The sequence below is a fragment of the Apaloderma vittatum genome, unplaced genomic scaffold (assembly GCF_000703405.1).
Source record: "Apaloderma vittatum isolate BGI_N311 unplaced genomic scaffold, ASM70340v1 scaffold14115, whole genome shotgun sequence".
NCBI classification, from domain to species: Eukaryota; Metazoa; Chordata; class Aves; order Trogoniformes; family Trogonidae; genus Apaloderma; species Apaloderma vittatum.
In genome coordinates this window covers 1-51,204 of record NW_009716593.1, presented here as the reverse complement: position 1 = coordinate 51,204, position 51,204 = coordinate 1, and the positions used below count along the sequence as shown (strand labels likewise).

The window sequence follows — 51,204 nt, the reverse complement described above, 5'->3', positions numbered from 1 at the left end:
CCCTGGAGTTAACAGGAAATGAAAAAAAAAATAAAAAATCTTCCAAACCGTTTCAACAGATGAAAATAGAATTACACATTTTTTTGGTTACATATTGTAACCCAAGACAGTTGGGTTTTTTAAATGTTTTGTTCTCTTTCAGTGGTGTCTTCAAAGAAGACTTAAACAGTTGACATGTGCTTAACTATTATGATAGATTTAAGTTACGTGATAAGACCTTTATAAGACTACATAAGTACCTGTAATAAAGTTCATTCACTTCCGAAGTTTCAGCTGAAAGATGTACGTTTTAAGAATTTTTCTTAACACTTACCATTGACAACTTCTATTGTAAATGGCAGTTTCTTGTTAGTCACTTACTTTCAGGCCCTAGTTTGTGGCATACCAGGCTGTACTTTTACACTCACTTCTTAAGTGTTTTCCTATGTAATTGAGTAAATATGAGTTTGTTGCAATAGTTTTGTTTCCGTTTGGTTGGTTTGCGTTTCGGTGAGTAATACGGGGTTCACTGCACATCTCTCAAGATGTCAAATTAATTAGACAGTCTTCCAGGCTACCCGCACGCATTCGCTTAGGGCATAAGACTTGAGGCATGCAGCAAAGCAGTTTACTCTTAGAAGTAGAATCTTCATTAGACTTTTGTTTTATCTTGATACTCTTTTTACTTGAGGATAAGGCATAAGTAAGTTTTTGTAATGTCAAGCAAAACTAGGCAGTTCATGGTGATTGATTTTTGGTTTGAATTTTTTGTTAGTTTATTTTTTTTAAAGAAATAGATGTTACAGGCATGAGACAGTAGTATTTTTTTTTAGCAAGTTCTGTTCTTGTTTTTCAAGAGTATGTGTAGAGCCTCTGTTGCCAACTTGTAAGACAAATTGAGGATTAATTAATTTTAATTATCAGATATATTAAAACATAAGATGTGATTTTATTTTATCTAAAAAACATTAAAATTAAAAAAGAGCTAATGGAAGATCTGTTATAACATGGAGGTTTTTGTGTGAAACTTCGGTTAAAAATAGGTCTGATAACTTTCAATGTGTTTGCTGAGTAAAGTAGTAAGAGAAAATAGTCAAACATCGAAACTCCCTATGCTAAGTAAAAGCTAAAGATCAAGTTAAGTCCTAAGCTGCTATGGACTTCATTAAAATTTTGTAGCTTGTCTTTTCTGCATGTTTCACTGCATTTTAAATGAATGTAGCTTAGACAGATGTAATAATTTGTGTATGCTCATGAATGCAATTATGAGGAAGTGCAGTATATTTTTCCTAATTATCTGTTGCTGAATTTGTTTTGGTTCATAGGTTGTCAGCTGACAACCTGCTTCCAAGACTTATGGTCTTAAGCTGATTTTACTCGTTTCCATTTCCTACATTGTTGCAGAAGTCAGGGAGATGTCTGTGCCTGATCTCGGGAGTCTAAATGGATTCAAATTCATGAAAGGATATTTAACTACATCTTTTATTTTCTGAAATGAAAGCAAATCTCTACTCGTGAGCCAAAACCTAATCATAACATAACCTCATTTCCATGTTTTTCCGTTATTCTGAAATATAGGAATTTCATCTTTGTCGGTGACACTGAGGCAGTATTTGTTTAAAACGTGGAGATGTTTCCAAAAATGGCTTCATGATGATGAGAAGCCTCCTGGCCCGTATAAGCTCGGATGTGGTGTTTTGTGGGTTTTCACAGGTTGGGTCTCACACCTCTTTAAAGTGAGATGTATCTGATTTACCGGGTCATGACTCTTAGGACAGGAGGAAGCATAACTGGCTGGGAGCATGGAAGGATTAGTGGTTTTGTGACCCCTCCTCTCTCACCTTGTCCAGTTTACCATTGCTGCCGTTAATCCCAGCACCAAGTACAGATACTCATCCAAGTTCCAAGGCAGAAGTAATATCACAGTCAAGTAGTAGCACCTATTTCTTTATATCTCATCTGTCCTCTAACTTCACTGTGTTTGGGTTTTCTTTTGGTTTGCTCCCTGGTCCAGTATTGGTCAGCCCACGGTCCACATGCTCTAGCATGTAGTTCTTGTGTTGTAACTACTTACTCTCCGTCTCCAGGGCTTTGGAGTTTGGAAATTGTTGCTTGTTGAATAAGGCTTGAAACACAGTGTTATTTTTAGTTAGCTAATCAAAATTATCCTGTAGCTATAACTGATTATAAAGTCTGAGATGTGGAACAGAAAAAGAGTGACTTGGCAAGATAAGATTTGCGTGTAGATGTGTTTCTGTTTCCCTTTGGTTTATACATTTTAATGTTTTCCTCATTTTATAATATCTTGTATAGTTGAAAATCTAATTAAAGATAATTTAATTAGCCCTATGTTTATCCAAGTTTTGCATAGAAAATATTTTAGGGAAAGGCCAATGAGTTGATTACATACTTTTGATCTTAAATGTACTTATTTCCTGCTTGGAAGAAGATGAAAGGATGTTTGAGGTGAATCTGTGAGAACTTGGTTAACACTGATGTGGATGTGGAGAGAGAGTGACAAATAAGAGTGGAAAAGCCTCTTCAGGGCTGCAGCATAGGAGGGTGCAGTAACCAATAGCTGTGGTACTTCAGAGGGTGTTCCCTGGGTCGTAGTTCAGAGGGTGGGAACAATTTTGAGTAGTTGGTTTAAATTATAGCTGTCTATAAATTTAAATAGCACTGTCAGGATCACAAATGGGGTAGGAAAATGTGTTATACTTTTTTATTCAACCTATTCGACCTATCTTTAACTTAGAAAGTACTCACGCACTGTAATGCTGCCTGACATTGTTTCTTATGCTTGATTGCTGTGAGGAGCAGCAACGCACATGCAAGAAGTCACAAACTGTGTCTCCCTTAGAGTCAGAACTCATGAACTAAGATTTCCCCCTTCCTCTACCTTCTAAGGATAGGAACCCTTGTAGAGGGTATGAACAGTCTGTGGTTCAGTTTCCAAAATATCCTGAGTTTTGATTCTTCCTTAAAACTAGACCGCATGAAACAATTGTATGAAATGCCCCAGTCTCTGCCCTTAGTCTTTGTGTAGACCAGGTAAAGGTTGGGCAAGACAAGGATGCAGGAGGTATCACAACATTCTCTTTGCCAGCTTATCTTGCCATTTGCAAAGATACTTCCATGTTGCCGTAGCTGAATGGCACTGGCAAAATGAAAGACTGATTCTAGTGTGTGAGATAATAAAGGAAACTTCAGTTTGATTTTTAAAGTATCACCTCCACAGATATTTTTTGTTCCTTGGCTGTTGAGAAATTGGAATAATTTTATTTACTGGAAGATGATCTTCACTACCTTAAGTGTAACTTGCTTTTCTTTGCTCTTTAAACATATCTGATGTTCTGGGAAGAGTGATTTAACTATAACAATGGGCAAGAGAAACTTTTAGAACAAGTCTTGGAAAGCAAAATGCATTTCAAGTTACTGATTTGTTTTGCTTTATCTCTTGTTCTAAAAAAGCAAACCAAAAATAATTGGAAGATATACCCCTGAATCCTCTCTTCTAATTGTCCACTAACAGCTCTGAAAACTGATGTTTCTTTCTAGGTCATGCTGCCTCCTGGTGCTCAGCACTCTGATGATAAAGGTGCTAAAGAAACTATTCTTGATGATGATGAGTGTCCACTGCAGATATTCAGGGAGTGGCCTAGTGATAAAGGTATGTCTGAAAAGCTTTAAGAGCTTTTTGTGCCTTGTGTGCTGTAAGCCGTGGTGTGGACTCCCAGTAAAGTAAGAAATACAAGCAAATGGAGTGTTTTGTTTTCAGGCACTTTTGATACTAGGTGCTTTTAGAGCTTTGTAGTAATACACCTTCAGACAGTAGAAGGGTTTTACCTTTCTTCATAAACTTTCTAAATTAGACGCTTCAAATAGTTCAAATTTAAAAATAACTATGTGTCAGGAGCTTAGTAAGCTGAAAACAGTCGTACGAAACTCAATTTAATAGATGTTGGATGTGTGCTTGTGAGACTGAAAGGACGTGTATAATATTGTGTTTTAGGAGTACTAGTGTTTCAGTTGAAAAGGCGGCCTCCTGATTATGTCCCAAAGAAATCCAAGAAAATAGCTGATGGAAAGCCATTAAAGGGGAAGGAAAGAGTTGACGGGTCTGGCTATGGCTCTTGCCTTCCTCCTGAGAAGCTACCGTACCTGGTAGAATTAAGCCCAGGTAAGAATTTTGATTGTCATCTAAATTACATTATTACACAGTCATCTGGATCTTTTCATTAGAAGCACAAGAAAGTTTTTCTTGTCAGTGTAAGCAAATGCCGCATTAGTTATCCTTCCAATGTCGAATTCTGAATTAGAGCTATGTAGAGGTAGAGCTGCATATAGCTATAATGTTGTTTCAAAACCGAAAAGAAAATAATTCAATCTTAAACTTCCTTTGGATTTTGGTGTTTAAAACTCCTTATTAAGTAAAATAATTTTACATGTTGTCTTGTGATTTGGGAATTGGAACCAGAAAAGCAGTGCTTAAATATGGTTTGCTTTACATTCAGAAATATACTGAAGCATAACTAGTAAGTTATATTTGACAATGTCATACATAAACCCTCCCACATTTTTAGAAGTACAAGAACTAAATATTTTTCATCCTGTAAGTTATATTTGACAATGTCATACATAAACCTTCCCACATTTTTAGAAGGACAAGAACTAAATATTTTTCATCCTACATAGAACCTTCAAATCGCTATCAAGGCTTGGTTGAATTTTGGCATCGCTACAACTCTCTGGGCTACACTGTAATTTACAAATAATTTTATGATCTAGAAACAGCCAGGGGAGCTTGATTGTTCAGCACAACAACTGGTAAAACACATGCAACTTCTCTTAATTTTTTTTGTCTACATGTTTAAAGATTTGGATGTGGACTTTCACGTTTGAGGCTTCAGTTTTTTGTGGCTCTTTTTCCTATTAAGTGTAACTTGGGTGCATTCAGGTATCCAAGCAAGTGATTTATAATTTGAAATTGGATATTTATGCTATAAACTTTGACAAGAGCTGCAAACAAAAGGTTAAATTCACGATCACATAGTGTGTTGGAGTTTGTTTGGTTTTGTGGTTTATTTTTTTTTTAAGAAAGTGCCAGATGAAATTAGCAGTACACAGAATATGTGAAGTGTATTTTATATTGTGTTCCAATACTGAGATTTTATTTGCATATTAATATTTTTGGTTCTTTTAATAGTACTGTAGATTTCTTAGGCTCTAAATTCTTACTCTTTGAGCAACTTAGTTGCTTTATTGTTAAAACGTTGTACTCAGGCAGTGGAACAAGACATCCATTAGCTGAGAGGAAAAACACTCTGAAATGCCATAGGTGGCAAAGCCGGGTACTTTGCCTTTGCACATTGCCTGTGGGACTGACCTATTGTTCATGTTTTCCTTCTAACAGCTTGTTGTTGCTTTTCTAAACAATAAGGATTGTTTCATTCAGTAGCTTTGTAGTACTGATTTCTTGATATTCTCTACGGTTTTCTGAAGTTGAAAGAGTTTTAATGCACTTCATCCTTAGAAACTGAGAAGTGTTGCCTGGCTACAGTTTCACCCTTTCCTGTCTTTTTCTCTTCCTGCCCTCTTCCGCGTGTTCTGCATGGTATCTGTCCTGCTGGTGCTGCCTTCACCTGGGTCCTCTGCATGTGTTTCTAACCCCAGGGAGAAGGAATCACTTTGCCTACTACAACTATCACACTTACGAAGGTAATGCTATATTTAATACTGTTCTCTCATTAGTCACTAAAAACATCGCTGGCTGTAAATCTTTAGTTTCTTTTTGACAAATGAAAGACTACCTTGCTATCTTACTTTTTTTTTTTTTCCTGAGGGACCACTTCTGTGAAGTAATTATCTGTCTTGTCAGCCACCATTTAATTATTCTATCTGTGACCAAACATCAAATAGATCATGAATATGCTACCATCCAAAGAGTTCAACCTTCCAGCTAAGGTTAACAACTAAATTTCACAGAGTGGTTTACAAGCAGTGTTGTCATAGAAAGAAAAGTGTTCTTTGATCCTTCTGCTTGCTGAATTCCTAATTAAAAACTGAATTGAATAAATGGTGTGGAACTTAATTGTGCTTTTCAGTGTTTGACTATCTTGATGCAGGAGATGAAATCTGATGATTTTTTCATGTGAAATAATGTTTAGACCATTGCTGCAGTTATGTCTTGTTTTGACCAAATAGACAAGAATACAGAGCCACTTTCTTCTTCATTGTGACATGTCTACTAAAATACCTTTTCCTTTTTTTTATTTTTTTCTTAGCATCTGTTTTCTCATTTCATTTTCTAGATTGCTGTAAAAGCACTGTATGTCCATTGGTGTTGCTCACTTTCATGGCTGTAGAGTACAATAGTTGAAAAAACCGTGTTCAAACTTAGGCCTCTGATACTCAACTCTTTGATGAGTTGAGAATTCTGTTTAATTAACGTCATTATTCCAGAGAGCAGAAAAGTTCCACAGAGTGAGCTGAACTGGTAGGCGTAGATGAGCTCTGCAGGAACACCAGATCTTTGAGTAGAATGCTTGAAATTTGGATGAATCTCACTGGAAAAAAAAAAGTACAATTTCTTAAATCTTTATCTCTGAGTGTGAAAAAGAGGTCTTAGTACTCTAGCTTCAGTCTGTTTCTTTGGAACAGTGCATTTCAGGGTACTTGTATTTATTGCAGAAATAACTCCTGTAGAAATATCTCTCTGTCAGAACATTGTCTGTTCGTATTCTTGCAGAAGAACCTGGCAGACTTTGATTTCATGCCCTTGTGCATTTGCACAAATTCCGTAAGTTGACTTCTGGAAGTATCTCCTGTTTTTACACTTCTCCACAGCAGCTGATGTTGCTGGTTGTGTGACTGTTTTAGAGACTGAAGATGAGATACTGCACAGTTCCACAGAGGATGTGGCAGTCAGCAAATGTCTTTTGTCTTCCAAGACGTGTAAATGAATCAATAAAGTGAGATGAATCTGATAGTAAAAGGCTGGATGGACTGAAGTGATATAGAGCAGCACTTCGAATAGATGATACCGTCGATGTTATCTGTGAATATAGCTGCTGCCAAATTCAGGGGTGTTATTAATTTCATTTATTCAATCATAATATTTAAAGGCTGAGAAAAATTACAAAAAGACAGTTTTTTAGGATGTGAGTCTCTGAGATTTATCCTACATGCCTGAAATAAAAATTACAAAGCATTTGGAAAAAAAAACAACAAACCCAAAACCTTAAGGATTTTCTCCCTGCCTCATTGCAAAAAAAGCAATCCTGAGCTGTAGAATTGTCAGCAATGGGAGATGCAGAGATCATGCAGGTATAACAACTTGGAAAGAGGAGTTACAGGAGGTTGGAGAAGCTTGAAAGCCTTGGCCAGAGTGGTTTCCCTGGCCAGCCTTCTGAGCACCATGTGTGGTGACACTTTAACACATTAGTTTGAAGGAGCTTTATTGTCTGTCACACTCCTTGCTGAATCCTCCTTTACCAAAAAATACGTACTATTGTCAATTCTGCTGGAAGTGCACATCTTGTCTGAAATTTAATAGCAGAATTACCTCCTAAATTCAACACGACATTTCAAATCTGCCCAACCAATCTCTTAAAATTGTTACTGTGTAAACTCTTAGCGCTTGGGAACCTATGCAGGAAATCTGCTGCTTTTCAAATATATATTTACCTAATTGGTAAGTCAATAGGTGCAGTCCTTTTTGTGGATATTTTTGTTCAGCTTTGGACTTACTTGTTTTCTAAGCTCTGATCTTCATTTGGCTTAGTCTGGTTTTGAGTCAGTGCAATCTTCCAGCATTGTTTCAAGCACTGGGTTAGTGAAGTCAGGTTGTTGTGTCCACAGTGGTGTCAGGCTCACCTTTGAGTGGTGAATCTGTCTATGAAGGGAAGCCCGTCTTGTATTTTTCTATTGATCAAAAATATACATTTGTGTTATGAATCACGGAGTTGATGATGTGCTTACAGTGACTGTTCACTTCTGTTCACTACGCAGCCTGTTTCTGAATACATGCTGCTATTTGAAGTGTGAATGTTGACTTGTAACTGCATCACACCAGCCGTGAAATCTATTTGTATTGTGTCCTTAGCATGGAAAGCCATAGAAAGCCACAGTTTTCACGGGTTTTACATAAACTGTTTCACTAGTGACTATAGGTGAATAGCAATATATTGTGTATCTTTTTACACTATGTGTTTTTATAGCATTTTTTACTGTACATTTAGTGTCTTTGGAACTCCCTTTTTTCTAAATCACTGTTTCCTGCCTGGTTAGGGGGCAAAATGTGCTTTCTGATTGAGGGTTACCTCTTGAAATGCAGGTTTTCAGTCTGCGATAGGCAGTACACACAGATGCTCATGTATTGTGGTGTATGCACTTGTCTTGGGCGAAAATAGCTCGTGAAACTTGCTTCAGATACAAAACATACAAAGTTTATTTGAAGCCTTGTATGATGTTACTGGGAAAAGCTTTGTCAGGTAGATAATTGAGCTTAATGTATTCAGTAGTGGCTACCTTGGTCTTTTGAATTGTAGTTCTTGCTTTTACAGCTTGTGTCCTGGAGACACATCTGGGAGGAGTGTTCCAATTCACAGAATCACAGAATGTTAGGGGTTGGAAGGGACCTCAAAAGATCAGTTCGATTTTCTAAGCTTAACACCCCCCACCCCTCCCCAAATAATAGAAATTTGCTGCACCTATTTAGCTCTGATAATGTTGCTCAGTCATGGGTGCCGTAAATAGAATACTGGCCATCTTAAGATATTGTTGTCAGAAAAAACCCGCAGAGACATTATTACCTTTTTTGTCCCCCACAAATTCTGGACCCTAAGTCCTATGACTTGGATTTTGTGTATTGCCTTTCTGAGCCACCAGAATTTAAAGTTTGACCCTTAAAGTCTAGGAACAGCCTTCTTGGACTGTGATGGTCTGGGGAGCGGGCACTTGGCGGTATCTGTATCTCCCTACAGTGAATGGAGCAGTGCATTCCAAGCGTTTAGGTAAGCTTCCAGCTGCTGAAAAACAGGAAATACAAGACGTTGCACTGTAGTATAGTGCAAACTTCCTTCCCTCCCCCTAGAACAAAAAAGCCTTTCATCCTTTTTAGAATTTGTAGTAATTCTCTTCAGCATTTAAGATAGCTTTTACTGGAGAAATTGACTTTTACTGATGGATAATTATATGTGTGCTTCAAATAACTTGCAGAAACTCCTTGCATTTTGTCCTTTTCCTGGGAAGGAAAAAAAAGTTTGTATCTAGTTCTGTGGTTTAAAGTAACTTTTTTTTCTGTTTTGTTTCATTGATACTCTCCAGAGAAACAAAATGGTCTTAATTTGCCTTAGTAGAAACATTGTGATTCTAAAATATATTTCTAACCTGAAAGCACATTTTACATGACCTGCATCTATATTTGGGTATATAGTGGTGTGAAGTAAACATTTATTAGCAGGAACTTGATATTGATTGATTATACACAAATGCTTAAATAAACATCTGAAAACCATAATATTTTATCATGCATTTTACAAAATATTTCAGAAAGTGTGGGAGGGTTTTAAAGCATGTGTTTTTTGTTGTTTTTAAGATGTCAAAAATGAAAAGTATGGGGCAGGAGGCAGGCAAGTATATTTGGTATAGGGGTGAAATCACTAGACTGTAGACTGTATTTTCTAATCTGGGCTTAGGAGAAAGTGTCATAAAAAATTAAGAACTAAAGACTTAAATAACTAGCCCTTACATTTATGCCATTGACTTTTGAAATTCCAGTATTTTTACATATGGAATAAGGGTCCTTGGCTCCAAACTGAATCTTGTATCTTTTGAGTGCCAGTTTTACCAAACTAGGATGTGGGTGGGAAGAGATGTTTGACTTATTTGGTTCAGAAATAATGAATGAAGGAGCTACTCTAGGTTTTCTTGTGTAAGTTGTGGGGAGATGTAAAAACAATTCAGAGACTTGGGAGTAAGGAGCCAAATGTATTCAGTAGTGTATTACCTGTCTGCATTTGGTGACACTGGAGATGCAGCCATATAATTTCTCATTAGCATTGATAGATACTAACAAATGCACACAATTTAGATTGCTGAAGATACTTTATTAGCATTACCTTTTTTTAGTATACAGTAATACTAGGTGCATGTCTACAGACTCAAATGTTGGGATTTCATAAAAGGCTTATCCCTGTGCCTGAAGAATGTTTAGAGGACTGAGTGCTCTCACGTTTAATACTACTTTTGTGATAGTTTAATACTTCTTTATGATAGTGATTCTAAATATGTTTGGTGACTGGATGTTACTATAGCATCAGCACTTTGGTATTTATAGTGCTAGTCTGTGGACTGTCTCTATCTGATGTCTTTACATCACCCCCTGGAGAAGCGTACTACTAGGAGCGCCCATTATACTTTTCCCAATGTCAAACTCTGTTGGTACAATTTTTCACTGATACCCACAGTCTTCCCTGCTCAATTCACTTTGTGTCTTCTGTTCTGTTGTGCAGGTGCCTTCCTTTCTTTCTGTCTTCAGGTTTTAGTCAGTGCATAGTTCCTAACTGTTAACTTTGCTCTGTGCTGTTGACTTTTAATTCCTTTAAATCTTGTTCATTGAAGGATTGGTAGAGGACTTCATAGACTAAGTGAAATTTTGTGGTTAAGTGGCTTGCATTCTGATTTGAATAAATAGGTCCTGGTAGTAATTCAGGGAGTTTGCAGTTAGAGTTATGGAAGTTTTGTTTATATATTGCCTTCCATTTAAAATTTGAAGATGACTAGTATTCTATTGAAGACAGTATCACTGATTGTGCTATGGCTTTAATAATGTTATCTAATGCTTTTTGGGGATGACTTGAAATCATTGTTCGTGTCGGCAGGTAAGACATTCGTTGTCTTGTTGCATCCTGTTTTTGTATCTTCCTTTTGGAGGAAAAATTGGAAGTCAGAAGTGACAGTATTAGTTTCGTATCTTACAGTCTTCAAAGTTGTAGTATTTTCTGGAAAGTGGGGAGGATTTATCTGTATGCCAAAACACATGTATGTTAGCCTGTGAAGGTAGCAGCTAAATCCTGTGCTGCATCCGGTGTATCTTGCAAAATTTTATTCTATTTGGACAGTATATTTTTCTGGGAGGAGGAGGAAGACAAACTTTTATCTTTGACCTCATTTTCTGTGAGATAAAAATATAGGTCACTGGGACTATAAAGATAAGGCCAGAAGTGCCACAGTAAACATTTTATAAGATCCTTTTTTAATATCACCCTATTTCAGTACCTGATGAATATGAAAAAGTTTGTCATGCTGACCACCTGACAGTAGATATTGCTGATAATCTGTATTTAGTAAGATCAATAAATACTATTATTATAGACATCTGCAGATACTTCATTTTCTAAATCTTTTAAACCCATATTGGTATAAATATATATAAAATCTTGGAGATTAACAGAAGTTGTGTTGTTTAAACTACTGAGGAAAGTTTAAACTACTAAGGGAGTAGATAAAGTTTTTAAAAGTATATTTAAAATAGTAATTCTGTATTATTTTGTTCTTTGCACTTGTAGAAGACAGCCACTCTGTTTAGTGAGCTCTTGTCTGCTTTGTTTTTACACTGTGATGAGCAATGAAGTTCCCAACTGAACAAATGTCACTCACTAATTTATTGGGTTTTTTGGTGAACCTTGCCACACTGAACTAAATTACAGTTTAGAAATACTATATATTTGATCTTTAACTTGTAAATTACTATTTGTCACTTGCTGTACAGATGGTTCTGACTCCAGAGATAAGCCAAAGCTCTATCGTCTACAGTTAAGTGTCACTGAAGTTGGAACTGAAAAATTTGATGACAATTCCATTCAGGTATGGGAAAACAGCAATCTTGGATAATGGAACTGATCTGATCTCTGGCTGGTTATGTGTAGTTGTGGAAATTAGTAAAATATTCTGTGAATACTCTTCAAAGCTAGAAGAGTAAAATATTGCTGCAATTTCATGTTAATAGTCATAACTCTGATTTATTTCCTTGGAAGTAAGGGTTTCATTATTGAAAACAGGGTACTTTTTTTTTATCACTGGATGAAATGGTACGTATCAGTGTTACAGTAACTGCTTAATGGTTTTCAAGTCCTAGTCTCAAGCTCTTGGAGCGAGGTAGGGTTTCTTAAACGTGGAAAGCGTCATTGTATGAGGTTTATGCTAGGGAATCTCTTACATTACCCTGAGTCCACATCAGTGCAGTTAGTTAACTTGTAAATTCTTGCATTTTGAGAGGTTTCATCAAAACAGCCAGTGGAAGAAAACAGTTGTGAACAGTGTATGTGAAAACTTTCTATTAAGTGATTTCTGCTGCACATTTTAGTTTAACGTGTGTTTTGTTATCTCTGTTGCAAGGAAAATTGAAGTGATTTTAGTCCTCTGCATTAAATTGATAGCAAGCAAAGTTACTGCTTTGTAAATAAGGTAAACAGCAGCTCAGGTTTTTTTGTGTAGTTTCTGCTGCTGCATAATTTAATTCCTACCATGTTGATTAATTCGATTGCCAGTTATTTGGTCCAGGAATTCAGCCGCATCATTGTGACCTCACTAATATGGATGGAGTTGTTACTGTAACCCCGAGAAGCATTGATGCCGAAACCTATGTGGAAGGTCAGCGTATTTCAGAAACCACTATGCTGCAAAGTGGAATGAAGGTTCAGTTTGGGTCATCTCACGTATTTAAGTTTGTGGATCCCACTCAGGACCATATTATTCCTAAAAGACCTATTGATGCAAGTCTTATGGTCAAAGGTCCAAGACAGAAAACTGGGTGAGTAAAATTTACTTTCTTCCCCCAAGGTGAAGGGGGGCCTTGCGAAAAATAGAGAATGAGAGCACTATAAACATCTCGTGACGAGAGTATGACTTCAAAATTTTATTAAATATGTAAAAACTATTTTAATCCTTGAGCTCCACCTTGTGATTTTTTTTAGGATTAGCAAGTGTCTTTTTCAATATGAAATATTCAGACAAGTTTACCTGATACTCACTTCTGTGTTAAAAACAACAGAATACCTTATTTTAATGTATTTCAAAGTTCATCCAGCCTCCAGGGGAAGTAAAGAATTTGCTGAATGTATTCAGAGAGGCCCCATATTTTGTTTTTTCTCCGACAATAACTCTTAAAATTCCACTGGAAAGATTTGGAAATTCGGTGGGATATTCACAAAGTGGAACTGTGAAGACAAAGAAGTAAATATTTCAGTATAGCAACCACTTTTTACAGTGTGATTACAGATATATTTTAGTTTCTGTGTTGCAAGGACTAACAGTCCAGAAGTTCAACCAGTTGTTTTTCTGTATAGTCGTACTTTTGATAGGTGCATAATAAAAATACTAGTTGTAGATATAGTGACTTGCAGGGGCTCCGGTATTCTGTTCAATGACTTTAGAAACAATCTTAAAATCAGATGGTATAGCATGGAAAAAATAGAGCATCATCTCTACCATCCTCTCTGTGTCCAAATGCAGCCACTATTGTAGTATACTGTGATTTAGAAAAGAAACAAATAGACCTGGGGATGAATGATAGATTCCCAAGAAAAGAGATTCTTGTGGATAATCTGTTGAGTTAATATAGATGTATACTTTAAGCATTATTATTTTTTCTCTTTATTTTAATATGGAAGTACACAGTGTGCTGCTTGTAGGACCTGTCTGCAGGAAGATTTCCAGCTGTCATGTAGTATTTCTGCCTAAATGTGGAGTACTTGATACCTCTAGCCTGCAGATCAATAAACAGCAGCTCTCACGGGTTTACACAGTGAACTGTGAAGGCGCTGTGCTACTGCAGAGCTTTACCTGGTCAGCAGAGTCTCTGGCCAAGGGCTATTGCAGCTTGAACAATCGAACCTTAAAACCCTTAGAATAATCAGATAATAAAATGCATTACTATGATTTATGAGATACTTCATTATCAAGATTGTTGTAGATCTAGTACTGAAGAGCTGAGCAAAAAATTGTATCCAGTCTACTGCAGTGAATACAATACCTTGAACATATTTTTATGTTGTTTTATATTTGTTATTTATGCTTATGTATATTTATATTTTCTCACTTGACTGGGAAAAAATGTAACTATTTCTGTGTTTCTAAAGGAAGCAATCTTTATAAGTATTTGTAGTGATTTTACATAAAGAATTGATACAATGTTTTTAAAAAGTGAATATTAACTGGACTCATAGTATACCTCTTGAAATTTAATGTACTAGTTTTTGATACTCTATTGTTTGTTTGTTAAGTGCTTAACAATATAATGTCTAAAATGTACTTGAAATATTATCTTACTTTTAGAGCTGTTCAGGAAACCACTTTTGATCTGGAGGGAGATGTTCACAGTGGAACAGCGTTACCAGCAAGCAAGGTGATTATGATTAAATTAGCAATAAATAATAAAAGCCCATGTGCAAGTTAGTTCAAAATTCTGACATGAGTGTTATTTTCCCTATCCATTTACTCTTGTGGGGGGACTTGGGTATTATGTGCTTTAGTTTTATTTTTCCACAAAACTGTTCTGTTTTAGTTTGTTACTAGCATTTGACACGCTTTCTGTACCAAGAGTAGTAATATTTTTAGAAAGGTGAATTTCCTCAAACCTCGAGTTATTTCTTTCCAAGCTGATCTGTTGAAGGCAGGTAGAGATTCTTGTTAGAAGTGCTATGTCATCGTCTCATGTATGTAGCAGATGACTGTCATCATCTGCAATAGAGTAAATAAATGTTTTACACACATTGTGAAAAGGATGTGCAATTTTAGTTTAACTAGGCTTTTAAAATTTAATGAATGTGACTTTTGACTTCAGTAGAGCTCCTGTACACACATTGACTAAGCAAACTGTCTCTCCAGTCATAAGCATTTCATGAGGTGATAATCTTCCCTTGCTTTCTTTCTGCACTGTCTTTCTATGAGTAAATTCTGGGCCAGAATTGCATTTTCCAAGAGCAAACAAATAGAGTAAAATGACAGAGTGGTTAATGCCTTGGTGCTATGATCACATGCCTCAGACTAAACAAGATAATAAATTATTTCAGCAGTATGAAATGTAGTAGTCCTCCCAAGGATGCATTTCCTTTTATGTTTAATACTACTGTTATAGAATTAAAACACCTGTAACGAAATGTAGTGGTATTGGTTTGGCAGCGTGTAGCTATTAATAATAATCTGTTGGCTTTTGAATGTGTTTGTTAGACTTTTTTTTTTTTTGCCACAGATTGCCAATTCAATTTTTCTTCTTTCCTCATAGCTTTGTTTGTGACAATGCTTCTTATGTCACTTACACCTCTGATAGGAATTTATTTAGTAATATTTTGGAAGGAGAGAAAATCTCGCCAACTTTGTAAACTGTTCAAATGCCTCCAAATTGCTCAGAATTGGAGTTTCTGACATTATTATACAGTATACCTCATATTCTTTTCGTACTCATTAGAAAGATACTATTAGTGAAGCTTGGGAAAACTTGTTGGGTTTTTTTGAGTTGCATTGTTTGATACTGTGCATGACATCTTGCTAAGTCACTGATGACTCACTTGTTTTATGGCAGTTGCTCTTCTGAGTTTGCTTTTCTATTTGGAAAAAGGGTAACAATAACTTCCATTAAAGTACTCTGAGATCTGGTGAGGAAAAGTGATTCATGGATTGGCATGGCAGTACTGAAAAAACTATTTTGTTCAAACTCTTGTTTTGAGATGCGCTTTTTGGATCTTCTCTGGTGTCAAAGCAAATTATTTAGTCCTTGAAATTTTGTAGGAAATGTGGAAACACTTCACGTTTTACTCATGTTTTGTTTCCGACTATTTATACTGCAAAATAATTGCTACATATTTTGCTGCTTAAAGCAGCGTGGTTTTCCCCTTTCTGGTACAGTTTGCTATAACTGGAAATTAAAAACTTCCTATTAAGGAGCTTGTGATGCTGAAAGAAAACAATTGAAATTATACATAAAAAGTTGCGTAGTTGGAATTGTGACTTCTTGTCCTGGAAAGTTATGCACTAACAGAGCAGAGTTACCATAACAGAATAAATTACGATGAGGATCAATAAAGTAGAGACTGGGAGCTATTGCAGAAGCAGAGTAGGGGAGTGTAGCCAGTTTTAAATCTGTTAATATGTCTAACTTTCTCTCTTAGCTAAATTTTTTATTAACCGTTCATTCTTTGAATTGATAACTATGTGACTTCTAATGAAAATTTCAGATGTCTGTCTTTATGTGTTCTTGCAATGTGTTAACAAATAGCTGCTCCCAGCTGGCCCTTGTCTCCTGAATTGCAAGTGTGATCTTCTCTGCTTTGTTGTGGTTAAAACACCTGCTGAGCTGCTGGATTCTGAGCTGTGCTCTTCTGTTTTCCCATCTCTTTTCAAGCCTCAGATTGACACTTCTGATAGTGCCAAGCACAATTTTAATAGTGCCAAGCACAAATACTGTCTAATCCAAGGCTTGCATGCTAAGCACCTGTCCTGCTGTTTTGGTTTAGAGCACCAGCAGGCTAGATGGTGACAGGACATCAACGGCGTCCAGCACAGCTGAACGAGGGATGGTGAAGCCGATGATTAGGATAGAACAGCAGCAAGATTACCGCAGACAAGAAAGCAGGTAAGAAATTGTGTAATCCTTACTCCTCATAGTGGAAAAAAATGGATGTGTTTTTCTGATAAGATCTGCTCTGAGCTTTCTCTTTACTGTAGAAACCCAGGTGTTGGTTTCATAAATACATTCTGACAAACTGACCAAGACATTGGACTCTAGAGAGAAAATAAAATAATTACACAGAAGCCTAAGTTGAAAGGCACCACTAGATATTGTGTGCTCCAACTTCCTGTTGAAAGCAGGGCTTTATCCAGGGTTGTCTGGAGCCTCGTCAAATGGAACCTTGAAAATTTCCAGCAAGGCAGATTCTGCCAGCTCTCTGGGCAGCATATCCCAATGTTCAATTAAGTGTCGCAGTGAAGGCTGTGCCCTCATGCTCCCTACAGCCAGACAATCTTCCACATCCTAATGGGAGGAACTTCTTTACTGTGAGAGTAATTGGACACTGCAACAGATTGCCCAGAGAGGGTGTGGAGTTTCTATCGATGATACTCAAAACCTGACTGGACAAGTCCTGAACAACATGGTCTAGTTGACTCTGTTTTGATCAGGGAAGTTGGACCAGATGATCTCCAGAGGTCCCTTCCCACTTCAGCGATTCTTTCAAAAGAACTTCTTTTAAATGTTAAGAAAAATAAGAGATTGTGCTGCTGTCTCATTACATCAGCTTTTAAATTTAGATGAACTGCTCTGATAAATGGATGAAAAATATGGTAAACGTGCTGCAGTGTAAAAAGTGCAGTGATGCAAGTTACATAGTTTCTAGCACGAAGCTTCTAGTACATTTATAGTACATAGGTGCATTTACTATTCAGTAAACAGAAAACAGTTCAGAGATGTGTGGTAGAAAAAATGAAAAAAAAAAAAAAGGCAGAAAATTCTGCTTCCATCTGGACTGAATTCCTGATGTTCTCCTGTTTTGTAGCAGGGACATCTTTTAATGGCTTTCAGTGATGCTACAGTAGAATACAGCTTTACTTCTCTGTGCTCTCTTGTTACAGTGCCTGGACATCACAAGTGTCTTTTTCAGAATTGTTTTTATTAAAGTTGCTGAAGTTTTTTAATTCCATATTGAATTCATAGTGTTTTATCTCTAATTTTCTTCTCTTGTAAAAGTTAAAGAACTTCTTTGTGAGCTTTGTATAGCCTGTCAGAAGTTCTTGAGACTTCTGCTGTTAATATTACTTGAGTTCTATCTGTGCATTTGTATGTCTATGAAGATTATTAAATTTCTGTATTTGTACCTTTCTGCAAGAGCACATGTTAAGAGTGTTATCTTATGCTATAGACACAGCCATTTGTGAGCTGCATCTTGTCTTTATTATGTTTTTTATAGCCATTTATGAGCTGGATCTTGTCTTTATTTTGTTTTTTAAAAACTTTTTCAGTTCGTTCTGAAGAGAATATGCATGCTAGTCTTACTGTTGCTGTACAGCAGATTTTTTTCACCTTGGTACCTGTGTGCATAAGATATTTCTAGAGGAGCATCCAAATTACACTTAGATTTGTGATAGCTGCAACTGGAGACATATTTTTTTATCGCCAGCATTGGCATTGTTATTTTATTTCTGTATCTCTTGTGTATGTGTTTTGTAGTTACACTGAGAGTGTAACAGCATTTCTATCATGTGCTCTTTCTCAGCTATATTCACTGTGTCAGGATTAACAAATTGGCAAAATCAGGCTGTTAGATGAGGAAATGCCAGACAAGGAGCTGCTCAAGTAAACTATATTTGTCCCCTTTGTGGATGTGTTTTGTGAATTTTTAGTTAGGCTTCCTCTGGGATACTCTGGTCTCATTTTGTGAACTTTAAGTACAGTAATCATGAACTAACTGCTAGGTTAGTTTGAAAAACTGAAAAATCTTCACTGAGCAGTTCTAGATTCTTGTTGCTGTGCAACTAATCCACCTCTGTACTAAGTATCCTTGCCTATTCTTTTTTTTGGGTGCTCGTCACTGCTGTTCAGAGGTGAATAATAAAACAAATAAGATGTTCTTCTAGTAACTCACTGCATGAGTCAAAGACCAAAGATTAGACCTTGGCTACCTTATTTTGTTCATCCCTGGTCTCTATAAAAAAGATAATTGAAAGTTAAGAGCTTAACTCCAGTTTACTTATTTGGTATGGTTGTTTTGACTGAGAAGTCTTTCTGTGAAATAGAAAATGAAGACTATTTAGTTAAGGATTGTGGTATACATCCTTGTTAAATAGCCAACTTCAATTAGTATAAGCAAGCACAAAATAAAAAAGAAAGATAATTTTTTTTTTTACTTGGATATGCTTCAGGAGTTCTTAAAAATGCATTTGGTTGGAAGTTAGAATAGCGATATAGAAGAGATGTTAATGGAGTAAAAACATTTACCTGGTTCCTAATTTTAACATGTCTTACAAAATTTATATGTGGATGGTATGCTGGCTAAAACAACCTCGCAGGAACAGAGGGTATTTTGGGGCTTTTGCTAATGCAGTTTATCCTAGACAGTTAATCTAGGAAAACACGGAAGTATCTAGAGAATGTATTACTCTTTTTAATGCAATTTTCAAGTGTAATATTACCTGACACCTGTATTTAGAGAGGAAGCAACCTCTAATCAATATTTAATGGCCTTGCTAGGCTTACTGCGAGTAGACTTACAAACTGGTTTAGCTCAGACAATTTCATCACCACAGGGAGGATTCTTCTATAAAAGCAATAGCACAGAGTTACTGGATACATTTGAAGTATATGTTAACAAAGCATGAGGACTACCTGCTATCGTATCAGAAGCACAGAGTTATTTTAACTTAAATTTCCGATTTGCAAAGCTTAGTTACAAGAATGTTTCTTTTATGTTTGATTAAGGAAGGCAGAAGAAGGTACATTAGCTGAGGGAAACTAATATTAAAGTAGCTAAAACTTGACTACATCTGTAGATAGCTAAAACTTATTGGATCTGTTGCTACAGAACTGATTTACAGGTAAAACTAAATGAACATTTTAAAAAGAAATCTTTCCTCTTTCTACTTCACATTCATATCTCTGTTAAAGCCAGCTTCCAAAATTCTATAAGCCGTCTTTTAATAAAATTTAGTCATTTAACAAATTTAATTAAAAACAATACTAATCCATATCTGTTGTCATCTCATGCCACTTTCTCTCCCATTGGAGAGAAGACTGAGAATGCTGTTCCTTTGTGCTGCAAGGGATTGTCATCTCTTCGTTCTAAAGAGGAGGAAATAAATAATCAGCTGCAATCTGTCACGAGTTTACCAGGCGCTTTGTTGAAATGTTTCTTTTTCTTATTACCATTCCTGTGATGACCGACTAAAAATTCCACTGGAGTTGTGACTAATTCTATTCTGATAATGCTGTGTGAGTACCAGTTATTCTCATATGGAAGTAATTAAGTTCTCAATGAAGACTATGCACTTCTGACAGTGAGGAGGTAGTGAGAAATTAGTACAACTTAAATTTATAGCAATAAACCCAGAGTAAATGCTATAATTTATACACCAAGTACTATTTGTAAAGAGAGTATGCTGCTATGTTTGAAAGGTACAAAAATTTCTGTCAGTTATATAATGCCCTGTTCTACCTGCTGCTTTTTGACTTTTGGCTCCCCAGAAGTTTGTTCTGCTGAATTCTTTTACAGTGAAGCATTACCTAGATGGCATAACTGAGTTCTCTGTTGGTTTAGATTTTGCAAGTTACATAAAAAAACCCAAACCCACCAAAAAAACCCCAGACCAAAGGTACCCTTATTTTTTTGATTGAATATGCTAAAATTTAGTTTTAGATCTTCTGATATCACCTTTCAAAGTTACCTTGTTCTTACTGCAGGTTCTTACTGCAAGAGATAGCTGAATAAAAGCCTTCAGTGTACTATCTCTTTTTTGTGGCATAACTAAAATTTTTCATGAAAATGAGGCTTATATAACCCTGTTACTTTCCTTTCTCTATCAAAGTTGCTGGGGAAAGCAGAAAGCTACCTATTGTGTTACATGTGGTTAAAAATGACTATTGCACGCAGAAGTTGTTAAGCTTCTACGTATTTCCTAAAAATAGGTGCCTAACTAGAGAAGAGCTCATTTAATGCTTTTGCTTAAGGGAGGAATGAAATACGTGCTTAACTTTTTTTGTAGACGCCAGAAAAGTCAATTTTCTGTTCATTTTTCTCCTGTGTAAATTCTCTAAGTACCGATACAAAAGAGTGCTGCAGTCAGTTTAAGTGAGGACGTAGTTGTGGGGCTTATGGAATAAGCATCTGGCATAAAAACAGCCAGATGAGGGTAAAGGTAAGGTGGCGGCAAGATTTTACCTCCTTTTCCTCCTTACCAGAAGAAAGGACAAATAAGTTGACCAAGTTCTTGTTGGTTTTGAGAGCACTAAAGACAGCAGAAATATGTTTGTTGTAACCAAGCTGATGCTTCAGGTGAGGCCTCATTCACTTTCTTTCCTGTGACCACGAATAATTTGTTATTTGAACCCTGTCAATGGCAGATGGCAAACTGATCCCAGCAGTCTGCCCCACGGCGCAGAAGACGATGTTCATTAATATCACAGACTCCACAGTTCAAGCCTGTATTTTGATCTTCTGTGTTGCAGGCAAATACAGCTTGAATGATTCTAGAGGAAAGGTAAAAAAAAGGAAAATTTTAGGGAAGGGCATTGTGTCAGCATTTGGAACCAGTGTTTCTGGAGGAATTGGTCATTTTACACTGGAATTAGTATCACCTGTGTGGATTGTTTGTTTCAGTTTTTGTCTTCTTTCTTTAGATCTCAGGATACCCATGGACCGGAACTGATACTACCTGCTAGTATTGAATTCAGGGAAAGCTGTGAGTAAATTGTGAAGTTATGATGCTAGCCTGTTGGCATTTTGTTCTATAGTGTTGAGTTTTCAAACTGACTGAAATATTAGGGATAACTTAAGTAAACATTGAAAAGAATAGTGGCTAAACAGGCGGTCACTAATCCAACAATATGATTTGTTTTGTTGGGAACGGTGAATAGACACTTTGGGTATTGAGACAGGTTTGTGCATACCTAATTCTGTTTGCATTTTAACTTTTTATCTTCAGATATTCAAATTTAGCTGTGAAATTATTGTTAAACCCATCTTTTCAGCAGTACATTAAATTCATTCTCCTCTATGTAGTTCTCCATGTCCCGGATAATTCATTTCATCTTGGTCAAAACCCATTTTATATAAAAACTGATTAAGTTTAAATTTAGACTTGGTTGCTAGGTTTTTAAGGTTTCAGATCTAGTTGAAAGCTATCATACCAGAGATTGTCCAGAGTTCGAATATTTGAAACTAATTATATTTCTGAGTAGGCAAAGACAGTTTTTTATTAATACAAAATTCCCTACAATAAGGGAGCTTTGTAAGAATAAGATAGACAAGAGAAAACTTGCATTTTTCTGTTCCCTTGAAGGTGCAAATTTTCAGCAAATAGATAGAAAATAGTCTAGAAATGTTTCCTGGTAAGATTTTCTAGCTTTATATAAAAATATGTTGTTACTGTGCCTAAGTAACTGTAGTAGATAATAAACAATTTGGAATTCAAATTCCTCCAAGTTGCTCCCCTCTCCCTCCCTCCCTCCCTCCTCCTCCAGAAAGAAATCCTCTGTGCCCCAAGTTATTGAATTGTTTTATTTCAGGTTTTTTTTGGCCATGACATGTTTGTTGTTTTTTTTTTTCCTCTTTCTCTACAGCTGAAGATGCCTTCTTATCTGCCATTATAAATTACACAAATAGCTCAACAGTTCATTTTAAGCTGTCACCTACATATGTTTTGTATATGACATGTCGGTATGTATTGTCAAGCCAGTACAGACCTGACATCACTCCTACTGAGCGCACTCACAAAGTCATTGCAATAGTCAACAAGATGGTGAACATGATGGAAGGAGTTATACAGGTGAGTTTCTCTGCAAAAACATGTCGGGGGAATTAAATACACTTTATAGATCATCTAGTAACCCTTCTTAGTCTTTTTCTTAGTGTTTGACCAACTGTTGTTAAGGGTCAGACTAACACCAGCACTGATTTTGCTTTTGTGTCAATGAGTAATGTGAATGGTGAGAAACTCTCTCCTGAGCAATGCAGGAGGAGGTTAGGGAGGGGCTGTTGCTCTGAAGATCTCTTCTCTGACAAGAAGTTGCTCTTCTGTTCCCTAGAAGGTAAGATCTTTGCAAGTGTTTCTGGCTGTGAGTTCTTGTAAAACAAGTTGGATGTGCTTATTAAAGAATATCTTGTAGATAGCAGTTGTTCGCACTAATTGGTGCTTGAAACACACAAGTTTGTTCACAAAGTACTGCCATAGTAGCCTGGATAGAGCAAGGACCCTGCTATGCCAGTCACTGTACGAGCATAACAAATGCATCAGTCCTGCTTTGGAGAAGTTATGATGCAGGTGTTACACAACAGGTTGATTAAGGGAGAAGAGGAAAGTAAACAGCAAGAGTGCTGTTAAAAAGTCACAGCATATCAAAGCTGTTCAGCTTTTGTTCAGGTTTTGGAAAGATTTGATGGAGTTTTCAGCCAGGAGATTGTTATAATTAGACAGTTCTGTAAGCAGTTACAGCAGGCTTCCACCTGGCTTTACAGTAAGAAAACAAAAACTAGCCTTTCGTGTACATTCCGAAGCTGATGAGAGAGGTTAGAAGGTGATTTGAATCTGAAGTCATGAACTAGTGCATTGGTTTGAGTCTTAATGCCTTGGTAAATGAGTATTTGATAGCATTGAAATGATATCAAAATAAATACAATATCATGATATCAAATATTCAGGTGCTGCTATAAAAAAACCCCACAAAACCAAATCTGGCAGTGGAAGAATGACTTTATTAAAGTCTGAGGGGTGATTGTGGCAGTAGTGAGAACATGAAATGCGAAGAGCCTGAACATAGGAAGTTTAGTTGGGAGAATGAACAGTAAACAATGAAAGGGTAGGCTCCAGATGCAGCCTGCAAGTTACGGGGCTGATTCAAATAAAGGAACTCAGTGTCTATAACTAATGTGAAGTAGTAACAGTGGCCCCAAAAAGACTTGGGGTGACAAGGATGAGTACAGTGGGAAAGCAGGGATAAAGTTCTGCATTCTTTTGTGTTGAACTAGTATGTATAACCGCGCAGTTGCTAGAAGATGCCATAGAGGTAGATTGAAACACAAGTTTGAAAAATAAACCAACTAAAAAAAAACACCCTAAAATTTAAGGAAGACATCAACAAGGAAATGGTCACTCCATTTGTGGTTTGTGAAAGATGTTATCTAGTTGCAAGAAAGTAACTGAAAAAAGAGGGAGATTGAAGAAAATTGGGAGGAGATTCTTTCAAATGTTACACTGCTGGAGCAAAGGGGGAACATTACAGCTGATGAAAGAGTAGAATTTCAATGAATTTGAAGGTTAGTGGCCTGGAGACAAAGAAATGCACTAATTCTAAAGCATGGCCAGGAAAATGTCGTGAGCCTGCGCCTGTCTTTGTGAAGTATAAACAGTACTAGGTAAGCGAAGTCTAAATACTTCTTCTAAGCAGGTTCTGTTGATGACTGCCACAGTTAAATTACCCTGTAATAAGTTGCTGTATCACAATAGCTTTTTAGTATGTCTCCACTGTAGAGCTTGCCTGCACTGAAAGGGATCTGAGGATGCAAAAGACAGAGAAGACAGGTGGAATGCAAGGGGAGAAAGGCACCCAAAGCAGAAGTAGAGGGAGGGAAGGTGCTTAGCTCCTGTGCTGTACTGTGGGAGTAAAAGAAATTGTTTAGATTCTAATTTTGCCTGCCTAGTTTGTAAGGAGACTTGATGGCTTTCTTAAGTTTAAGAAGTACTTTAAGAAGTACTTGCTAAGAAATTAAGGCTGTGACTTTCTGTAGTCTTTGCAAATATTAAGAAGAATTCATATGAGATAGGGGTAAAATTGGAGACACCTATGAACAGGATCAGTGTTTTCAATAATTAAAATCTAGGATTAGAGACTTAATTCATATAAGAATTGTTTGTGTCTTGACTTTTTTTTTTTTTTTTTTTTCCAAATCATTCTGTGGCATTTCAGATCCTCTGCAAATTTTAACATTTTTTTGTAGAAGATATGTCTTCTTTTTGGTCTGTGCCAGCACATCTTCAGTCAGTTCATAGTGCTTTGGTTCGAAAGGGGAAGAAACAAAGAAGCAGCCGCAATTTGAGTTTTTTCGAGGTCTAATAAAATGACCATAATAACAGTAAATGACACCTCAGATTTTTGCATCTAAGCTCACTGTGATGCAGGTTTGGGAGAGCAGTCTGCATAGACAGCCAAAAAGAATTAAAAGCTCAGTTTTAGATAATCAGACAAGCATACCTGGTGGGTTTTGTTGGTTTTCAGTTCTGTTTTGCTAAACTCAGAGTAGCTTATATGTACCAGCATTTAAGAAGCTTAGTGTGGTATTTCATTTGATTCTCTTTTGTTAAAACAACCTTTTTTGTTCTTTAATTGAAAAGTCATGTATTAAATCTGTTGTAGGTGTTTTATGGTTTTTGTTTGGTTTTGTTCCTGTGTTTTGTTGTTTGTTTTATTTTTTTCCTGGTGGGGATTTTCTGTCCCCCTTTGTGTTTGTTTGTACATTGTCTTCATTGCAGCAGTGTGGGCAAATAGCTCCCTGGATCTGTTACTTGGATGGCTAGTTACCCCATTGCCCACGAAAAATTCTGCGGGGTTTCTTTGGTGCACTGAGCGTGGAATAACCAACTAGCCTGGGATGTCAACTGGTACAGGGCATTCCTTGAATTAATTGTGACATGTGGGCGCTTCAGTTCTTAGCTGTTGTGCTACTAGTCCGATTAAAATAATCCATTTTTAAAAAGGGGCTCAGTTGCATCGTAGCTACTGATTAATGCATCTGTGTATACCTGTGAACATGTGTTGTACCTTCATATTTAGTGTTTGATTTCTAAAGCTATCATGATTGTTCACAAGTTTCTTTCTTCTATTCTGTTTGATTTCCTTCGTCCGTTTTTCTCCAGGAGGTAGACCAGGTTGATCAGGTAGGATATATTGCTGGGAACTGATCCTAGCTATGTTGGCTTAGCTCAGTTTCTCATGCTGCTTCCATATCAAAATACAATACTCAAACAGCTGGACTTGAACAGTTCATAACACTCATTCAGCAACTGGAACATGCAGTACTAAAATCCTTTTTTGACTTTGCAACTTTTATGGCATTCCATAATTTCTGCTTAACGCACTTCAACGTGGATATGAAATGACCAAAGTTCTTTTTCTTCCCTTTGTTTTCTTTTTTTTTGTTGTTTGTGGTTCCTATTCTTTGGATTTCATCTGAGGTTGCCTGGCCTGGCATTTGTGGTCGGGAGATGGTGAGATAGATCAGTACTTGATACTGAATCACCTGGTGTCACAGCCAGTGAGCGCAGTATCAGAGTGGCAGTGGGCAGTAGTGAATACGCGCTTACAAGTGCACAGATTACCAGATACTGCATTCTGCTAAGCTCCTAGTCCCGTGTAACTAGATGCTCATGTCATGGCTTTATTGATACGGCTATTGGCGATTTACGAGAACCTTGTATGTTCAGTGAACGTGTTCAAATTTGAACTTGCCAGTTACAGCAATTGCAATATTCTACGTAAACGTTTTGCGAATATCTGGTATCTGAGATATGTTTGGTGAAATGGGAAAAGGTACTGGTCTATCTTTTGGAGCCTTTTTAAGCTGCTGTGCTTTATCAGAAGACTGTTTCCCTGTATTATTTCTTGTTTCTTTCTGCTTACAGAAACAGAAGAATATTGCTGGGGCACTTGCCTTTTGGATGGCAAATGCATCTGAGTTACTGAATTTCATAAAGCAAGACAGAGATCTTAGCCGAATTACTGTGGATGCACAAGATGTTTTGGCACACTTGGTTCAAATGGCATTCAAGTAAGGCTATCAAACTTCTGTTTCACATGTTATATGTTTCTGTGGCTTTTAGAATATCTTTACATTTTTGCCAAACTTTAGTATAGCAGTAATGTCTTCTGCATGTTGTTAAATATCTGAGAGAAAGATCTGTAGGAGAGACTAGACTTACTTCTTTAGATAGATTGTTTTATAATATGGATCACTGGCCTATGCAAGAACTTTCATCTGCTAGCTGTTCTTCTGATAGTTGAGGCTGCCAATAAAGAATTTAGAAAAATGTTGTTTAAATTTAGTTTGTATTGATTGTTTTCTCTTAAGATGGAGATGTGAGGAAAGTTTATTTTTGCTGTTAATATAAATACATAGGCTTAAATAATTTATGGGTCTCTGAAGTAACGAACCTTGCACTCTTTAAGAGCTTCTAATTATAATTTACTTTGATAATTTGCATAAATTACAATTTGCACAGTGATTTGGTTTTCTTTGCACAGTTTTTTTCTTAAAAACATAGACAGGTTTTGGCTTGGTGTAAAATCAACCTATGCTCAGCAGCTCAGGCAGTTACAGTTCCGATTAAAAGAAAACTGAACAAAGTATCCAATGGGAAGGGAAGTCCCCTGAGGAAAGGGTTCTCAAACAAAGATAATAACCTTGAGGGAGCACAGTGCTAATCCACAAGAAAGGCTTAATTTTTGTTCATATTTATCTGCCTCCTGCCACCCCAGCCACTATTACATAAGTATTTCTCAGCAAATCTGTGCCTCGGAAACTAGCATTTGGAGGAGTCCCGCTGTACCTTGGATGACTTTATACCCAGCGTTCCCCCATGTGCAGGTTGTCTGTTTTAAATAGTCTTTTCATACTTCTGCAATAGCACAGAATGTAACCTTTTCCTGTGTGTCCTGCTCTGGCGGGGGGCTTGGACTAGGTGATCTTCTGAGGTCCCTTCCAACCCCTGATGTTCTGTGATTCTGTGATTCCGTGATTCCTTTCTTCTTGTTGTAGCATGGCAGCCTTGGAAGACCTAACCATGGTTTACCTCTTTAGCTTCAAGGGGGCCTGTACTGCTCGAGAGAGCAGTGCGTAGTGTGTGAATGTAGCGTGTGAAACCTTGTCATTGCTTTCTGAACTTTTGAATGGCATTCCACCAAACCATTTTGTTTGTACTCCCACAGATTATTATTTCTGTTGCTGAACTGTGGGCAAACAGGGTATAGCAAGTAGCTATTTTGACAAAATCTCAATTTTTATAGCACTTCTAAATTACTATAACTGCAAAGGAAGCTCTGCCTTTTTGCCACGGGTCAGTGATTGGGACTGGTGTCTTGAAACAGCTCCTTGCTAGTTCAGTTTGGTAGAGAGTCACTGAAGAGAGACTGTTGCTGTGGCTGGGAAGGAATGGCTTTTTGTACATGATGAGCAGGCTGGGTGTGAAAGGGTGTGGCTTGTCTGTGAATTCTCCCCTAAGTACACTGGCTGATTCAAAATGGCTCCTGGAGAGCTGTAGGATATATATGTAGAAGGCAAATAAAAAAGCACAACAGAAGCGTGGAAAGAAAGAAATCTGCTCTGAAAATGTTATTTGATGGTGCCAACTGGCATACACCAGAACTGACTGAAATTGCCGTGGCTGTGGTTTTCTAGCAATTCAGAGTATTTAATTAAAAATGGTACCAGTGAAATAGAAAGGGAAGTTGTAGAAAGCCGTGAAATATTTTATATACATGTTTACAATTTGATTCCCTCTTAGTTTCAGTTCTTAATGTAAACTGTACAAATGAATTATCAAAACCAATGTTAAAGAGTGTTTAATTATTAGAAGAGAAAGAATACTAAGACAGGCTTTTCATTTCACTGTAGTTAAAAGAAATACAAGAATAAAAAAAATGTTTACACAAAAGTCTAAGACCATTTCAAGATCTTGCTCCTAGTAGGATTTTTTTGTTTTGGAAAAACACTACTCTTGGCAGATTTTTAAACCAGAGAAAAGTGTACTTCTGTTTGGAAAAAATAGTTTTTGCAATCTTACAGAACCAAAACTTGGCTTGACAGCATCTCTTTATGTAGCATATGACCTTTACTTAAAAGTGTGGTAGCGATATTGCCTTTTAAGTGGTTGTGTTTGTTCCCTAATAATTCTTTTTCCGACATATTTAGGAAAGCTATGGGAGAACTGGTCTCTGTGGTTTTTTAAAAAGTATTGCTTGGGTCTTTATAGTCATATACATAACACTGCTGTTTCAGGCACCTTGTAACTTGATAGTTATCTTTTTTCTTTAGAAGCATTCATAAGGAACACGTACAGAATTTTTAATATTTTTTTTTTTGCCCCTGCATTCCAGGTACCTGGTTCATTGTCTGCAGTCGGAGCTTAATAACTACATGCCAGCCTTCCTTGATGATCCAGAGGAAAATAATCCTCAGAGGCCTAAAATAGGTTGGAGTACTTGGTCTTTTCTTGTGTCTTCTAAACCGTACAATTAATTAGTAATAAATAGAATTTTTCTTAACAGTATACGACATTAAGTTGCCATGACCCCTGAGGATTGTTTGGATCAATTTTGTATGGATAAGAAAGGACAGCAGTGACATTCTAGTGACATATGTTGAGTTTAAAAATCATGGAATGATTTAGTTTGGATGAAACTTCTGGATATCGTCTAATCTGGTGCCTTGCTCAAGACAGGTGCAACTGGATCGGGTTGTTCAGAGTATTGCCTAGTTGAGTTTTGAATCTCCTCTGAGGGATAGAGTTGCCACGACACCTGAGTAACCATTCCAATGTTTGACTACCCTCGTGTTGAAAATACTTCTCTTTCTTCTAATTGGAATTTCCCATGTTGCAATTTTTTTGTGTTAGCTTGTTGTTGCAGGCTATCATTGTGCACCTTTGAGAGGGATTTTCTTCTGAACCCTCACGTTAGGTAGCTGAGGACAGCAATAAGCTGTGTACTTAGCCTTCTCTTTTCCCAGGGTGAACCAAATCTGCTTGTCTGTCCTTTTTTAATGTCCTTTTCTCCAGCCTTATCACCATGGTGCTGGCTCCCTGCTGAATTTGCTCCATTAAATTGGTGTCCTCCTTGTGCCGGGGAGTCTAAAACTGGATGCTGTGCTCCAGATGCAGTATCACAAGAGCTGAATGCAGCGGAAGGATTGCTTCCTTCCTTCCTGCTAGCTGCACTGCTGCTAACTTAACAGCTTAGTATGCAACTGGCTACCTTTCAAGCAAGGACAAGCTGCTTAATCACATTCAGCTCGATGCTTACCAGGATCTCTACATCATTTTTGGCAGGGCTCCTTTCTGTCCAGATGGCAGCTATACTGTTGCGTAGACTTAGTCCTTCCCAGATGCCAGACTTGGCACTTGCCTTTGAACTTCATGAAGTCCCTGTGCGTCTGTTCTTCCAACCCAGTTTTCAGCCCTGCTGAAAGATTCTGCCGTACTTCAGTGCATCGATATTTCCCCTCAGTTTGATATCATCTGTGAATTAGCTGAAAATGCGCTCCCTCCAGTTGCTTAGGTTATTAATAAAGTCATTAAATGGTATCAATCCCAGCTTCAATCCATGAGGGAAGCCACTAATAGGTGACTGCCAGCCTAACTTCATACCTGCAAATCCACCAACTGCAGTGGTCCTGCCAGTTCTCTGCCTTACATTTTTACCTGCTTGTCCAGCCCTTACCTCAGCAATTTCACTGTAAGGGCACTATGGGAGAATCTGACAAAGTACCTCCCAGATATTGAGGTTAAGCTGACTGACCTTGTAGATTCCTGCCAAAGATCCCTGCCACAACACATGAAATACGCTTTACAGCAATGTCGGCTTCCAGAGGTGGTTCTGTATTACGCGAGGGCATTCTGGTCACGTATGCTGTCCTGCCAGTAATCTGATGACTGAAGAAAATGGAAAGCATAAACAATATTGAAGTTTGAAGGGATTAACTAGGGATAAAAAGTTAGGAAGAGTTAAGAAAATAGTGACATTCTGAATAATTAAAATAAAGGTGATCTGAAGAGCTTTAAGTACAGTAATTCTGTTCACCTACAGAGAATATTTATACAAAACTCATATATGCTTCTTGGTCTTTTGGATATGAATCTTTTTTTGATTGCTTTTTTTTTTTTCCTGTGTTGAACATTGAAGGGAGAATATAAAGATGTATGGATATTTTGTTAGTGACCTGTACTGTAAGAGAGAGTACTTGCTAGGACATAAGCACTGAAAAAGTAGCAAACTGATATTGGAATAAAGACAGATGATATTCATTATTTCATTTGGGTTTTTTATGCTGCTTTATAGATTTCTGTCTTACACAGATAATTTTTTCAGACAGAATCCGGTGTTTCAATTCTGAAGAAATTAATTTGGTGGTCTCTTCAATAGAGATTACAGATAAAAGTATTGCCTGAAAAGACTGGGAGATAAATCTTTAAGTTGGATCAATGTATTCCACCAGGAGGCATATAAGGGCGTTTGCTTATTTTGAAGCTAACAGGAAGTCCATTATGCTTCTTGCATAATATTGCAGTGAATTGATGGGCAAAATGAAATTTGAATGTTTTATAAAGCTAATGTGTAAACAGGACGTGTGTTCCGCACTTCTTTGCGTGCGTCGTGGAATGCAAATAATTTCTGCTAAAATTTTTGAGTACAGTTTGATATTTAACTGCAAAGAGCTATGGAATATTCACAGTATGCATTTGAGGCAGTAGCATGTAAAGTCTTTAATTTGTTCTTAAAAATGATTGAAAAATGAGATTGCTCATGTGAGGACATGATTCAAGTGTCATATATAACCAATTATGTATTTGCATACTAAATATTTCCCCCATAAAATTTATTTTCCTTTCAGGATTTAAAAAGCGTATTTCAGCTATCAGCTTAATGTTGCTCAATCTTAGAAACCATGGAGCAGTGAAATTAATTCTGAAAGTCTGTATAATTTAAATGTGTGTAGGTTCCACCAAGCATTCACCAGCCTGACTTGGGTGTCTCTTAATTTTTTCTATGTTGCAGTATGTGATGGTGATTTACTTTTTGTTTTATCTGTGCAGATGACGTGCTGCATACACTAACTGGAGCTATGTCCCTGCTGCGAAGATGTAGAGTGAATGCTGCTCTGACTATACAGCTCTTCTCCCAGCTGTTTCATTTTATCAACATGTGGCTTTTTAACAGATTAGTTACGGCCCCAGATTCAGGGTTATGTTCACATTATTGGGGAGCTATCGTTCGGCAGCAGTTGGGCCACATTGAAGCCTGGGCAGAAAAACAGGGTTTAGAATTGGCTGCTGATTGTCACCTGAGCAGAATAGTGCAGGTGAGTGTGTGTATTTCTGATAAACAATTACATCATAACTGCATATTCAAAGAGATTATTGATATATTCTGTGTTCTCTGGAGGCATTAAAAGCCCGCCTGGACGCGTTCCTGTGTGACCTACTCCAGATGATCCTGCTCCAGCAGAGGGGTTGGACTAGATAATCTTTCGAGTCCCTTCCAACTCCTAGCATTCTGCAATTCTGTGAATAGCGTGCGGACAGGTGTAGTTTGTGTGAGTCTGTCCTGGAATATTGAGGTAGCATGCAAAACCAAAATGTTTTCACCATCATTGATATTTAAGTTAAAAATGATAGTAATAACTAGAGATTTTAGCCAATGTGCTGTTTAATTTCTAAGACTGAACTATAACTATGCTCAACAGACACAAGAAGACTAGCTGAAAAATTGATATGCCTCATTTATGATAGGTTTAGTATTGATTCATCTTGTAAGTACAGGAGATAGATTTAGTGGTTGTTTGGGGGATATTTATGTTGCTTCTGTTACAAATCTGGCTTCTTGCTTTGTCTTTTCCAATCTCTTATCTAAAGAACATGCAGAAACAAGACTTAAGATTTCATTCTGGTTTGGATTTTCCTCCTATGACATTTTTTTCTCTCCCCCCAGGCAACCACATTACTTACCATGGACAAATATTCACATGCAGATGTTCCAAATATTAACAGTACTTGCTTTAAGCTGAATTCTCTGCAGCTACAAGCTTTGTTGCAGAATTACCACTGTGCTCCAGATGAACCACTCATCCCGACAGTAAGTCTCTTCTGTCACTTGCTGTGCTGTTTTAACATGCCTGGGAAGTATAGACTTAAAGTAAAAACACCAGCTGAAAAATAGCTACCGTGTGGTTGATTGGTTTGGAGTTGGTGCGAGAAGAGTAAAAATGAACCTTCTCTCCATTCAATAAAGAAGTATTGGTGGTATCAGCTTGCTTCTGGCCACCAACTTTGGGTGTGCTTGACTGCAACCTCAGGATATTACTGAAAATCTCTCTTACGCTGAATTGGAAGGTGAAGGAACGCTGCGGGTGAGAGGTGTCACCGCACCTTACACCATTTATGAATCAAGTCCAGTATGATGGTAGAGGAGAGGTGCACAGAGCACTCCCAAAAGCTGGTTCTGTGTATAACCAGAGGGAATGAAGTTTGATAATTTGTAGAAATCAAATGAAAGAAGCAGGAACAGTAAGTTTTTTTGACGTGTGGGATGTAAAATATCCATGAATCTTGAATCCCTTCATACAAGCAGGTGACGATTGTCCTTTGATTGACAAAATGATACATGGAGCTTGTATGTTTTTTTCAGAACTGGTTTTTATCTTGATACTTAAGATGTAACAGACTATTCTAAGTCTTATCTGTGTGTTTGGGGGACTTTGTAGTCTGAATATATTTTGATATATTGGTTACCAACGCAGAAAGTCTCTTGCTGAAGAACATAGCTTGTATTTCCTGTTTACATACAGGTAGAATTCTACAGTTTTTATCATTATTATCATTATTATCATTATTATCATTATTATCATTATTATCATTATTATCATCATTATCATCATTATCATCATTATCATCATTATCATCATTATGGGACCTTCATTGAAATGTAGTGCTAGATTTGACAGGTCTTCTTTGTGTCAGAATGAGGATTGCAGTATGTCTAGTTTTTCCTGTTGCGGTGCAGTGGTATTTGGGACTTCTTTGCTCCTTGCTCTAAGGAAGACTTCTATGTTCAAACCGTGACTTACTGCTGGCAAATCTGAAAAAATTCAAGGCTTGAAACTTGTTCAAAGGAATATAATCATATTTATTTATCCATATTTGAGGTTGATGTAATTCTTTTACAGATTTGCACCTTTTATGGTAAAAAGGCCATTCTCAGAGAGCACTTCTGAAAACAGGCTGGATTTATCTGACTTGCCCCTACAAATTTGCTGAAACTGAACACTCAGATTAGAACGACACTTAGGTTTTTTGTCTCAACTGTGTTCTGCATTGTGCTTCAGTAATACAATAGTTGCATCAGGCTCACAGTTGCCTGTAAGGCTTTTTTTGTTCCACTTAACAACTGAATGCTTTCGTGCTAAAACTTAGGTCAGCCTAAGATATATAAAGTAACAGAAAAATGGAGGAACTGCCTGAAGAGAGAGTGAGAAGAGCCTTTTCACTGTCCACTCTTTGGAGTCATTTGAGTAATCTGGGATAAGTAGAAGAATGTAGAAACACAAAGTGCTCCTTGGACCTTTACATCTCGCAAAGTTGCCAGGAATTTGATTTTTGTTAACTTGAGAATTCATTTTCCTCAGTTCATACAATGTAGGTCCTATTAAAATCTTACCGATCTCTGTAAAATGTAGAAAGAAGACTACTGTGTGCTGCATGCAACCATAGTAGTTACATTGTGAAAAATACACTGTTTTCGTAGAGCTTTTTGTGATAATAAGTGGAACAGCTGTGCACCAAATGTAATACTGAAGTTCCCTGCTGCACCTTAAGTGATTCTACTCTTGCACTGTGTGTTTCTACAGTGTTACTTTAAAAATGGCTATCTACCTTAGGGGATCTTTCACATTATACTGAGCTCCCAGGAAATGTAGAATTAAATTAGTTCTATAAAACTTCCAGACTAGGGAACTGTTTATGCCACTAGTCCTCTGTGTGTATATGTGTCCTGATGGAGCTGAAAATCCTGGTTTACATGAGTTGTTGCTTCCTTTCTATATAATTGAACTTACAGAAGTATATATACACTCAACAAGGTGTCAGAATTTTAAAGCTGCCTCTGATTCCACCTCTGCACATGCAGGTTCTCTGCTATATATTTTTAAATACAACTCTCACGTCAAGTAAAAACACGCACCACAAGTTTTAAAAATACTGAAGTAAAAGCGAATGCTTATGTTACATCCTCTAACTAGATAATTTGTGTGATTTAATGAAATAAAACAATGCAGTATACTGATTGTACATAGCAGAGCTGAAGAGGTTTTATAGCTGATAATTTATTTTCCAGATTCCTTTATATTGCAGTCTTAGTGTTTTCTTAATGCTAGATTTTTCTTTTCAACAATGGAAGTTATAATAACGTTTTTCTGCCTTCTGTCCAGGAATTGATAGAGAATGTAGTAACTGTTGCAGAAAATACGGCCGATGAACTTGCTCGCAGCGATGGCCGAGAAGTCCAACTGGAAGAGGATCCTGACTTGCAGCTGCCTTTTCTTTTACCAGAGGATGGCTATTCCTGCGATGTTGTCAGGAACGTTCCAAGTGGTTTACAAGAATTTTTAGATCCACTCTGTCAGAGAGGTTAGTCCTTCTATTGTTTTACAATGAATGGTGAACACAGAATGAAAAATATACTATAGTTAAATGTAAACTGCTTTCTTTTCCTTTATGTATGTTTCAGTCTTTCTGTGATGTGCTTTTCAAGTGTTTACTTCTGCAACTCCTAAGAAGTATGCAGCATTTTTTAATCCTTAGCCTTTGTTCTTGTACCGTTCAAGGTTCTAAATAAGCAGTGCTGAGGTCCTCGTGACTACTGAAACTTTTTTTTACCTTTGCCTCAGAGCTTCTTTGGATTTTGGTGCTAGAGTAGCAAAAATTTACATAAGTATAAATTTTCTAATACTTCAGCAATTTCACAGTCAACTTTTAAAGCTAATGTGAATTAAATAGTTTAGTCACTTGTTTTACTCAGTAGCTGCTTCCATATAATACAAAAATCCACAGGTTTAAGATAGTTCTTGTTGTATTCATCAACATATTAATGTATGCTTTGGGCATTTGTAATCCAACAAAATTTTCCATCACAAGAGATCTCTACTTGTTCTTGGATGGAAATGACTTAAAATTGAGAAAGTAAAGCAGGGGGTCTGTTGGAACATGTAAAGTTTAATGAACAAGTTATGATTCTTCTCTTGTGTTGCTCAATTTTATTAGAAGCTTTTTTGTTACATAATTTCTTAAAAAATTTATGCTTTAAAAGGAGTTGTTTAGAAACTTCCACAGGAATATCATAGTAGGTAGGACAGAGAAAGAGGGTATTGACAACTTACAGTGAAGTTTTGCAATCGATGGTTCTAATTTAGTTTATAGAAAAGACACGTTCTCATATTTAAGTTAAAAAGAAAAAAGTAGGAAACTGTTTTTAAAGCCGGAGCATGTAGTCTTGAGACTAAAGGAAATGAGTAGAATAAATCTGTTACTTAGTAAGTATTCGTTTGCCATACGAATGTCTGTATAGTTTCTACAGGTCAGGCCTTTTTAATGCAAACATTCAAAATTTTACTTTTTGAGATATCCCTTAAATTATGCCAAGGGACAGATTTGCAGTAAATCAGTGTGAACTGAACTGCTGAAAGATGATCTTTGTGAGGAGCAGAATCTCATCTCTTTGGTTGGAGTTATTTGTAAATGGACTGTGATGTGGATTTTCACAGTCTCTGATTTAGGGGACAGTGTTGGCTATCTCTCTGCTGCTGTGGCTTCTTTTTTCAAAATTCTATGAATTGCTTGATTAACAACAACAAAAAAAACAGCAACAAAACCCACCACTTTTACTTGCATAGTTGCATTAAAAAAAAGTAATGAGTCCAGGCAGAGCTTCGCTTCTGCCAAATCTATGCTGAGACTGGTTAGCTAAACTCTCTGCAAAGCCAAAGATTTCTGTGGTGCTGTCTTATTCAGGGTTCTAGTGGTTTATATTCTAAAAGATGACTTTGTGTTTCATGTTTCTTGAGTCTGGCTGGTGCAAGCAATATTTTACAGCCCAAAAGTTTTCTGTGAGCTTTGCAGTGGTTTTTTTTAATACATATTTCTCAGAAGCAGCAACTGAGCAACTATAGGATTTTGTAGATACCAAAAAATTGCTGTCAAGCACATAAATGGCATCTAAGACAGAAGATTCAACTTACTAATGAATGCAAATAAATACTGCTTTTTGGTATTATTTTTGCAGCAGGCTGTTTGATTTTAATTTAATTAATCCCTTGAGAAAATACCGTGACTGTATTGCTGTACTTTCTCTTCTAGGTTTTTGCAGGCTAACACCTCATCCGCGGTCACCAGGCACGTGGACAATATACTTTGAAGGTGCAGACTATGAAAGTCACCTGTCACATGAGAATGCTGAGCTAGTAAGTATTGATTCAGTGAGTAACTTTCAGAACTGATACCTTGACAAGCCATTGTGTTTTACTTGGTGAGGTTTACTCTTTGTTAAGGAAGAGCAGGCTTCGTCATTAAACATTTAGTTCTTCAGTGATTTGGTGAATTTAAGGAGCTATTTGCAGATTTTTCCAAGTCGTCATGTGGCACGATATAACTTTCATGTAAGCAGTCTTTGTCATGTTCCCCTACCCTGGCTGTAAACAGTGAAGAAATTCCTTTAAACACAGGCAAAAATATATATGGATGTGCATCTGTAACTAGATCTGAGTGGAGTTGCAGGCTGTTGTTGTTTATAACTGGCAGTTACCAATTAAATGTTTAGTAATAAGTTGTTGTCTGCTGTGTTTTCAGGAAAAATTCTTTTGTTTTTAATTTCATTATGTTTACTAATTAAAGGTTTCACTTCAGTGCGAGGTAGCTTTTTCTTCTGTTGTAGGATTTGGGGTTTTTTGTTTTGTGTTTTTTTCGTGGTGGATTGTTTTTTGGGGAGAGAGGAGGAGCTTTGGGGTATGTGATAACCAAAAATATCAAAAGTTACAGAACAACTGTCTTTTGGAGAGGTGGTGGCTTTATGTGAAATAATGTTTAGAGCATCTGAAGAGAAATAGCTTCATATTTATAATTAATATTTCAATTAAATCAGGAAGACAAACACAAAATTATGTCCCCATGGCCTTTAATGAAAACTACTTGCCCCTCACTGTTCGGAGATGCTCAAAAGCTTCATTTACTCTCTTCAGAACCTGACATTTGTTAGATAACATTATGCAGTCTTGCTGCAGTGGCCTAAAGAACATGTTTACTTTACAGAAGAGAGTATCTCCTAAACCTCTATGACTGGTAGAGCAGAGCCCAGTCTTGAACTGGTAAGCCAGCCTCTGGAGGGTTGGTATCTTGGTAAATGGGCATTTCACTGAGGCAAATATAGCAGAGACATTCTTGAGAGATGTTCTTCCTCCTCCCTATGTTGCTCTAAAGAAATGCATTTTTAGAGCTAGTGGAAAAATTCATGTGAAGATACACCAGGTACTTGCTGTTTCTCATACTAACAAAAAGCTAAAGGTAGAGTTCTGACCGAGAGTTCCTTAAAAAGGTTTGATAAAGAAATGCAGGATGAGTGGGCCCTACTATTTCATTCATCCAGGGCAACAAATACCATGTAAGGTCGTTCAAATAACCTGATCTAATAATTCTTCTCTCAGGTGCGAGTTTTTTAATTGCATGAGCTGAGCTTTAGAGTTCTAAAAGTCTTTAGTCTTGGTGTCAGAACAGTGCTCTAAATGGCAGTTCACGAGTCACTTCTTGGTGCAACATGTCTAGATGTAAATACTAGGTAAAGGTTCGGTTTTATAGCTCTGAGGTGTTTGGTTGGTTTGGGTCTGTTGGCTTTTTTTTCCCCTGCCCAAGCCAAAACTATTTTCTCAATTCCGCTTCTGTTGGTAGTCTGGGGAATTGCCCAGGCTATGCAGTCCTCCTCAGATTTTCCTTGAATAGTTTCTTTATTTCTTAGACTGAGAGAAATATAGTGTAGACTAATGACAAAGTTAGATTCTAAGTGGTTTACCTTTTCCACCCAGCATATTTCTTTTGTTCCATTAGTTTAATAATCTTTTCATTTACATTAATGGAAAAAGTCCCAAATAAAGTACGAACAGATTCTGTTGTTCTGCCATCCAAGAGTGCAAGAATTCTCCTAGCTTAAAAATTGCTTGCTTTTCTAATACTTGAACTTAATTAAAAAGTGTCAATATATTTTTTTACATAATTTCCTTTGCCTGTATTTTTATTTTTGTCATGTGTCTTGTGGAACTTGCAGTTAGGTTTTAAAATGAGACTAGGGCGCTCTAATTTACATGCTTCAGTGATTGAAGACTGTCAACTTTTTCAGTAGAGGGAACTGGCAATGTTACAAAGGTGGAGTATATTGAACATTTTAGGGGCTCAGGCTGTATTTGAAGTAGAGTTTTCAGAAGTAAAGTTTTATTGAAACTTTCATGGCTATAGCTCTACTTTTGAAATTAACTGGCCTCTTAATATCTTTGCAGAATTATTATCTTTGATAGGCAGCACTAAGAGCTGAGCTCCATGTAGATCACCCTCATCTTTCTACCAAGTCTGAATTTCAGGTTTTGTTAAAAGTTACTGCAGTTTTATAGGCCTCTTATATTTCAAATTGTGAGTCAGTAATAATCTCTTCAGTGAATTGGACAAGGAGAAACAATGGGTAGACTTCAAAGCTTGGGCGGTGTTTGGAACACAGGTGTAGTACTTGATGATGTGAAGCTGTATTAATCAAATGTTAGAGATTTTACCTTCAAAACAGAATATCAAACATATTTTTTAGTTTTGATTTTAGACAAACTATTTTGGCAGTTATTTTCCTAGCCTGACAGTAGATATGAACTCTTGTCTTTTTTCTTCTTTTTCCTTCCCTGTTTGATAGGCTCAGCCTTTGAGGAAGGAACCTGAAATTATCACTGTAACACTAAAAAAACAAAATGGGATGGGCCTGAGCATTGTTGCTGCCAAGGTATGGAAGTCAGTTTGTTCAAGTGTTATTGAAAAAAAGCTTTTTTAAAAATCAATCTACTTAGATTTTTCCAGTTTCCCTCAAGTTTGTTGTGCACATGTGTTGATCATACTTCTATTCTGACTTGGGAATATTTCTGTAAAATAAGCGAATGTGAACAATACAAGAGGAAACGTAGTATTGATGTAGTTACTATGACATATATTTTAAACCTCTACTGCAGGTTTATTCATTTTCAGGGCCAAAATTTGTCAATGTTATAAGTGGAATTAATAAACAGGCTTATTCAGCACTTCTGCTGAAAAGTAGCAGAAATATCTAGAAAAGCAAAGCAGTAAATATAAAGAATAAAATGTGTGTGTGTTTTGTTTTTAATTTGATGAGTAATTCAAATATGTCTATTAAAGTTCATATACTTTATGCTATGAAGACAACACTTCATCTTTTGCACAGTGTACAGATGCTTGTATGACTTCAGTTTTGCTTCTTTATAGTGGAGAGCTACCATCTATTAAGGAGCTTGGTCAAGGAGGGTCTGCCTCTTGTCCTGACTTGCTGAAATTGAGTGTATGCTTCTCCCAGTAGGACTAGTGATGTATAGAATGCACGTACAGCTCCAGCCACCAGGTGGAGGACTCCGCTAGTTGGTTGGGTTTGCTTTATTAACTGGGTCGCATAGCAGACATAATCTTTTAAGTTTTAAGCTTGCTATAAATGATCCAAAAGGTCTTCTTGTAATTGTGTTGTACAACAGACAGAGCAAGTCTTTCCTAATGTTTCTTCATTGTGTAGGACATGGAACTTCAGAATGCTGTAGTCTACTTTGTGCATGGGCTGTAAACATGGTTGTTATGTCACTTGTAATGGTTCTAAAGAGCACTATTTTTTTCCCCACAAATTTGCTTATTTCATACCCTGTTCTTGAAATGGTAGTCTTGCATGTTATTGATTTTTAACATTTATTTCCAACATGTGTAAAGGAATATAAGATGTCAGGTGTGTATATTGCTAACAATCAGCAGTTATTGAGTGAAGTATTCAGTATCTCAAAAATGTAACTCAGTATTCTGCTTTTATTTTGGTGGAATTTGTTAATTGTTTGAGAAGGAAATACCAAATCTTGAGATAATACACCAGATTAAATATGTATCAGGCTTCAGATTTCCATCTGCATTTCTGTTGAATGTTTCAAAAGGTGCAGTGGAAATTATTTTTGTTCCACTCTATGCTGTGAAATCTGATTTCTCATGGAGAGAGAAGGAGGATATAATGGGGAAAAAATTTCTGTTTTCACTGGAGCTGGCTGGCTTCTGTATGTTCTTTTAAAAGATGACGCTCCTAATTTCCATTAGCAGTATGTAACAGTGCTACTCATCAGTACACAGTGATTTGAAAGCTTGATTTGGAAGTTGTTTACAAGTTATTTAACCAATTTTGTGATTTCTTTAACATGATTAGTGATGGAAGCAGCAATCTTCATATCAGCATAGTTGGAGGAGCACTCACTAGTTCAGGCAGTGATTGCATTTCATGTTACTGCTGTGTGCCTGCTCCAATACTGGAATTCGGATTTTTAAACAATTATGTCTTAAATCTTGATCTGAAATAAGCAAGAGGCGGATTTTTATTGTAGTTTCAGTATACAAAGAATAGAAACTCTTGCTTAATTAGACGTCGGCAGAGTGTTCGTTGGATAGAAAAAAATTGTCTTGCATTAGAGTGTTGAAACAAATTGTTATAATACTTAAGTAGGATTATTTTCAAGGCATTATTTCAAGGGGTTCAAAGTTCCTTACTGGAAGTAAATAATAGCATGCTTTTTCCCATAATAGGATTAATAAGAACAACAGAGTGAGGAAGAATACATAGGCATTAATTTTCTCAATCTGGCCAGAGCAGAATTGATTAGAGAATTGAGTGGTTGTGACTGAGAAGCTTAGCAATAGTGGGTGGATATTTTCTTTCTATTCTTATCTTGCTGACTTATTACTAATAATTTTTTCAACATGGTTCAAGTCATATATCTTTTACTATCATAAAAGTAAAAATTCCCTTTATTTCCTTTCGCTGAAGAAAATGGAGGAAGAAGACGAGTAGACTATTTGATAAAATTTTCTAAATGTTAACTGGATAGAATACCTGAAATGTGAGGGGGAGGCAAGTGTGAGAATAGATTTTTCTACTGTAATAATGAAAGATTGGCTATCACATGCTCATGTAAAAGTGCCTCGTAGTTGAAGAAATTAAAGCTTGTATTTGGTTTCAGAAATACACAGTTACTGCTGTCATGCAGAGGATCCCAGTTTGATTGCTAATCCAATTACATTTACTGAATTATTTTCAATATTTCTAGATTGCTTCTAAGTGCTGTAATAATTTCAATATTTCTAGATTGCTTCAAAAGTGCTGTAATAAAAGAAAATGTAGCAGCTGGTGAACAGGCAGCCCCACTTCAACCAGTGAAAGACAAACCTGAATCTGTTCAGCTTGGGTTAGGAAAACAGTTGTTTTTTTCCTGTGATGTGACAAAATTGGTTTCAGTAACACGCTGTGCGAATGCCTTTGCACGTCAGTGCTGACCTGCCTTTCTTGTTAAGTCTTAATCTGCTCCTCATACTGGTCACTGGCTTTGAATGAAGTTTGATAAAATGTAGGTTGGTGATATTCTAGAGATGAATGAGATGGGCAGATTCTCAGAGACAGTAAAGAAAAATAATTCCCAGTGGCTGCTTTCCTTCTTTCGACCCATTACAAAAAATCTACACTTTCCTAGCGAAAAATCTGCGCTCATCTTTGAGGAAACATCTAACAAATTTATCGTTTAATGATACTTTGAGTTTTCATTAGTTTGCAGGTAAATAAAGCCTCTGCCAAATAAGAGTTTTAGTGGGAAAATTAGACACCATACCCTACGTGCCACTTCCACACCACATGTTCTTGTTACCAAATGGTTGTCACGCCTTCTCTGCTGTAATCGAAAAGATGATTGGAGGTGGAGTTAGGGTTGTACAAGCTGGGAGGTGATGCAACTTGCATTGAAATGCTGTGCACCTGCTTATTCCTATGATGGATGGTTTCAGGTTGTGATAGCAGGTGATTGCAGGCACATTGACGTTAATGTAAAACCAAAACACAACCAAAGGAGGTGAGTCAAGGAGTATACAAAAGTGTTAGAGCCCTGGGGAGCCCTGGGATATTTGATCTTCTTTCCACCTAATGACAGGTAAAATGTTGAAGTGCATTACTTCTAATTTAAGTAAAATGTCAGTAGCTGTGAAATAGAAGTTTTTAAAGGCCTGCCAGGAGTGCTGGAGAGAACTGAAATGCTGGGCATCTCCTAGTTCACCTCACTGTACTCTTAAGTGTATTTTCTGAGGCAGGACAGCCCCTTTGAGCAGCCGTGGAGTAAGCATTTACACATACACACCAGAGAAAATGAGTTACTTCTGAAACAACTGTTAGCTGCCAGAGCCCTGTAAACAGTGTTCTGTGTGTTTGGGTTTTGTTTTGTTGCTTCTGTTTCTAAATTGGGGAAAATACCTAACAGCATTTCTTAAACTGAGTACTGTGCGAGGATTTTGATTTTAAGTTAAATTTAGAGCTTCAGATGTGATCCAGAAAGGTAATTTCTTGTTCTAGCCTTTTGTAGGTGGTGCATGTTTTCTTATGGTAATACTCCTATAGCTTTATTAGCAGTTGCTTTTGTAATAGGTATATGGAAATGTAGCTGGTAGGAGTGGTCGGACATCGGGAACAGTGTTGCTTTTTGAGGTTGTGTGCAGACTTTGGTTGCTCTAACCCTGAAAGATGTTTTGATGTTAAAAGCTGCCTGACTCCCAACCACATTGTGGTTAAGTTTTTATGAAATCCAGATGATTTGGAAGCAGCGTGTGCATGCAGTTTACTTTAAAAATATATCGCTTTTTTGGGGGCTTTCGCATGTGACTTCTCAGCCATCTGTGGGCCAGCACATTACTTCCTGTTTAATTTGGAGGTTTTTTGTCTTCTGTGCAAAAGGGCTCCCTTTTTGTTTTTTCTAGCAGTTTTCAAAGTTTAATAAAGCCTCTAAAGTAAATGGAAGTCAGAACAGCATAGCTGATTACGTAAGAGTCTGAATATTGTATTGGTTATAGCTGGTGTTGATAAATGCTACACTGTGTCATAGCATCCAGCGCCGAGTTATCTTGATGGGTGTCTTGGAAAATCCAGCAGACTAGAGCCGTGGTTACCGTTGAGGGCTGAAAGAGAAGTGGAGAATTGTTTTTTTTCTTTCAAGGATCTGTAGTCCCGGAGATCAAAATGTGGTTTTCTGTTGTTGGAAGAACAGAATCCATGGTAAGTCTGTTCAGGTTTCTGTTGGGACTGTTTTTCTCTGAAGTTTTAAATACTATCCCTGTACTTTTTCCTGCTTTCCTGCTTGTTTAAACCTGCCAGTAGTTATTTGTTCGTGTAGCAACAATGTAATACAGCATGCAGTTAAGTATTGTCAGATGTTAGTAGCTAACTTTCTAAAATCTAGAAAGAAAAAAACTAATTTTTTATCTTGTTCTTCATATGCACTTCTCAAATTTGGAAGTGACTTAATATTGAAAGTTTCAGGTGTGACAACTACTGTTTTACTTCGACAGAGCATGAGTAGCATGACCTGTGATCTGTTTACTTGTCATTTTAGTTGGCTTTAATCCAGGTTCTTCTAAAAGTCTGTTTTCCTCTTACAAAACCTTAGTAGAATAATTAAAATTGACATCTGCCCAAGAGAAAAGATTTCTATGTTCTGCAGGAATGACAGAGCAGGTTTTTTTGACTAATCTTTTTGTGCTGTTTGTCTTCATTAAAATCTTGTGATTTAGTTGTTTAAAGTATGGTACACTTCTGCTTCTTCTCAGTAATCTTCTATTAGCAACACAGAAAAAGTTAACTTAAAATATATACAGGCACCTTAAAATATGTATGTGTATGCCTCTGGCACATAAACCACAGTGTATTTTCAGGGTTGTTCTTTTTTTTAATAGATAGTCAGATTAAATATTTTCATAGCACTTCCTAAAATAGGATGAGAGGGTAATAAGGTGTTTCTTTTGTAATAGATGCATTTCAAACACTGAGTGTGACAGTTCACCAATGAATATTCTGGGGAAGGGGCTTACTTTTTAAAAAAACAAATGTGTGACATCTTAACCATATGTAATTTTTATTATTTGGCAACCTTGTTTGTTCTTAAGTTTTAATTCTAAGTTATTTTTATTTTCCAAACCATTGCTTATCATGTTATGTTTAACAGTCAATTTAAGGTGTTAAATTTAAGGAGAGTTAGAGACTAACAGAAGTATCAATTCCAATGTGAAATTTTTTTGAAAGTTTGTTCTGCAAATATCTTAGAGATGATCTTTGTAGAAGGAACAGGCTTAAACACTCATTCAAAATCATTCTTTTTTTTTTCCACAATTGAAAATTAGGTTTATAGTTAATAATACTGGTAACATAATATACGAATTTCATTCTCTCTGCTCTGCGTTTCCAAATGTAGACAGTTGATGAGATTTATTTTTTCAACTATATACTAGCTCTTTACTTGTGTTCCAGGTCTTCAAATTTCTTAGTATTTCAGATACCTCAGTATGTGAAATCTTGTGTCTGTGCTTTTTAAGTATTTAAGGAAAATTTTTACTATTTCCTTCCAACATGAATTAATTGAAATTTTTGAGTAAGAAAATTTAGAAGTGGGTGGGGTTTTTTTGGTTTTTATTATTTGATACTAATTCACGTCAGCGGTCTGAACTAGTGATTTACCTTAACAGGTTTCTTGGGAGGAAGAATGTAGTGTTTAATTGTCATTTACAGCACATATTTCTCAGTCTCGCAGGAATAAGAAAGTATGTAAGGTGCCAGTTTAGTCTTCATTGTGAATAACTCAGTAGCTGAGTGTTAGCAGTTTGCCTGTTTCTTGTTGATTTGTACCTTCTAGTGAGGTTTCTGGTTGAATTTTTGTTACCTTGTAGATGTTCTATAAAAATTTTGCTAATGCTTTTGTATGCTGTGTAAAGACTAAAGCTTATGCCAGCACAGCATGATTTTACTTTTCGCTAGCTGTGAGACTGCGGCTCTGCTGAAGTAGTGTTTTTGTCTTTTTTATTTGCTTATATTTAGATTAATACTGCAAAGGAGCCAACCAGACATTTGCGTTTAATGCCTGTCAGTTCATCTGTCAGTTCTTCCTTGCACTTCTCAGCAAGCCTGCAAAAGTTATCATGCACATACGCTTCAGCTAGAATTCCTCTACCAGATTTAATTTGGTTCTGGCATTCAAATAACTTCCAAAATTCCATTTAGATACATGTTAATACAGCATCTCAACTTTTAATTTTTTTTTACTCCTTGGAGTAAAACACTTTCAGAAAGTCAACAAATTCTGTGTAGACTTTTCTCTGTATGAATAATACTCTGAATTGGAGTAGAAATATAGGTGCTTAATAGTGTGTGATAATGTACACACTCACACTGGATGTCTGAAACTGTGGGGCAGCGTTGGTTGTAGTTTGTCCTTAGCTATAGAGCCAAGTTTTTCTTTGAAAAAATGCAGAGATACAGCGTAGTTTTATTTCCCCAAGAAGATTGCCCAGTATGTCTTGCCTGTAAAGTTCCATCCACAGGCATAATTAAGCTGAGGCATTAGTTCAGAGTTGCCTTAATAGGGAAGAGCATCACAGAAGCTGCAATACAGCTTGTAGATTGGCGCATAACTCTGAATAGCCCTTAGTGTGTCATTGCTCAGAGATGTTTGTAGCAAACGTACATTGAAAAGCTACCCCTTTTGGAGGGAAATGGTATTTGGGCATTATGTTTTCCTGGAGCTCAACAAAAGACTTTTCTTTTGAAACAAAAGAGAAATGGAAACAAACAGGCTCAGGTATTTAATTTGTTTTGATAAAAATTGAGAGTGCTTTTCTCCATTTGTAGAATATTGCATGAATCTTAAGTTTCAGCATTTATAGTAATGAAAGAGGCTTTTTTTTGGGAAAAGTTCAGAAAGGCTAACGAATGAAACTTGCTTAGCGTTTTACCAGTGGTCATATATGAAGCATTTTCTCTTACTTACCTTTACTTACCGCTTACCTCATTTCATGTAGAGCAGGAGTAAAGTACAATATTAGGTAGGAACTTTTTACATACCTGATTCCAGTCTCAGATTGAGAGTTTAGGCCAATTTAATAAACTAGTTTATTTAGTTGCTTTTGTCTTCATTGAATAAGATATCTTTTTAGAAGCACTCAGTTTCCAGAGCGTGACAGAAATCACATTGTTAAAAATTGATGTATTTTTGTCTATACTATTGGTGTTCAGCATATTGGTTTTCTTTCCATGTTTATCTAACTGCCTTATTAAGGTTTCTGAGTACTATAATTCATTTAAAAAAAAAAAGAAGGAAAAGACTTACATACACACACGAGACTACAGTATTGCATATTTTATTAATGCCATTTCAGGAAGTCCATCACAGAACATCTTGGGTTCTTAGTCTTTTATCTCCTGGGAAAAGCACACTTTAGAAAGATAGAGCGTATATTCACTTGCTTTTGTGTGCAAGGTAATCTTGATTGCAGATGTTCCTTTATAAAAAATGGGCAACCCTCATTCCATTAAAGAGAACAAGAAAACTCTTCAGTCCTTTCTTTTTACTCCTTTTAAGGCTAATTGTAAGTAGAGCTTCTGGATATACATTGGATGTAAAATTTCTAGGTCCTCAAATGCTTTTGAATCCTGTGATATTGTGCTGCTTTCAATCTAGCTTTTTTTTCCTATGATAATAAGACACATACTGGGTGGGAAAACAGATTAAAAATACAACTTAAAGCTACGACAGAATCATTCATAGATGTTAAATGTTTGATGTTACTTTGCCTGTGAATAGTGTTGATTGTCACCAAAGTTTGAATTGCCACTGCCTGTTGTAATTGGAAATGTTTTGCCCACTTGTGACTGTAGTTTGCCCAACTCCAAAAATACTTTGTTGGTTTTTTTTGTCCTCACTATGGAGGAGTTAAAGCAGAATTGCGCATATGTGGAGCATGGGTCAGTTTTAAAGTTCTTTTTAAGTCAAGGGACAACTGTGACTCATAGCAGCTGTAGCCACAATTAACAGACGAGTTTTACATACAGCAGGCTGGTTCACCTCATTTATACTTGGAAATTATATAGGGCATACTTTGAAGTATTTTGCCTAACGATGATGGATTTCTAAAAATCCAAAAATTTTCTACACTGGTCTTAAGGCAGCTTTCTTGGACAAAGTGGTCTTTCTCTGATCTTCAAGTCCAGGGAAATTTGCCCTCACTGGAGGCGGGACCAGCAGCTACAGAGTTGATGTTTCTCATTCCTCTGGGCTGAGCCGTAGATGTAGTATGTTCAGTACATAAAGCAGATAAATATGTACTCATCCAGATGCAAACTATAAAGTGAATGTAGCTTTAGGGAATGTGAGTGTTTGCTTTTGCCTCCTAGGGAGTGCATTTGTAAACTGGCTGAGGAATTTAGTAAACTGGTGTTCTTTAAAATGCTTACAAGCTCAGGGTATTTAAATGCTTCTAGACTAATTACTTGCCAGGGTGGTCAGACTGAGACTTGATTCTGTTGCATAAACTTGCTTTTAAGGATGTTTACAAAAACTTACAGAGATCTATGTAAACTTAAGAACTTAAAGAGTCTGGAATCAGAGAATTAGCCTTGATAAAAATCAGCAAAATCTACTCTGGGTGTAGGCCGATAAAAGATTTCAGGCCTAATGGCTGGTATTACACTTGACAGCTACATTTCTCTCCAGTTCTGTTTTAGAATGTTTTTGTTGCAGGTACTTGTTCCGCTTGTAAACTGTTCCATTTTTATAAAATACAACAGAAGCTTAACAAAAAAAAAAAAAACAACTTAGGGAAGCAGTGTCATCCTTGAAATGTTATGAGAGGTGCCAGGTCCTAATATTTCAGCAAGATGTATTTGTGTATGTGTATACATACATGCACATATACGTGATATCTATATTATTAAAATAACTTCAATGTTTGCACATTCATACAGAATACAAGAAACTTAAAAATTATTTTTAAAACCTCTCAATTTATGTGGATCATTGAGAGTGTTTTGACATGTGGTCTTAGTATCTGAAGCCACAAATTAAAGTATTACTTTGAAAAAGTTGGTAACTTTACAACACTTCTTTGTGGATTCAGTCAAATTACAGCTGGAGAGCGAAGATGCTTTTCCTTCAAGACTACTTTTTCACATTGCTATTTATTTGAAGCTTGAAACTATTTAAATATTCATGTATTTAAGACGGAAACCTTCAAGCTGGTATTGAAAGGTCATTAGGAAGACTTGCTTGCATTTTATGTAAATAAAAGTAGGTTTTAATACATGTAACACATTTTAGAAACACTTTGTTATTTGAAGTATTTTTTTTTTCTTTAATCAAATGTAATTCTGCCGGTCTTTATTGGAAGCTGTTCATCACTCTAGATATATTGGAGCAATAAACAAAGTATGTGAAGCTGAACAGGTATGGGCAAATGATGGTTTAAAACAAGTAACAGCAAGACCTTACTGTTAGTTCTCTGGAGCATTACCGGTTTGGTTAGGTGCCGTACCTGCAGACATGTTTTGCAGATGCAGAGATTTTTCTTAATTACTTAATACTACAATGTTGCTGTCATTCCTAACAACTGGGAATGTGTTTTTGTAACACTTTTCATAGTTTTAATTTTGATGATAGGCTTTGAAATAACTAGGTCATTCTACAGATACCTTACAAGTGCAAGAATATTACTACCCTCACAGAAAGCACAGCTAGCTGGTGATCCACCAAAGGTAGTTGTGGGTGCGATGTCTGAGGATGGGAGTAGTTTAACTGTTAAGAGGTTGTCACCTTGTCAACAGACGGACTTTCATTCCAATCAATGGATACTGGTGGGGCCGTGTGGTGTCTCAGCACTTCTGGCCCATCACGAGGCTGGTGGCACAGGGTGGCATGGCTGGCTCGCCTGGGAGCCCACCTGGGTGTTGACACTCAGCAGAAGGAGCTGCTGGTTGTCTCACAGTTGCTTGTCCTGGCACGTACCGAAATGGGAAGGAGGAGCAGATGGGCTCTCTCCTCTGCCCGCTTTTAATGCTTCTGTGGTGACTGAGCCACTAGCTCATGGGCTGGCTGTGATGCTGCCATTGGGAGGACTCCACCCGATGTTCCCGTTGTTCCGACTGCTGCTTCGCATACAGTCGCGCTTTGTGGCATTTATCCGATTTTATGGCTGATGTAACGTACATGAGCCAAAGTTTCCTGTGTCTGTTACTGACAAAGTCTTCTAAAACTACTCTTGCAACACAGCAACGCTAGCAATAAAATTCGTTCTCCCTAAGTACTTTTGTCATTTGTATTAAATCATTTCTACTGTAATCTTGTACATCCACCGTTTTCCATTCTTCTGGTGTAAAAGTAGTTGCTTCTCTTTTCAGATCACTATAGTTTATCTTGTTCTTTTCCTTATTGGTCGGATTACTCCACGGAAGTAGCTGTAATTATTTTTTTGTAATACTGCCTCTTCTATTTCCATAGTTCTCAGTAATTTTTTAAGCAAATGCAGTGTTTTGAGTGCAACTCTCTTTAGAGCAAGGAAGGGCTTGTAAAAGAACAGTAATTGTGAAAACAAGTATGGACTGCTGAACGCGGATGTGTTCTTTGATAGATGGCCCAGTTGATAAATGGATATGATGGAAAAGGACTTACTCCTTGTTAGGCTGTCCCAAAAGCTGAGGCTGGATTGTTTTACCCAACTCAGTCCTTTGACTTCTGTAACGTGATAGATTTTTTTTTTTTTTTTCCTTGCCAGAGAATTGTACCAGGCTTAAAGGAGGCAAATACTCATTTGTACAACAACTATAAAATTTTTTGCACACCTTTGTCTGCCATTTTTTGTCACTCTTCCTGTCGCCCCCGTCCCCCTTTTGATGCATTAAATGCAGGACTGACCTGGCTCTGTTGTATCAATTTTGTTTTCCTTTCATCCTGCTACTCCCAGCAAATTTCCAGCATGGAAATCCTATAAATAAACCTAGTGTTTGGAATGTTTATGTTCTTCACCTTCTGGGTTCTCTTCTAATGAGGCACCCTAGTTAGTGTTGGGCACTCTGGTTTTTTCTTTTATTTTTTCTCTTTCCCCACCTGCCCTGTGTCAGTGCCATGAATCTTAAATAGATTGTATCATTCTAGAGATTGAAGTTGTGCTGACCAGAGGTGCCAAAATTTGCCTTTGAACTTCTGTGGATTACTATAGCTGCATGAGTTTTCAGAACTTTTTTAATATTTCAGGCCTTACAGGAAACTTATTCAGTCAATTAATTTTTTTTGTTTATTCAGTAAATTCTTTGCTAAATTCCTTTGTATCAGGTGACATGTTTTGGGATACTAGCTTAACAGTCCTACTGCTTAGTGAGAAGAACTTTATAAATGAAAGTTTATAGATTTTTTTTTTTTGTTACTTCTTAATTTTTCAGATGTAAGTACTTAAGTACTTTTTCTAAATCAATAGAGAATGTGTTATGTGTGTGTATATTCATAAAAGCATTTACATCAGTATATATCAATGGTATTTATATTACTTACGTACTTTAAAAATAATTAAAATAATTAAAATAAT

General features: G+C 36.7%; 1 protein-coding gene across 1 annotated transcript; it reads left to right on the top strand.

Annotated features, from left to right (window-relative positions):
- Positions 1-3,537: 3,537 nt before the first annotated feature.
- On the top strand, positions 3,538-39,526 carry LOC104274074 (afadin; the record flags this gene model as incomplete). The annotated part of the gene is made up of 17 exons (XM_009869599.1): positions 3,538-3,649; positions 3,992-4,159; positions 5,653-5,697; positions 11,753-11,847; positions 12,531-12,793; positions 14,317-14,386; positions 16,494-16,612; positions 21,365-21,426; positions 22,307-22,512; positions 25,597-25,617; positions 26,362-26,507; positions 28,832-28,926; positions 31,546-31,811; positions 32,441-32,584; positions 34,935-35,133; positions 36,859-36,962; positions 39,440-39,526. Coding segments are annotated over 17 exons (2,202 nt in total), but the record flags the coding sequence as incomplete, so codon positions are not given.
- Positions 39,527-51,204: the final 11,678 nt, after the last annotated feature.